This window comes from Mobula birostris, chromosome 5 (assembly GCF_030028105.1).
Source record: "Mobula birostris isolate sMobBir1 chromosome 5, sMobBir1.hap1, whole genome shotgun sequence".
NCBI classification, from domain to species: Eukaryota; Metazoa; Chordata; class Chondrichthyes; order Myliobatiformes; family Myliobatidae; genus Mobula; species Mobula birostris.
Window position 1 is genome coordinate 192,345,574 of NC_092374.1, and position 72,089 is coordinate 192,417,662.

Here is a 72,089-nt window from a genome sequence, read left to right on the forward strand (position 1 = left end):
ATTGGAAAAAGCTGCAGTGGGTCACAGCTTAGTCAGCTCCATCATGGGCACTGACCTCTGTAGTATCCAGGGCATCTTCAAGGTCTGATGACTTATGAAAGCGACACCCATTATTAAAGCCCCCATCACCCAGGCCATGCCTTGTTCTCATTGCTACCATTAGGAAGGAGGCACAGAAGTATCAAGGCACACGCACAATGATTCAGGAGCAGCTTCTTTCCCTCTGCCATCCCACCCATGAACACTACTTCACTTCTTTTTTATTTTTGTTTTTCACTACTTATCTAATGTAACTATACACACACACACACACACACACACACATATTTACTGTAATTTATTTTTTTCCCTATTATTATGTATTGCATTGTATTGCTGCCATAAAGACAACAAATTTCATGGCATACTGTATGCCGGTGATTTTGAACCTGATTCTGATTGCTGCATAGGTCGTCATCAGGGAGACTGTCAGTCCCACATCTAAGATTTTAGGTTAAAGTCTGTCACGAGCCTTGTGGCCCATCAGACCGGTGCTTCTGCCGGATTCCAGCCCCACATCTTACTGGAGGAGCATTCCGCTGTCTGCACTACCATCCTGCCTGTACTAGTTATACCTCTAACTTCTTAAGCTTAAGTTCTAGCCTGCGCCTATTGAGCCAACGCCTGACCACTCTAACACTGATACACTTGTAATGATTGTGTATAATTTGCATTTATGAATTGTGTGATTGCGTGAATGCTGTTTATATGATACTCTGTATTTATGATGCTGCAGCAAGCAAGTTTTTCATTGTACCATATATTCAAGTACCTTTGTACTTGTGACAATAAACTTAACTTTGACTATGAATAGAAATCAAGGCTGATCAACAAGGCCTATTCAATGCCATAACTATGACGTAGGACGGAAGTTCAAAAGCTGGTGTGGATGGATCAATTACTGCAACAAAATCCAAAATTAAAACCAAGGCAGCAATTAAAGACCCAATCAGCGCAAATTTATGTAAAACTACATCTCCCAGAATCCTACAGCATTAAAGTCATAACAGCCCCGCCCTCCGAGTCACCAATTCAAGTGCGTCACAATCATCACGCAGACTACACCAATAGGTGTGTTGCTTTCTTCCTGCGGCGGTTCCAGCCAATGGGAAGACTCTTTTGAGACGGCAGCGGCGACGTCTGTTCTGGAAGAGTCGGCGGCGCGGAGAGTGAAGGGGTGAGCGCATGCGCGGGGTGCCAGTCTTCCCGGTATCCAAGGGCAAAGGGGTGGAGAGGGGAAGGAACCGGACGGCGGGAGAGGGCTTAGCGGCGGCGCGGCGTGACCGAGTTCTGCCGATCGGATAGCGGAGGAGATGCTGGCGGCGGTGGAGTAGGAGGCGGTTCTGTCCGATCGCGCTGCTCTCAGGTGAATTCTGCATCCCCGGCGGCTCCCGGAAAGGGAAGGCGGGGGTTAGTTGGAAGCGATGGGCGGAGACGGGACCGGGCGAGGGCAGGGCGCTGGGGCTGGTGAATTAGGTGGGGTGGTGTCGAATGGGATGAGGACGCAAGGTAATGTAGCAGACAAGGCAGCCTATTGTAGTGGAGGATGTGGTCACAGCAGTGCGTTTTGTTTGGAAGTCTAAGGCGAGCTCTTGTGTTAATGTTAAACACGAGATTCTATGTATGCCAGAAATCCTGACCAGTGCATACAAAATACTGGAGGAAGACAGCAATTCAAGCAACGTCTACGAAGGGAAACAAACCGGTCCTCTAGAAGGGTCTCGGCCTGCAATGCCGACTGTCTATTCATTTCCACAGATACTCAGTTCCTTCAGCATTTTGCTTTGGATTACCAGCATCTGCAGACTTTCTTGTGTTTAAGATCAAGTTTTGGGCCGAGACCCTTCATCAGGACTGGAAAAGACGGGGGCAGAAGCCAGAATAGGAAGGTGGGGAGATGGCATGTGATAGGCAAGACTGCGTGAGGGGGGATCTAGGTCTCTGGGTGGCGGGGGGGGGGGGATGAAATAAGAAGCTGGGGGGTGTTAGGTGGAAGAGGTAAATGGGTGAAGAAGAAAGAATCTGATTGGAGAGGATAGAGGAGCGTGGAAGGAAGGGAAGGAGGAGGGGAACCAGAAGGAAATGATGGGTAAGTGAGGAGAAGAAGAAGGGATGAGAGAGTAACCAGAATGAGGATCTTAGGAGAGTGATCCCTATGGAAAGTGGGGAGGGAAAGATGCACTTAGTCCTCTGTGATAGTGAAAGAGCAGAGTGCTGCTGTGGGGTGAGTTTAACTGGTAACGCAAGAGACTGCAGATGCTGGAATCTGGAGCAATGGGTAAAGTGATGGAGGAGTTCTAACATCTGCTATTTCTGGTCTCCTAAGGTGTGCCTTCTGAAGCTTTTGATGGCTCTGGGCTTGTACTTTCTGCAGTTTAGAAGAATGAGAAGGGGGATCTCATTCAAACATACTAAATAATGAAAGGCCTAGATAGAGTGGACATGGAGAGGATGTTTCAAATAGTGGGAGAGTCCTTTAGAGGTTGTAAGGCACAGAAGGATATGGTCCTAGAGTAGATGGGCAGTAAGTTTGGCATGGGTGTGGTGGTCTGTTTCTCTGCCGTATGACTCTGTCTCTCAGTGTTTTTTTTCCCACCGCAGTGGCAGTGGGCCGTCTATATGCATGGCTGGCGCAGTGAATTGCAGGCAGAGTGCAGCCAGGGGACTGGCAACGTTTGGACTCGGGCGATGGAAACCCAGCAGTGGCGCTCGGATCAGGATCCGAGGGAATGACCGCAGTGCCTATCACAGTTGTGACTATCCGGTCAGGAAACAGAATTCCTCCTCTTGCTGCCGAGTGCAGGTAAGCCAAGGGTACCGCTGAAGATTTGACTCTCAGATTTGATCACTGCTTGCAGAAGCTTGGTGTGTGTCCATCGAATGGTACAGGCCTTTTGTCCTCTGACCTTTCACCCTGCTCCAAGATCGGTCGAACCCTTCCATCTCGCATAGCCCTACATTCTTCCTTCCAATCTATGTGCCTACCTTAAATGTCCCTAATGTATCTTCCTCTCCCACCATCCCGGCAGCGAGATCCATACATTCAGCACTCATAGTGTGGGGAGAAAAGGCCTGTCTTTACATTGTCACCCTGTGAGTAAGTCTCTGGCTTTCCACTCTATCTGTCCCTCTTATTGTCTTAAACTTTATACAGCTCTATCAAGTCTCCTCTTACGCTCCTCTGCTCCAAGGAGAAAATCCCTAGCTCTCTCAACATTTCCTTTTGATTCAAGATCCATTCTTGAATGTTGACCCAACAGATTGCAAGCTCAAGACCTTCTCCAGAAAATTGAGTGTGTGATTCATGGTGGTGGTAGTGTTGCTGGAGGTTCTACCATTGGAGTAAATTGTTAATGTGAGATGGCAGCTGCCTTTTTGTTTTGTTGATGGATTTCAAAAATTCGGTGTCTTTTCACCAATGCACTGATCTCATCCTCAGATCAGATTCCATCATCTTCTGCCTCTTGTCAACTCCATCTATCTCCTTCCAGCTTCTGTCACTGTTTTCACTCTCCCCTCCTGTTCATACTTAACTTGTGTTCTTTATAGTTATTGCTTATTTGTTTATTATTATTTTTTGTATTTGCATATTGGTTGTTTATTTGCCTCTGTCGTGTGCAGTTTTTAACTGATTCTATCGTGTTTCATTGTATTCATTGTGAATGCCTGCAAGAAAATAAAACTCAGGGTAGTATACGGCGACAGTTTATATACTTTGATAATAAATTTACTATGAACTTTGAAATGGGCGCTTGTGACATTTACTTTAAACCCATTTTTCAGAGCACCGTGGTGGCTGTAGTTAGCCGTAGCAGGTCTGGTTGAGGTTGGCTGAGTAAATGCAGGAATCGTGCTGAAAGCAGGACTGGCCTCAGTGCTGCAGTGGAACACAAAATGATACAGCTGCTGCAAAGATCCAGCAAACCAGTCTCAATCCTGACCTCTGGTGCTATCTGTGTAGAGATTGAACGTTCTCCCTGTGACCACACCATTGTCCACAAGCTCTGACATGCTGGTTAGCAAGACACTTTAAATTGGCTACTTTAAATTACACCCCCTCCTCCTGTCAAGGGGGGAGGACACCCCCTGTTTGATGGGTAGGTGTGAGAGAATAGCTCACAAGGAAATAAATGGGAATAGGACAAGTGGAAATGTTTGTTTCTTGATGGGCTGAATGGCCTCCTGAAAATGCTCAGTGGATCAAGCAGTGTGCGGAGAAACTGTGGCTGTTTGGGTAATCAGAAAAGTGTTTTGTGTAAATTTTATATTTTCAAAGAACAGGGTGCAGAGGTTTATAAATAATAAAAGAAAAGGCACTAAGGGAAAGGAGTGAGTGATTAACACTCCTGGGACATAGTCTGTATGACTCAGCTCTTTCAGAAAGATATCTCATTAATGCATAATGGGGAGTTCAATTTCCTATCAGGGCTGGAAATCTAAAGTTAAAATACACTGCCAGAACCGAGGTCTGTGGAATAAGAAATGGAGTGAATATTTGGGCTTGGATCTTTTGTGGCGACTGGGGAACAAAGATGAGAAAAGGGGCAGTTTGTGCAGTAGGGAGGGACAGAAGATGGAATGAGGTTGGTAGGAAGAACAGACGAGGATTGTGCTGGGGTGGGTGGAACAGAAATGGCAAGAGGAGGTGATAGTGCTGGGAGAAAGGCAAATAATAGGGTAGAAAGAATAATCTAGGGTTAGAGTTACAGCAAATGTTTTGGGAAAGATATCACTGGATTGGAAAGAGGGCAAAGAAGATTAGTGTGAATGTTGCCAGGACTCAAGGGCTTGAGTTACAGGGAGAGGTTGGGAAGGCTCAGACTTTAATCCTTGGAGTTTCCAGGACTTGGGTAACATAGGGGTGTGTATCATCAGTAGGGTGAATGTGCGCAGTGTTTTCCCAGAAAAGGAATCAGGAACTAGAGGGCATGGAGTTAAGGTGAGAGGAGAAATTTAAGAGGGACCTGAGTTGCAACTTCTTCACACAGAGGGTGGTGTACATACGGAATGAGCTGCTGGGGAAGGCCGCTCCTTCCATGCTTGGATTACCAGCATCTGCAAATTTTCTCGTGCTGCCTGGCCTGCTGAGTTCCTCCAGCGTTTTGTGTATGTTGCTTTGATTTCCTGCATCTGCAGGAGTTGAGATAGGTACATTAACAACATTTAAAAGACATTTGGGTAGCTTACGGGTAAGAAAGATTTAGAAGGATGTGGGACTAGCTTAGGTGGCACCTTGATCGGGATGGATGAGGGGCCTGTTTCTGCTCTGTTGGACTCTGACTGAAGGCTGAGGAAATGGGAGTGGTGGCTTGCATGAAGTTTTTGACCTTCAGTGTGAGTCCAAAAGGCACTGAAGGGAAGATTGAAAGATAAGTTGTTGCTGTTCGTGTGTCTTGAGCAGTGCAGGAAGCTGAGGTCAGAGGGTAATGTAGAATTGAAACTGTACAAGGAGTTTTGGATATAGCTTTGACCCTACCTTACTCTTCAGAAAATATATGTCAGCAATTTTCCAATGCTGCTTGAATCCTATTTGCATAAGATTTACATCAAGCATAGTCCTGTTTTTTTTTGGTTCTTCCTTAAGGACTTTCTCTACTTCATTCTGCCCAATCCATTTACTGTTCCATACCCTCCTCATTACTACTCACTTGTTGAGAGAACATGGATATCACGGTAGGTCACTTGGCATCCTCAGCCCATTTGACATTCAGTTCGACCATAGCTGATTTGTCATATGTCAGGTCATCAGTGGCTAACAAAAATGTATAAATATCGGAGCTCAGTGTTAATTGCCTTTGCAAAAGAGTTCCAAACATGAGCGCTGTTCCTGCGGGAGTACTACTTCACTTGAAGAGGGTGCGGAAGAGACTTACCAGGATGCTGCCTGGTTTAGAGTGTTTTCTCTGGAGCGGCAGAGTTTGAGGGGCGATCCAGCAGGTTTATAAGGTTGAGAGGCATTGATGGAGTGGACAGGGAATTTCTGTTTCCCAGGGCTGAAAGCTCTCATACCAGAGGGCATGCATTGAAGGTGAGAGGGGGTAGGTTCAAGGGGAATGTGAGGGGTAAGTCTGTTTTTTTTTTAAACTCAGTTGTCAATGCCTGTAAAGCACTGCCTGGTATGACGGTAGAGGCCAATACATTAGAGGCTTTTCAGAGATGTTTCAATAGGCACGTGAATGTGAGGAAGATGGAGGGATATGGACATGGTGTAGGTAGGAGGGACTGGAGTTTCAATGTTTCTGATTTGCTTTTTAGCTGGTTCAGCACAGTATTGTGGGCTGAAGGCATGTTCCTGTGCTCTATGCTCTAATCCTGATCCAAGGTTCTTCACCAGGAGATACACCTCCTCTTCATTTACTGTATCAATTCAATGAAATCACATCACATTGGTGAATGTGTAATCTTTGGAACGTCATAATTTCAGTTGCTGGAAAAACAAAGGAGCTATTAAATAGGGCTCCTGTGTTTTCTTCATCCTTCCCACAGGAAAGTTCCAATCTTCCAATAAACTGTCTACAGTGGGAAGATTGGACTTGGGAGATCTCCAAGTGTTAGGACCACATGCGGATGCCTGTAATTCTGCTTATTAGTTTTTCTGAAAGGGTCCCTTGCTTTGTAGACTTTTGGGATTGTTTTCTGGCATACGGTGAGTGAATTTGGTTAATTCTGATTTGACTGGCTTCCTGCAACATCCAGAGCTGAGGTGACAATTGTTCAATTTGATCCTAAAGACATTTCAAATGTTGTAAACTCCTAAGCAATGTAGTTCATAAAATATCCCCCTTTCTGTTTCTGTACTGGCCACAACTTTTTTGTGTGGGTTTTGTCTGTTCACAGCTTAGGAATGGGAGAGTTGATGTAGGTGGATCTTCTATTATCTATGCAGTGGCATCTGACTTGTTCAACTAATCAGGTTATTTCTTCTTGAATCTGCTGTGTGTGCTCCACATTGCATCTCGACTACCTGTGGGTGTGTTACCATGTGCCCATTCATCACTCTGAATGTAATGTCCCCCGAGTTTCTAAGCATTCTTTGAGATGATGTTCATTAGTATACTAGCATTGGAAACCTTTCTAATAGATTTCAGCTTGGAGATATTAAACAACTGATGTAATGTTCATTGGCTGTGTGCAACTGGGAACATGCTTTGAGCTAGTCAGGGCTTGTTAGTTAATATCCATGAGAGCTTTTTGTTTTTTTTTTGTGTTTGTTTGATATTTTCATGGCTTTTTTTCCCCCAAACTGACAAATTTCAGGTTCATTGAATTGACTTTAGTCGTTTAGATTCAGTTGAAGTGGTGACATCGGGTTGCTCGTTCCTGAACCCTTTTGATAAACATTATTCATTTGTACCCTTTCAATGGGGCTTGCGTGTAGTAACTTCAGAATTGTCAGCTGTAAGTAAAAGTGGGTAAGTCAATGAAACTCTGCTTCAAGTTACTAATTAAGCATGAGTTTGTGTTAAAAGGTTATATTGTTCATTATATCAGAGTAATTGATTCTAGATCAGTGGAAAATTGAGAAGCCATTACTGATTTTTCAATCCTTGTAAATTTCAGTTTCTTTGAAGTGATATTTGTTTTGATTGCCACTAGAAGGTAACTCTGACTTTCTTACAGACTTAAATGATGTGATGGTTAAACGTGGAGCTTGCAATCTGATGGAATGGCTAAGATAAATACAGCCATGTTTACTATCATCCTTTGCAATATCTCGTGATTTTTTTAATATAATTGAACAGGGAATTGGTATGTGAAGCCAGTTCAACTTGGCAGGTAAATTTTGTAAAGCTAATCAAAGTCTTTTCTCTACCTCATTAAAGCTATCTCATTTGCTTCCGCAGAAGTTCGAGATGTGTCGTGGCAGATTCTTTCGGCATATCAGTACCACCTCATGGACCACGCCTGTTTGCGTGTGGCACCAAAACAAAAGGCAGATCGGCGTGGAGACTTACACGGCAGCAGACTGCAGTCCGAGCCTTGTGGCGTGCGACGTGCCTTACTCGCAGTTCTCTCCCAGTGGTTCTTTGCAGAGTGCTTGCATTCAAGGGGCACCCGCAGGTGATGTGCATCTGCAGTCCCTTATCTATACCCCAGATCAGAAGATCGGCATGCAGATGATCATCCGTGGCCAGGGCAGGGAGCAGGCAGCCCTTGTGGAGAGGCTGTGTGTACGTATGGAGCAATTGGCAGTCTCCAGAGTAGAGCGTGAGCCCTGTGAGCTGGTGGAAGGGCTTGATGCCAAGCAAGAAAGAGCTCTTCTGCTGTCTCAGCTTCTGAATTCAATCACCACAGTTGATGGGCGCAGCTCAGACGACATTGTGGTAGAACATGACTCCATGTCCCACTTCCCTGTGAGAGAGCTGGCGGCTGAGGCCATCCCTGAGACACTGGCGGGGCGATTTGCAGGGGCAGAGGTGCCCTCTGTAGGCAGGCCAGATTCCAAGAAACAGCAGCCCCAGGACACAGTGCTGAGCCTCTGGGACATGAATGAGGGGCACCTGGACTCTTTCCGGACTCTGTTTGACAGTGAGTGCCTTGCAGGCCTCCAACGTCTAACTGCGACCGCATCTCAGCTGCAGGAGCTTGCTTTTCGCAGAGCAGGAGAGCTGAAGAAAACAAACCCGCAGAAGGGAGAGCCCAGTATGGAGGAGCATCTTGCTGTGCTTTACGGAAAGCTGAGGTTGGAGGTAAAGAAACTCTTTTAATTGAACCTTGCTCGTGGGCTTGTACTAGTTGTAGATTGGTAAATATACCAATACACTTGCAATATCGTGCTCTAGTGGCAAAACAAATCCCAAATCAAAACAAACCAATTGCTGCTGGGCTGTCTGTGACTACCACAGTCATGACGCACCCTCAGGTCCAAAAGAAATGATTGCTCCAAAGAGTCGAAACCTTTATTCCATTCAGTTAGCAGACACATAATCCCGAAGCGATATGGTGGTTAGCAAACATGTGACCTCTGCTGGTCCCAAGCTACAAAATGCCACGAAACAATCAAGAATACGTAACTTATTCCCTTTGCTTTTACCACACCCCCACTCATATGACTAGTTCACATAATAAACATACCAAGTGTGCAACACAGAATATAAAGCAGAATGAGACTAGATACATGGCTCCTACACTTGCATTTAATGTAATATACCATTTACCAAATATCAGACAAAATTCAGTAGATAAGAGGTAAGTTTTAAACAGTTTATTGAAAGCAGAGACGTAGAGGGGTTTGGACAGAGAATTTGTTGTTTAGAGCATTGACAATATGCTCAGCATTTGGGGTCGGGGAGGAGATCAGAATGTTTATCAGTACAGACCGCTCGGGGAATTATTGAACTAGGAACAGGTTACAAATGGGGAGAAACGAGGCCTGCTTTCAGTCAGGGTATAAGATAGTGCTACTGTCCTCGTGTGTTCATTATGACACAGGTCCAAGCCAAGAGCAACTCCAATTTATATTATAGTGTGGAGATGGTGGTTTCTGAGCTAGGGGGATATGCAAGTTAGAATAAAAGTCTGTAAAAATCTGTCGAAATGCCTCCTAAATGTAGTGATTGTATCCGTCCATCACCTCTAGCATATATTCCAGATACCAATTAATTTTTTGTATGTATTTACCCGTCAGATCTCCATTTAACCCCCTCACTTCCCACCTCCCACCTGCATCCTCAGGATTTAGAGACACCTATGATATGAAGGGTGGTGGGGTTGCGATAAGTCTCTTCCAAAGGAGCACTCCTTCCCTCTGCTAGCCTGTAGTCACCCTTCGGCAAGTTGTAGCACCAGCTTAGCCCCCTCTCTCCCTCTCTCCAAACACCCTCCCACCCCGGTCCGAACAGGGTCATGTGAAGCCATGGAGCAGCTGGTGGATGGCTGTATGAGCAGCTGGTGCATATCACAAGTCCTAATTCTGCAACCACTGACGCGAGGCAGACAATCTCTGAAAAGTATTGATGATGGCTGGGGTCACCCGTCTTTTAAAGATACTGCTCAGAAGATGGCAATGTCAAGCCATTTTCTGTAGAAAAATTTGTGAAGGACAGTCAAGGTCACCATGGTCACCTACGTCATACAACATGGCACATAATGACAACCATGTGAAGCAGACACTGACTCTACCCTATCCATGCCTCTTGTAACTTTATACAGAATATCTTCATTGTGCCACCTCTCAGTCTTTGCTTTGTGATGACCCACATAGGAGAATAATTTGGTGACATTTCCTCTCTAGGTTCAAGAATCAGCATCCGAATGAACTAATGGAAGATGTCAGACAATCCATTCTATAATATAGTTGCAAAACGCTGAAGTTTGTCCTGTTTTCCATTTCATTGAACTGCTTTGTAGTGACAGCTCACAAATGAGTCAACAGATACTGCTATTATAGGGGCCTCCTGTCCTGGTTTTATAAAACCATAAGATAAAGAAGCAGAATTAGGCCATTTGGCCCATCGCGCCTGCTCTGCCAGTTCGTCATGGCTGATCCAATTTTCCTCTCAGCTCCATTCTCCTGCTTTCACCCTGTATCCTTTCATGCCTTGACCAATTGCAAGTCTATTAACCTCTGCCTTAAATATACAGTTGCCTGTGGCAAAGAATTCCACAGGTCACCACTCTGTGGCTAAAGAAATTCTTCTTAATCTCAGGTCTAAAAATCATCCCTCTATTCTGAGGCATTGTCCTCTAGTCTTGTACTCTCCCACCATAGGAAACATCCTCTCCACATCTACTCTATCAGGACCTTTCACCATTTGATAAGGTTTCAATGAGGTCACCCCTCATTCTTCTGAATTCTAGTGAATAGAGGCCCAGAGCGATCAAACTGTCATCTTATGACAAGGCATTCAAACCTGGAACCTCCTTTGAACTCTGTCCAGTTTCAGCACATCCTTTCTAGGATAAAGGGCCCAAAACTGCTCGCAATACTCCAAGTGAGGCCTCACCAGTACTTTTTATAAAGTCTCTACATTATATCCTTGCTTTCATGTTCTAGTCCTCTTGAAATGAATGCTAACATTGCATTTGCCTTCCTCACCACAGACTCAACCTGCAAATAACCTTTAGGGGGTGCTCCCAAGTCCCTTTGCACCTCAGTTTTTATTTTCTCTCCATTTAGAAAATAGTTAACCCTTTCATTCCTTCTACCATTCACTTCTGGATATTGTATTCCATTTGCCACTTCTTTGCCCCTTCTCCTAATTTGTCCTTCTGCAGCCTCTCTACTTCCTCAAAACTATCTGCCCCTCCACCTATTTTCATATCATCTGCAAACTTTGCACCAAAGCCATCAATTGTTTCATCCAAATCACTGACATGTAATGCAAAAAGAAATGGTCCCAACACAGACCCTGTGGAACACCACTAGTCACCAAAAAACCTTTATTCCTATGCTTTGCTGCCTGCCAATCAGCCATTGCTTTACCCATGCTAGAATCTCGCCTGTAATACCATGGGCTATGCCTTATCAGTGTATTCTCATTCATTCTCTGGTTGCCCTTGAAGGTAAGGGTGCAGTTCACTTACCAAAGAGCCCTTTGAAAACTGATCGAGATGCTGGAGTGTTGGATTCGTACCTTGCACAAAGGGAGATTGTTGTAGTTGTTGGAGATCGTTTATGCTAAGACTGCAACAGTGCAAACTCACCACCACCACCTTGCTGTTGAATTCAGAGTCTGTAGTAAATGTTCCCTTTCGTATTGGCACCCACATTCTGAAGATAAATTTAAAAACAAATCTGATTCTGACTTTCAACATTTTCACTTTTTTCAATGTTAATTTTGATCTGCAGCTTTTACACCTGATTTGAGGGTTTCCTTTGTAAAAAGATCCAAGTGTTCTGGATATAATGTCAAAGTTATGCCCTTGCTCTGGGTTCTCACCACCAGATTTTTCGCTATTAGTCCTATGTGGGTTTCCTCCGGGTGCTCCGGTTTCCGTAAACATTCCAAAGGGTTAGGGTTAGTAAGTTGTGGGCGTGCTGTGTTGGCGCCGGAGGTGTGCGGACTCTTGCAGGCTGTCCCCCAGCACACCCTCTCACTCTTGTTAGTCATTGACACAAATAATAGACATCAAAACATATGCTGAAATGTATGTGGCAAATCTCTATCAATCTCTAAAATCATCCTGGCGTGAATAAACTGTTGTGCCAAGCTGTCAGACCTGAACTGAGTCCTAATGTTCTGTTGGAATGTGTTCCCTTGCTGAAGGAACACAGGCATGTGTGCGCACAGAACTTCAGTCTCATTTGGTAGCCAGGTTTCAATACATCTTGTCAGCTGAAACCTTATGTGGCGCACTCTTTCGCCATCTGACGCAACCTGACCTCTTAATTTAACCTTCGAGAACAATGCATCCTTCCTGAGGCGCAGTCTCCCAGAAGGCCTAACTAAAGCTTTGTTTAGTTATAACTTCTAGTAGTTTACATTCCAGCCTTCTCAGGTGATTAAATCTTAGCTTTATTTGTCACATGAACATCAAAATATAGAGTGGAATGCGTCAGTTGTTTCAAATACACCCTATCCTCGTTATAGGCGAGGGATACGTTCCTCGAAGTTGATGCATAATGTGAATAATTATTTAAATAGAGAAAATAGGGATGCGTTCCAGAGGGCTTCCTAAATATGTTTTATCTGTAACTTATTCACATTTTTATACCAATACGACACAAAAGCAGTACTACAGGACAACGTTTGTATTATATTTAATCAATTTATGGTAATATTCAATGTAATACATTATAGAAAGTTATCATCCTCTGATGTACAGTACTCACCAACAGTGGCAGGTGTGTTCGCTCCGGGAGATGAGTGGTTGTTGTGGTGTCGGGCAGCTTTACATAGGTAAGGTGGATGGTTGTGGTCGTCAGGATAATATCAAGCACAGCAAGGGGTGAAGGAAGACTCACAAACTCTTAAAACTGCCGGCAGCAGCAGATTACAGCGATTTGCATAAAGTGATGAGGGTTGTTTGCTTGGCAGCATTTTGTTTTTTTAGCATAAATTTGCTTGAAGGGAAGAAGGGTTGACAGCAGGGAGCAACTGAAATGCTGACTCCGTTCTAAACGTGGGTCCATGTCCATCGCCATTTGTGCCACGTGTTCTGACTTCCACCATTCCCTCACTGTTGGTAAACTCCCGGGATTTTGAAAATCATCTGCTGTTTGCAGCATCTGAGAGATAGTTCGCGGTAAAAAAAGTACCTACGCCTTGAATGTGGATCACACCTTGGTCAAGTGGTTGAATCAGCGATGTTGTGTTAGGCGGCAGGAAACGCACTGTTATGTTAGGATGAATGCTGTCCAAATGTTTAGGATGGGCTGGCGCATTGTCAAGCAAGAAAAGAACTTTAAAGGCAGGATTCTGTTCCCGGCAGTAGCGTCCCACGGCTGTGTTACCTTCAGCTGATGCCGCGTTGTTTATAATTTCCAACTTTTTTCAAGTGTTAAAGCGGTTCTCTGCCGCTCAGCTGACGGCCCAAGACATGACATCAGACGCTTAGGAGGCATAATTGAATATTTCAAGCACAAAATCACTGCACCCTAGGTAAAACCAACAAAAGTTTAAGATCGCACATCCACACCTTGCCAAAACCAATGCGAGAGTGGCGGGAGAGAGATTGTGAGGCGCGTGCACCTGACTTGTATCGGAGGGAAGGCAGTGCTCCTCGCATAACTGTGAATTTTGGATGCATATAATGAGACGTTGATAGAAATAGGTTCCTCGCATAACTGAATCCGCGTAGTCTGAAGACGCATATAACGAGGATAGGGTGTAAAATCAGTGTCGATTGTGCTGGGCAGTTGCAAGTGTGTGCGCACTTTCAGTGCCAACCTAGCATGTCCACAGCTTACTAACCCTAACCCATACGTCTTTAGAATGTGGGAGGAAAGTAAAACATCTGGAGAAACCCACGCAGCGATAAGAAGAACGTACAAACTCCTTGCAGACAGAGGCAGAAATAAAACCCCATCTTGCAGTCGACTCTGCCTTTCCACTCTCTTTGTGGAACGTGAGGCCGTTTGTTGGTCGGGATTGACCATGGATGTTGTGATACAGCTGTCTGTGCTGTGCAAGCCAAGGCGGTATGATACTGACAGCAAGCTGTCACCGTGTAGCAGGCTTCCCCCGCCCCCCGACCTGATAAATCGAAAGGAATGGCAGAGACCGATACAGCTGTCTCGCATGAGCTGTCACCGTGTAGCAGGCTCCCCCCGCTCCCCGACCTGATAAATCCAAAGGAATGGCAGAGACCGATACAGCTGTCTCGCACGAGCTGTTGGCACGGAATTTTCCTTGGAGTTTCCTCCTCTAGCCTTCTCCATGAGTGGGCATGGCTACAAGGCCGTGCAGGTTTGAGATCAGAGTTTTCTTTTTCCTATATGTGCTACCAACCATGGCCCCAGCTGCTCTCAGTGACTGGTTTTAAGGTGCCAGTAACCAGCCTTTGCCCCTTTTCCTGTCAGTAGGAACTGTTCTGTTGGGCTTAGTAACTAAGTCACACGTGAAGGCCAGGAGCTGGAATTGGATATCAGAGGCTATTTGAGACGCAAGGCACTTGTTAGGGAGTGAGAGCTTATCCCCGCTGCCATCCCGGACTATAACAGTGTTAAGGAACCTATATGGAATATAAAGGCCTATATTCCACTACATAAACACAGTCTTAATGAAGAGTCTTAGCTTAAAACATTGACTGTTTATTCATTTCCATAAATGCTGTCTGACCTGCTGAGTTCCTCCAGCATTTGGTATTATCTATGTTCCAATGTTCTTCAAGTAACTTTTTTATTTCTTTCAAGTGAGGGTTATTGTAGGAATGATTGTGTGGTTGTAAGGGTGTGAGCTTTGACCTTGTGCATGGTCTGTTCACATCAGTGCAGATCCGTTCTCTCTGTAGAGTGTGATACAACTTTGTCACTGGTGGTTCTGTTGCAGATATACAATAGCAGTTCATCCATCTGTTTTATTTTAATAGCAGGAGGACTTCTATCTTTTCTTAAATGGAGTCTTAGAGGCTTTGCACTATCTCTGCATTCACACTTTTTCCAATATGTTACAACAGCAGCTACATTTGAAAAGACTGTCAATAGTTTCATGAATGCTGTGGAAGCCACTGTGGAGTGCTTGTTCCCACTGGGGAAATTTCTGGTAGGAAACAGTTGTGATCTCAACTGGAGAAATGAAAGCAAAACTGCTTAGGGTGAGAGGGTCTGAGAGCAGGTTGTCCCTATCTGCAGGACCTATGGTAAGTGGTGACTTAACTGTCGTTAGAACCTTCCACAACCACCTCTTTGAATCTAATGGAGCACAGTCGGCATTTCAATGCAGTAAAGCAGCCATCGATCTGTGCACACCAGGATTCCACAAGGTAATAACCAGATGGACCCTTTTCCATGAAATTGCTTGAGTTAAATATTTGCTGCCTTGTGGGACAGTATTCTTCTGATCCAAGTAAATCTCATGTCAAGATTTTGGAGAGAAGGATCAGTGCTCCCTCTGTGTTTCTGTATTTCCCTCTCTATTTTGTATTTGTATGCTTAAGTGGGAGAGCTTGAACCCATGACCATTTGAGCATGTGCCATTAAATCACAACTGATGGAGATTTCTTGTTAAAATATGGAATTTTGGAACTTGGGTACCAAATGTCAATAATCTGCCCCACTCCTGTCTTTGGCTGTGCCAGACTGCAGGACTTCCAGATTCTGACTGCCTACACAATCTATGCCTTAAGTTTTATAAGCTTCTGTCAGCTCTCCCCTCAGTCTTTGTTGCACAAGTTTTGTTTGACCTTTCCTTGTAATTCATTGCCTCTAGTCCAGGCAGCATTCTGGTAAACTTCTTTCTAAAGCCTCTACATCCTTCCTGTAATTGGGCAATCAAAATTGCACAGGATGCACTGAGTATGACCTCAGCAAAGTCCTATACAACTGCAACATGACTTCCTGACCCTTGTACTTAATGCCCTGACCAGTGAAGGCAAGCGTGTTAGCATACCATCCTGCTTTACCAGCACATTCACTTGATTGATTATTTTTAGTGATAGATAGGTTTGGATCACAAGATCATTATTGATGTCCTGAAGAAGGGTCTCTGCCCAAAATGTCGACTCTTTACTCTTTTCTGTAGATACTGCCTGACCTACTGAGTTCCTCCAGCATTTTGTATTAGTTGCTTTGGATTTCCAGCATCTGCAGATATTCTCGTGTTTGTCATTATTGATGTTATTGCTTTTAATACCCCAAAATATTAACTGGGGCCTTGATGAGAACAATGGAAAATAGGAGTTGTGCTATAATCAGTAAAGGCATGAGCAAAGCTACGCTGCATGGCCTCTTGGTATAGGACTCAATCTTGCTGCTCTGTGCCAAGATGCAGTGTTAAAACAGGCTTGTGCTAAATTTAAGTTTTGAGGAATGCTTTCTGAACATTCCGGTACAAGACTTCAGGTGACTTTTTGCAACATGTGCTGAACAGGTTCCGATTTTACGGATGTCCATAGGTTGATATTGTCCATAAGTCATAAAACACATTAAAATCACTCTGGTAACTGCACTAAATATTGTACTGAATGACTGTGAAAGCACATAAAACTGATGTGAAAGAATTACTAAAAGTAAGAGAGATGGGATGAAAACTCATTCTGTTCTTCCTAGGAATGCATGTCGGACCTCTGAATTTAATATGGGAGCTCGTTCGTATGTGGATTTGTTCATAGGTTGGCAAGTGTGTCTATAAGTTGGGCATTCTTAATCAGGGGTTGCCTGCATAAACCTCTCTAAGTTTGAGCTCATCGGAAGCTTTGTCATCCATATTCCAGCAGGCACCAAGTTGGGTTTGTTTGTCTACCTGAACCCTTCACTCTGGCTGTGGTTTACTTGATATTTACAAGTTCTCACCTTCGTACTCAAATCCTTCTCCTCCCTGTCCCTGTAATCTCTTTACCCCGCATGCAACTCTTTTGTCCCCATCTCTTATTTCCTAATTTTGTGCATTTCCTACTTTTGTTTGATGTGTTTTGTTTTTGCATCAAACAAAATTTCAGAGATTTCTGTGTTAGAGAAACTGAAGTACAGGAATGTGTCAAGTAGGTAGCTGACAGTGTTTGAATTTTGATGGATGGTGAACTACAAATCTGAAATAACGATGGAAAAACTGGTCAGGTCAGGCAGCATCTGTGGAAAGGGAAACAAGATGATGGTAGTTCAACACAGACACACAAAACGCTGAAGGAACTCAGCAAGTCAGGCAGCACCTTTAAAAGGAGAATAAACAGTTGACATTTGGGGCCGGGAGCCTTCATCAGATGTTCCTTGACTGCTCCAGTACAGCACATTTCATGACATTCTTGTCCGGTATCCCTTTAAATATGGGATGCAAAAGTTTTTGAAGATGCTGCACGATCTCCTTAAGTGAGCTGTGTTACTGCATTGCAAGGATAGCAAATGTAGCTCTGATGCTCTGTACTTGGCCAGGATATAGGTAACGAGCCGGTCATTGATGTGAGAACACAGATCATTGAATTTAAATGAAGTGAATGATTTTGAGCAGTGACACTTCCACAATTAATTGGAAGCCTTTATTGGAATTGGTCATCACTGAGCTGGAATAAGGTAAAACAACAATGTAGAATAAAGTGGAAAAGCTACCAAATGAGTAAACAATAAAATGCAAGATCACAGCAAAGTAGACTGTGAGGCTAAGAGTCCATTCCATCCTACAAGAGTCTGATAATAGGGGGATAGAAGCTGGCCTTGAGTCTGGTAGTACGTGCTTTCAGGCTTTTGTGTCTTCTACCTGATGGGAGAGGGGAGAAGAGAGAATGTTTGGGGTGGGTGGGATATTTAGCCCTATGATCTCTTGCTAAACATAGCTGTGTACAGCTGGAAGTGCCTGCACTGGTGACCTACATTCTAGAACTGCATTCCTGACGTAAAGTTCGGTAAGAATAATGTATACGCTCACATTCTTTTGGCTTGGACTGTTTCTCTGAACAGAAAGGTGACTCCCCCCCCCCCCCCCCCCCGCCGCCCCGATTTGCTTTAATTCCCATCATAATTTTAATATGTATTTTAAAAAAATCGATCTGCTTGTTTGCAGTTCAAAATTAAATGCCTTAAACATGAGAGCAGTTCAAGAGAAACTTTATCCAGAAAACTGCGGGTCAGCTGTCTAAGAAAAATAACAAAATGGCTTGAGTCGCAAAAATAGATTGAGGTGCTTTTATTTACAAAAGTAGTGGAAAACAAAAACTTGGACGTCCACATCAAAACAAGAAAAAAACTGAAAAAAAATACAATATATATACAGCTTGCAATTGTCACCCGTCTGGTTAACAGCCACCCTCAGACTAAACACAAAAAAAACACCCAAAGCCTTGGTAACCCGAGGCTTATAACTGCCAAGTCCCTCCCCCTAGACCAACCAAAAGCTAATTAACTCAATTATCTTCCATTTCACACAATCTGAAACTCTACTGCCAGTTCTCACAATAAACACATATACCGCATTATAGGATTCACCATTTCCAGATTAAATAAGTTAAGTAAACCCCAAAACTTTACCACAAGATGAGTAATTAGGTAATATAACCCTTGACCCAGTTAAAGATGGTATCCTCCACCATCAACACACCTGTGCAGGTTGCTGCTGCCTCGATATAAGACAGCTCTGTGCAGCAGCTCTGTTTCAGACCCAGTGACTGTGGAGGAGAGAAACGTCAGATTATCCTGACACTTCGGCAAAACACTTACTGGAAAGATGAATACGAATAAATTGACCTGAGATAGTTAACCTGTGACATAGTGTGTTTCTTTTTTTCATACCTTTTACTGCTAGGGATGTGGGTAAAGTTGTGACTGTTGATTTATTGTGATGCGTGCACTCACCACAATAACAGAGGGGAATAATGTGTGGGGATGACCCTTTGAGTGTTTTACTGAGTGTGCCATGTGCCGTCTATAATCAGCTCTGCCTTGACCAGTAGTGGACATGACTAAAGTAGTATTTAAGAGAAAGCTAGACACAGTGCCTTGTAAAAGTATTCAGCCCCCAACCCTTTATTCACATAATGAGTATTACAACCAGGGATTTTGATCAATTTAACAGAGAATTTTTATTTGTGAATTGCATGCTCCTTTTTTCCACAGAGCCCCCCAAAAAAACAGGGAAAATCGTAAAGAATGAAAAACGAAAAATTCAAGAACTGAAATGTCAGCAGTTCAAAAATATTCATTCTCCTTTGCTCAGTACTTAGTTGAACCACATCGTACAGCTGTTACAGACAGTAGTCTTTTTGTATAAGTTTATTAGATTTGCACAACCTGTTGGAGCAAGATTTGCCCATTCCTCATTGCAAATTTGCTCAAGCTGTGCCAGGTTGGTTGGGGATCAGCACTGGACAGCAATCTTGATGTCTTGCCAGAGTTGTTTTATCGGGTGAAGGTCAGGACTCTGGGCCACTCAGGGACATCAATTTTCTTCTTTTTGAAGCCACTTCATTGTTGCTCTGGCAGTGTGCTTCGGGTCATTGTTCTGTCAAAAGATGACCTTCCTCCCCAGTTTCAGCTTTCTGGCAGAGCCTAGCAGGTTTTTATCAGCTATCTCTCTGTAGTTATCTTCCCCTCAATCCTGACCAGATTTCCGGTCCCTGCTGCTGAAAAGTATCCCCACAGCATGGTGCTGCTTCCATATACTTTACAGTAGAGATGGTGTTACCTGGCTGATGCGGAGTATTAGATTTATGCCACACGTACCGCTTGATGTTGAGGCCAAAGTGTTCCACTTTGGTCTCAGCTGACCACAAGACCACCTTCCTCATCCTTACAGTGCCTTCTAAGTGACACTTTGCGAAGTCTTTACAGACAAGCATATATTTTGTTTTAGCCAGAGCTGCTTCCTTGCCATTCTTCCATCAATGCCTCTTTTGTGTAAGATCTTACAGGTTGTGGAGCCATGACCTTCATCTCTAGTTGCAGCCACTGACTTCTGCAGCTCACCCAGAGTGATGTTGGTGTCACAGTAGTCCTCTCTTACAAGTGCTAAGTTTAGAGGGGTGGCTTGACCTAGGCAGTGTGGCTGTGGTTTCACAGTTTTCAATTGTTTCATGATGGACTGCACTGAGCTCTGAGGTATGCTCATTGCCTTTGAGATGGTCTTGTACCCTTCCCCAGATTTGTGTTTCTCTATTATCATTTCCCAGACTTGTCTTGAATGTTCTTTTGTCTTCATTTTGGTTTGGTCTGTTGAAAATCTGCCATGCTGGTGTGCCTTTGTTACATACCTCATGGATATCTTATGATCATGATGTAATGGTTTTTTTGTTGGAGGTCACTTGATGTAATTTTCCTGCCAATGTGAGGTCACATGATGACCTGTTCTCAACAGGTATATAAAAGGGAGACTCCAGTGACGCAGTTTAGTTTTTCCAGCTAGAATGTTGGCCACAGACTCTGTTCCATTGCGTATTTGCTTTATGACGCAGTTTCGATTTAAAACGGAGTTTTACTTTCTATTGTAAGGTACAATAGTGCTGGACTGGCAGTTTACCCATTTCTGCCAGATTTGTTGATGTACCTTTTCAGTAGTATTGGAGAGTGAAGACTTTATTGAAGTACAGGACCTGAAGGAGTAAGAGAAGTTGGTATTGTTTAATAAAGGGTCGACCTTATTGAGTCTTCGTTGAAGAAGTAGCAACCTGCATTGAAGGTAACTCCTGCCAAAAGAGCAAAATAGTTCTTGCAGGATTTGCTTGCTGGAAGAAAGGTCAGTTGCTTTTAAGCCGTTTATTTCCTTCGTCATGAATCCTTTGGACAGAACCAGCAGGAAAGTCGTGTCTATGAAGAAATCCTTCTCCAGAGAAGTCTCTCCCAATTGACTGTATAAATCTGTTGGACTTTCGAATTCGCCATTTTAAGAACTGTGTTTGACTTTACCGCTGTAAGAACTGTTTTCGCATTTATTGCTTTAAGAACCAGTACTGAGTGGCGGTTTGTGGAATGGCCGCATAGTGGTTAATTTCCGGTTAAGGTATTCGTTTGTGTTTTTTCTTGTTTATCAGTGTTTAATAAATGTTTGGTTGTTTTTATATAACCTGACTCAATTGATATTCATTGTTGCTAGTTACGTAACAGCCTTACAGAGAGAAGGGGTATTTATTCTTATGAATTCTCTATATCAGTGGTCCCCAACCACCGGGCCGCAAAGCATGTGCTACCCGACTGTGAGGAAAAGATATGATTTGGCAATATGAGTCAGCTGCACCTTTCCTCATTCCCTGTCACACCCACTGTTGAGCTTGAATGCATGTGAGGTCATTACCCGCGCGTCATCCATGTCAACGCGGGAAGAAGATCAACTCCTTGAGCTTGCAAGTGACGGTGGGCTGAAAAGTATGTTTGACATAACATCTCTGCCGGCATTCTGGATCAAAGTCAAGGCTAAATATCCTGAGACAGCCACAAAAGCAATGAAAACGTTGCTTCCATTTCCAACATATCTCTGCAATGAATGCAACGAAAACTAAATTGCGGAATAAACTGGACATAAGGAACCCTGTTCGAGTATCGCTGTCTCCCATCACCCCTCGATGGCACTGTCTTGTTGCAGGGAAACAAGCCCAGGGCTCCCACTGATTCAGCGATATTGGTGTGTTGCAGTGATTTTATATGTTCATACAAGGAAAATATGTGCTGTGTGTTTAATATCCAAATGTTACTTAAAATGTTATGATGCTATTGACTTATAAGTGACTTATACAGTAATTGACTTATCACTATATTCATGCGAGGAAAATATGTGCTGTGTGTTTATTATTAAATTCGTTAGATAAAACCTTTTAGAAACGAAATTGAGTGTATTAGCCACTAAAAAGTGACTTATAGTTGACTGATCTTCTATATTCTGGTGGTGATTAATACCGCCCTTCGAACAGAATCGCCAAAAACGAGTTGTAGAAAAAAAATCAGCACGTAAACGTAGTCACGCATGCGCACACAGGTGCCCACGCAAGGCTTCATGGTAATTGTAGTCTTCTAGGGGTAAACACAACATATTTGATGGTTACTCTTGTCCATTGGCAACCCTCCCCTCCCCACAACCGGTCGGCCAGTCTGCAAGAATATTGTCAATAATAAATGGGTCTGCGGTGCAAAAAAGGTTGGGGACCCGTGCTCTCTTGTCAATACGTTGGGTGAGTTGCTAAGTTAATATACAGCATTGGACCTGGGGAAAGTTAGTGTAGCAATTACAAAGAGGATGAATACTTTTTCCAGATTCAAAGTTTTCATTTTTAATCTTTAGTAAATTGTTGACAGGCTTTGAAAGTTTTCTTTTGATTTGACATGATGCACAATGTTTTATAGATTAACCCAAATCCTACTTCAGTACATTTTAAATTTAGAAAATGAGTCAGTAAAATGTGAAAATAGTTGTGGGAGCTGAATACTTTTTCAAGACATTGTAAGTACTTGAAGGAATAGATGAGGTGGTCTGAGGAGGCTTAAATTGGGTATAAATATCTGGAAAAGGTTTCTTGGCCTTCTCCATTTTCTTGTGTCCTGAGACATCATCCTTTGCTGACTTCTGTTGCAGAAGCTTTTCAGCGTGACTGTTTGACAGAAGAGAACTGGAGCTCTAGGCTAATTTTAATCTTTTATCAATCTGAAATCAATTGCATAATCTGTGCTAAAGGGCGCTGTCTGTTGTAGAATCCATTGTAAAGGTTTAGGGTTTGCTTTTTCTGTAATCTTTGAAATAGAGAAAAACAAAGATCAAAAATTTGTTCCTTTGGGCATATATATAGTGAGTCCAAGACAAGATTGTCAGTTAATGTGTGTCTGTGATATTTAAATAGAGATTGTACAAAATGCTTGTCAAATACTTGTTGATTCTCGGTTTAATACCACAGAGACCTTCCCTTCTGAGAATCTGAATCTGAGCACTGAGATTGAAGAAAAATTATCTGTCATTAACCATTTCCTTGGGACGTTTCCCTATCTGATTATTGCAAAATCCACACAGCATGTTTCCTAACCTCAGAATTGCTTTCTGTCATACTGCAGCACAGAAACAGGCCCTTTGGCCCATCTAATTTGTGCCGAACTATTAATCTGACTCGTCCCATCGACCTGCATCTAGACATTGGCCTCCCATCAATGCACCTATCCAAATTTCTTTCAAATGTTGAAATTGAACCGACATCTACCACTTCACCTGGCAGCTCATTACTCATTCTAACCACCCATTTGAATGAAGAATTTCCCTCCTTAATGCATACGACATGGCTGTTTAGAACAACTCGTGGTTGAGGCCACTGGGGGACCAGCTATTCCGGATTGCGTATTGTGCAATGAACTGGAATTGATTAGAGAGTTTTAAGGTAAAGGAACCCTTGGGGAAAGTGATCATAATATGATTGTATTCACCCTGAACTTTGAGAAGGAGAAGCTAAAGTCAGATGTATCAGTATTATAGTGGAGTAAAGAACTGCAGAGGAATGAGAAAGGACTTGGCCAGCATTGACTGGAAAAGAACACTGTCAGGGATGACAGCAGAGCAGCAATGGTATTAAAGGAAAGATTCTAGCATGGATAAATGTAGAGAGGCTGATGGCAGGAGGAGAAGAGTGGGAATGAAGGGAATCGTTTCTGATTGGCTGCAGTGACTGCTGGTCCATTAGGGGTCTGTGTTGGGACCAATTCTTTTTACGTTGTATGTTAATAATTTGGATGATGGAATTGATGGCTTTGTTGCAAAATTTGCAGACGATACAAAGATTGGTGGAGAGGCATGTAGTTTTGTGGAAGCAGAAGCTACAGAAGGACTTAGACTGATTAGGAGAACGGGCAAAGAAGTGCCGGATGGAAACTAGTGTTCGAAAGTGTATGGTCATGCACTTTGGTAGAGGAAATGAAAGGGAAGTCTATTTTCTAAATGGAGAGAAGATACAAAAACGGAGGTGCAAAGGGACTTGGGGGTCCTTGTGCATGATTCCCTCAAAGTTAACTTGCAAGTTGAGGACTGTAAATGCAATGTTATCATTCATTTCAGGAGGACTAGAATATAAAAGCAAGGATGTAATGTTGAAACTTTATAAAACACTGGTAAGGCCTCATGGAGTATTGTGAACAGTTTTGGGCCTCTTATCTCGAAAAGGAAATGTTGACCTTGGAGAGGGTTCAAAGGAGGTTTATGAAAATGATTCCAAATTTGAATGGCTTGTCATATGAAGAGCGTTTGATAACTCTGGGCCTGTATTCACTGGAATTCAGAAGAATGAGTGACCTAATTGAAACGTACCAAATGGTGTGAAGGCCACTATAGAGTGGATGTGGAGAGGATGTTTCCTATGGTGAGACCAGAAGGGAGAACCTCAGAATAGGGGCGTCCTCTTAGAATGGAATGAGGAGTTTCATTAGCCAGAGAGTGATGAATCTGTGCAGTTCATTGCCACAGACAGCTGTGGAGGCAAAGTCTTTATGTATATTTAAGGCACAGGTTGATAGTTTCTTGATTGGTCAGGGCATGAGGGGATATGGGGGGAAGGTAGCAGGTTGGGGCTGAGAGGAAAAATGGATCAACCATGATGAAATGGCGGAGCAGACTCGATGGGCCAAATGGCATAATTCTGCTCCCATATCTTTTGGTCTTAAATGTTTTGCCTTTCACCCTTAATCCATGACCTCTAGTTCTAGTCACAACCAATCTCAATGGAAAAAGCATGCTTGCATTTACCTGAAAATATTTCTTAGAATTTTATATACCTCTGTGATCTCCCCTCATTCTCCTCTGCTCTGCAGAATAATATCCTAACCTAACCTATTCAACCTCTCACTAACTCAGATCCTCAAGGCCTGGCAGCATCCTTCCAAATTTACTCTGCACCTTTCAGTCTTATTGATACCTTACCTGTAGGTAGGTGACCAGAACTGCTCACAGTCTTCCAAGTGAGGTCTCACCAACGTCCTTCACATCTTCACCATAACATCCCAACTCTTGTACTCAATACTTGGATGTATGAAGGCCGTTGTGGTAAAAGCTTTCTTCATGACCCTATCTACCTGTGATGTCACTTTTAATGAATTATGGATCTATATTTCCAGATCCCTCTGTTCTACTGCTCGCCATGCAAGTTCTATCTTGGATTGTCCTCCCAAATTGCAACACATCGCACTTGTCTGCAGTAAATTCCATCTACCATTTTTCAGCTGATCGAAATCCCTCTGCAAGCTTTGATAGTCTACACCCACTGTCCCCACCCTGCTCTTGGTGTCATCTGCAAATTGCTGATCCAGTGTACTACATTATTATCCAGATTATTGATATAGATGATGAACAATAACACACCAACCGGTTCCCGTGACACACCACAGGCCTCCAGTCAGAGAGGCAACCATCTACTATCAATCTCTGGCTTCTCCCGTGAAGCCAATGTCAAATCCACTTTACTACCTCATCCTGAAAGCCAAGCGACAGAACCTCCTTGACCAACCTCTCATGCAGGACCTTGGAAAACTTGCGTTGCTGAAGTCCATGTAGACAACCGCCACTGCCATGCCTTCATTAATTTTCCTGGTAACTCCTTCGAAAAATTATAAATTGGTTAGACATGACTTACAATTTGTGACTATCCCTGATAAGGACCTTTCCTATCCAAATACTCATTTATCAGGTCCTTTAGATTACTTTCCAGTAACGTACTCATGACTACTGTGAGGCTCACAGTCTTATTCTTGGATCCTTTTTTAAGCACCGGAACAGCATAAGCTACCCTCCAACCTTCTGGCACCTCACCTATTGCAAAGGATGCTTGAAATATCCCTGCTGGGGTCACAGCAATTTCTGCACTAGCCTATCCGGATTAGGTATATGTAGTTTGCCTGGTTCTTTAATTTTAAAAAAAGGTAAAACTGAAGTGAGGTGGGTAATAACATTCATTAAAAATACAACAGACACGAAAAACACTTGAACCTCTCTCAATATTATCTATCAGGCTGATCAAAATGAACCGAGTCCTCTGTCTTGGTTGTAAGTTTGACCAGCTTGAGACTCCAGTTTATGTATCCTTTTTTTCCTGCTGTGGCCTCTGTGCTCATGGATAAATACAGTGCTACTCAAAGCTATAACCATTGTTATGGGTCCTGATGAAGAATCTCAGCCTGAAACGTTGCTTGTTTATTCCTTTCTGTAGATGCTGCCTGACGTACATTTTGTGTGTGTGTTGCACATTTCCAGCTTCTGCAGAATCTTGTGTTCATAACCATTGTGAGACATGCCTCCCATCGCTTCACATAATTATCCTGTTTGGAGAGCAGAGCTTGGGCTTCTAATGAGCCTGACCTACACCTCCACCCTCAATCCTCGCCACTGTTGGGGTTCTCTGACTCCTTGTTCATGTTATTTGTGGTCATCTGTTTCTCTCCTGTGTTTGATTGTACCTCATAATCAGGCTCTGTGTACCCATCACACTTGGACATGGAGTTGTAGATATGGAAACAGTGCCTGGGGCTCATTGTGTCTGCGCCAACCGCCAGTCACCCATTTTGTTTTGCCCACACTCCCTCTATCTTCCTCAGATTCTCCCGTTTCTCTACACACTTGGGCCAGTTACCTAACCCACCCAGATATATTTGGGATGTGGGAGGAAACAAGCATTCGGGAGACCCACGAGGTTACAGGGAGAAACTCCACACTGTACCAGAGGTCAGGATTGAACTGGGGTCACTGGAACTGTGAGGCAGCGGTTTTACTAGCTGTGACAATGTATAGCTCTTCAGTGTCCTACATCTTTTATTAGTAATAACAGGCTTAGGAGAATAATCATCCCAAGTTTGTTTAACTAATAAAATCAGTGTCCATCTCACAAAAGGTATATTCCCCTGCATCTGAATTACTAAACGGAAGGGTTGCTTGCCATACTATTACAAAATGGTGGGAGATTCTGGCCATGGAAGTACTACGAAGCACTACTTGTCCTCTGCCATCTCACTGCTAATCGTACGTTTAAAACAAATGTTCTGCCTTATTTTTAATCTATTGTTTGCAACTGTAATCGTTTCTTTTCCTCTTGCGCTTTCAGTTGCCGAACTTCTTCCTGAAGCCACATGATTATGAGATGTACTCCGAGAATGTGGAATTCATCAGCGCATTTCCACGGATGAAGATACGGTGAGTTGCTGCTCACTACGTGTAGGCCAGCATCCTGTAGTATTTCTCTAGTTCCTCTATGCCCCGCTCATTCAGGTACACGTCAAGGCGCTTTCCTACACCAGAGGGATATTGAGTGCAATTTCTGTTGAATCTGGATTTGAGGCACCATCTAGTGGTGAAGCGTGTAACTACAGATGTGCCTGGTAATGCCTGATTCTACTGAGATGCCTTGTCAACGATTGATGAAAACATGGCTAAATTTATTTTACATATATAACAGGCCAAAGTATTCACATTTCTGAATAGCCAAGTCATAATTAAAGATTGTTGTGAGGATGATAAAATGGCAGCAGACTTGATGGGCTAAATGGCTGAATTATGCTCCTATACCTTATGGGAAAAGATGTTGAATATATAATCAATTTCCATATGAAAATGATTGTCTTAAATTGGCTCCTTCACTTACCCTAGATCTCAGCTGACAAGCAATAGTGATAAATCCCTACTAATTTTGCATATTGAATCGAAGGCTGAACATAAAGTTGAATCCTTGAAAAATCCTTACTAACTGCTACTACGGCATGAGTCACTTTCAGTGATTACTTTTTAGTTAATTGTTGGAAAACTTGGCATTATTACTAAAAATGCTTATTGTTTATGATTGTCATTTTTATCCATTATCACTTATAAATGTATGAAGGAGTTGACATTTAAACCAATAATTTGCTGCCTGATAGTAGTGATTTTACTACTTTAATTGTGTCAATTTTCCTTGATTGAGGTCCATGATAGTTTGTGGGTAAAACAGCATATATTTAAGCCCAGTATATACTCCTTACCTGAATGTCCAATCATTGAAGTTCTATCCTCACGATAAATTTTAAAATTGTAAATGTTGATTTGCTGTAAAGGTTGGTGCATTGACAGCAGATCAGAAATAACACAACAGAATTTCTCAAGGGTTATTGAGAAATGGGATTATTGAGCAATGACTGCTTCATTGCAGACAGCAATACAACAAGCTGGAACATTCTCCACAGTACAGGAAAGTTTTTACTAGGAAAGTTGACGAGGGTAAAGTGTAGATGTTGTCTATATGGACTTCAGTAAGGCCTTTGAAAAGGTTCCACACGGAAGGTTGGTTAGGAAGGTTCAATCGTTAGGTATTAATATTGAAGTAGTAAAATGGATTTAGCAGTGGCTGGATGGGAGACGCCAGAGAGTGGTGGTGGATAACTATGTGTCAGATTGGAGGTCAGTGACTAGTGGTGTGCCTCAGGGATCTGCACTGGGTCCAATGTTATTTGTCATATACATTAACGATCTGGATGATGGGGTGGTAAATTGGATGAGTAAGTATGCAGATGATACTAAGATAGGTGGCGTTGTGGATAATGAAGTAGGTTTTCAAAGATTGCAGAGAGATTTAGGCCAGTTAGAAGAGTGGGCTGAAAGATGGCGGATGGAGTTTAATGCTGATAAATGTGAGGTGTTACATTTTGGTAGGACTAATCAAAATAGGACATACATGGTAAAGGGTAGGGCATTGAAGAATGCAGTAGAACAGAGGGATCTAGGAATAATGGTGCATAGTTCTCTGAAGGTGGAATCTCATGTGGATAGGGTGGTGAAGAAAGCTTTTGATATGCTGGCCTTTATAAATCAGAGCATTGAGTCTAGGAATTGGGATGAAATGTTGAAATTGTACAAGGCATTGGTGAGGCCAAATTTGGAGTATTGTGTACAGTTCTGGTCACCGAATTATAGGAAAGATGTCAACAAAATAGAGAGAGTACAGAGAAGATTTACTAGAATGTTACCTGGGTTTTATCACCTAAGTTACAGAGAAAGGTTGAACTAGTTGGGTTTTATTCTTTGGAATGTAGAAGGTTGAGGGGGGACTTGATAGAAGTATTTAAAATTATGGGGATAGATAGAGTTGACGTGGATAGGGTTTTTCCATTGAGAGTGGGGGAGATTCAGACAAGAGGACATGAGTTGAGGGTTAAAGGGCAAAAGTTTAGGGGTAACATGAGGGGGAACTTCTTTACTCAGAGTGGTTGAGGCAGGTTCGATGTTGTCGTTTAAAGTTAAATTGGATAGCTATATGGACAGGAAAGGAATGGAGGGTTATGGGCTGAGTGCAGGTCGGTGGGACTAGGTGAGAGTAAGAGTTTGGCATGGACTAGAAGGGCCAAGATGGCCTGTTTCCGTGCTGTAATTGTTATATGGTTATATTACTGAATCTATTCCGTTGGGAAGGTGGCACTGGTCTTGGGCATGTTCTCTTTTTTTAAAAAAATGAGGATGAGCTGCTAGCTTGGTGCTCAACCCAGCATGGATGGAAAGGTGCCAGCCGCCCGATGCGCCACAAGGCATGGAAAGGAACTACAGCACCAATGTTATAAATGACCAGGATCCATTTTAAAGATTCTTTTGTTGAAGTTCTGATATTGGTTATGGCACCAGGTATGATTTCCATAGTCCCTTATACATTAACAAAAGTGCTATGCACTTAAAAAAAAACATAGAAGAGGGCACACAAGGCCCCTGTAATATTTCTTCTGAAATTCAGCACTATCTGTACTAGGGTGTGCATCGGGGTTATGTGCTTTGTGCTGTGGGCTGAGACCTGAGCCCTTGCTGAGCACAGTGCGCAGCTAGGAACTACTGACAGACCAGTTATCTATTTAAATCTGGAATTCGACGCTTATTTACTTGTCTCAGTAGTGGTGACCAGGAATGTATTTATTGTTCCTTTGTAAATCCATCTGGTCCACTAGTTTCCTGCACTGACGAGGTAGTTGAGGGTGAATCACATTGATGCCTGGATTCACATGAGCCAAGCTGAGTGAAGATAAGATTTTTGATTGTCCTTCATTAAAATACAATTGGGAAACAACTATAATCACTGTGGTGGCATATTTCCCCACCTCTGCTTGAGATGAGCACTAAACTTGTGCCTTTCTGGAGACAGTAAAACCCATTTTGGCTTCTAATTTGGCTCTTTTCTTTGTGTTCTTCCATCACAACTGCCTGATATGTTTCTGTTAATCTTTAAATTGATCTTACCGACTTGATTAAGAAAAAGAAATAAGGTAGTGTTACAAACTGTAACAAAATATTACATAGCGTTAAACTATTTCTGTCAATAATACTCATTTTCCCTTGCTCCTATCTGTAAGAAATGAGAATGTCACGCATTGCTTCAATCCATCACACTGGTTTTACTGATGGTGTCTGAAAGTTGAGCTCAGATGCCTTAAAATAATGGCTAACCATCAGGACAGATGGGAGAAGTGTATCAGCTCATCAGGCTGTGAAATTTTACCCCAATGGCTGTGAATATGCAGTTTTTTTGATGGATTGATGTTGATAGACTTTTAGAAAAAACATAGAAACCATAGAAAAAACTACAGCACAGAAACAGGCCTTTTGGCCCTTCTTGGCTATGCCGAACCATTTTCTGTCTAGTCCCACTGACCTGCACACGGACCATATCCCTCCATATACCTCCCATCCATGTATCTGTCCAATTTATTCTTAAATGTTAAAAAAGAACCCGCATTTACCACCTCGTCTGGCAGCTCATTCCATACTCCCACCACTCTCTGTGTGAAGAAGCCCCCTCTAATGTTCCCTTTAAACTCTTCCCCCCTCACCCTTAACCCATGTCCTCTGGTTTTTTTCTCCCCTTGCCTCAGTGGAAAAAGCCTGCTTGCATTCACTCTTATCTATACCCATCATAATTTTATATACCTCTATCAAATCTGCCCTCATTCTTCTACGCTCCAGGGAATAAAGTCCTAACCTATTCAACCTTTCTCTGTAACTGAGTTTCTCAAGTCCCGGTAACATCCTTGTGAACCTTCTCTGCACTCTTTCAACCTTATTAATATCCTTCCTGTAATTTGGTGACCAAAACTGAACACGATACTCCAGATTCGGCCTCACCAATGCCTTATACAACCTCATCATAATATTCCAGCTCTTATACTCAATACTTTGATTAATAAAGGCCAATGTACCAAAAGCTCTCTTTACGACCCTATCTACCTGTGACACCACTTATAGGGAATTTTGTATCTGTATTCCCAGATCCCTCTGTTCTACTGCACTCCTCAGTGCCTTACCATTTATCCTGTATGTTCTACCTTGGTTTGTCCTTCCAAAGTGCAATACCTCACACTTGTCTGTATTAAACTCCATCTGCCATTTTTCTTTTTTTTTAAATTTTATTTTTATTTGGATAAGGAATTCACAAGTATCATGTACTTTTTTCACACGTATAACCTTTCATCTGCCATTTTTCAGCCCATTTTTCCAGCTGGTCCAAATCCCTGTGCAAGCTTTGAAAACCTTCCTCACTGTCCACTACATCTCCAATCTTTGTATCATCAGCAAATTTGGAGACTAGAATGAAGAAATGGCTAGCCTTAAGAATTTAATCCCATGAAGTTAATGGCAAAGGAATTTCAGGCTCCTTTATGCTGCACCTCTGCTCCCATTTTTTTTTACTTTAACTGTGGCTTTGCTTCTGTTCCTGCAGGGGCCGAAGCATCTATCGGGTCCTAGTGACGTTGTCTCGATTCATCGCCTGGAACTACTGTGCCGACCTTCAGATGGAGGTGATGAAGATGACGCAGCACCCCGAGGACTGGACAGTCCAGGTGCGCTGGCGGGTGACCGGCATCCCGCTCCATGTACTCATACTGAAGTTTTACAAGAAAGACAAGACTGAACTATACAGGTGAGAAATACAGCAGGGAAACGGGGCCCTTTGATCCACAGGGTCCGCACCAAAGCCATCAGACACCCACTTATCTACTCACTTTACTCACCGACCTATTTCATTCTGCACACATTCCCCTCAAACATCACTCCCTCCCCCACCCCCACCAAAAATTCTGCTGGTCATCTACACTCCCAGTGGCAGCTTTTAGTGGCAAATTAACTACCATGGGATATAGGAGCAGAATTAGACCATTCATGGCTGATTTATTATCCCTTTCAACCCCATTCTGTTGTCTTTCCCCCTGTAATATTTGATACCCCGACTAATCAAGAACCTATTGACCTCTACTTCAAATATGCCCAATGATGTGGTCTCTGTGGCAATGAATTCCACAGATTCACCACCCTCTGGCTAAAGAAATTCCTCCTCATCTCTGTTCTAAAGGGATGTCCTTGTATTCTGAGGCTGTGCCCTCTGGTCCCAGACTTCCCCTCTATGGGAAACATCCACTGCTCATCCAATCTATCTAGGCCTTTGAATATTCAATTGGTTTCGATGAGATTTCCTCCCCCATTCTTCTAAATTCCAGCAAGTAGAGGCCCAGAGCTTGCCAATGCTCCTCATGCATCAACCCTTTCTTTCTTGGATACATTCTCGTGAACCTCCTCCCCAAAACTAGCACACCCTTTCTGATCACAATACTCTCCAAGTGCAGTCTGACCAATGCCTTATAAAGCCTCAGCCTAATGTTTATCATTGTTAGGATATGGGAAGGAACTGCGTGCTGTTGTTTGTCTGGAAGCTCTAATGTATATTTATTTCTCTGCCTCTCCTAGAACCTACGATGCATATTCAATCTTTTACTTGGGCCCTGATGGACTTATTCACCGACACAAAGTCAGCAAGGTGAGTCTGGAGTAATCAGAGATTACTTGAAGCTTGGTTGGAAGTATTCTGTCCATCCATTGGAATTTCTGTCCGCACAAACTTGTATAGAAACTCGTGAGCTAGTGCTTGGGGGATCAATAACTGGATTAGTTGGTGGCTTGGGCTGCTTTTTAGCTCTTAGATTGTTGGGAAGGCATCTAAAGGATGGACACTTCATTAAGTCCCAGAAGAAATTGGGAAGGTGACCATAATGTATAATCCTTCTTGTAGCTTGTGGTTCAGGGAAATGGTCTCGAGATACTTAAGGAAGTATTGTCTCATTGATAAAAAACAGACTAGAGGCACATGCCAATGAGAAGAAATAAAGAAGAACCGAGGAGACTGGCCTGTAGCCTAAATACTTGATTTGGATCATTTGGGTTAAAGGCTTGTCTTTTGTGCTCTGCTTCATTTGAGCTCCAATAGTAAGTGTGCCCACCCTCTTCCTTTCCACCACCTTGCCCAACTCTGTTGACCAGATGACTATCCCACCTTGTGTCCTATCTACCCTGGTCGTTCTGTAGAGCCTCCTGGATTGAAAGACAGTTTAGATGCACATTGTGTGGATTATATTTAAAATGTGCTGGAGCAGATGTTTTTTTTTCCCCTTTCAGATTTCCTGCTCCTGTAGTTTCATAAGGCATAGGAACAGAATTAAGCCATTTGGCCCATCAAATCTACTCCATCGTATGATCATGGCTAATTTATTTTTCCCTCTCAACCCTATTCTCCTGCCCTCTCCTGGTAACCTTTGATATCCTTACTAATCAAAAACTTATCAACCTCTGCTTTAAATATACTTATTCACTTGGGGTCCATGACCATCTGTGGCAATTCACCACCCATTAGCTAAAGAAATTCCTCCTCATCTCTCTACTAAAGGGATGAATTCCTATTAAGGCTGAACCCTCTGGACCTAGAAATCTCCCATTATTAAAACATTCTCTTTACATCCACTCTGTCTAGGCCTTTCAATATTTGGTAGATACTTGGGGTGACGTCAACTTTTTGGGTTGAATCCCTATTTTGACCTGAATGCTGGGTTTCAATCTGAAACATCGACCATTTCTTCCCTCCCGCAGACGCTGCTCAACCCACTGAGTTCCTCTAATAGATCGTCTGTTGCGTTTTAACCAACGTAATACAAATGTAATAACGTTCCACCTCAGTACTTTGGGCATGGAGCGTGAGCATGCATTCTGTCACTGTGTCTCACCACTTCATGTAATTTCAATTTAAGGCAATAAATGGCTTGCTGTGTCCCTGCTGATGTCTTGCCTTGCTCTTTCCACAGATGATTCCGACCCAGCCCCCCGTTGCCAAGGTGAAGAGGCTGCTGCTGGGAGCCCTGGTTGCCCTGGGGCTGGAGGAGCACCGCCCGGCATTGAACTTTCTCTTTGCTCAGCTCACTGACAAAGTGGGGCAGAAACACTGCTGAGAGAGCTGGGGAAGCACGTCCACACAGAGCTCACCGTGCCTGGGTGAAGGCAACGCCGACACCTCGCATCTCTGGGCTGCTTCAGCTACTCCCGCGATTTGAGGCATCTTTGGAAATCCCTTCCGTCCGTATCATGTTCTGTACCACCCTTGCTCTGAATCTAGCACATCGTTTGGCTGAAAAGACTAATCTGATGGGTGAGGGATATGTCAGACTACATGTGGATTGAATAGAGCTTTGTGTGACCAAATTATTTTGTGTCATTGTATCAACATTTTGTCCCACCATTGCAAACAACTGTTGGGCAAAGGTCCAATGCTGGTGTTTGTTTCCCACTTACACAATGGGTGACCAAATTAACGGATGGGTTTTAGTTGTTAGAGCTGTTGGATTGCCTGGGGAGATGTGTCCCTTGTTTTCACCATTCATTGCTTTAGGTGGAGGACCTCCTGCTTATAGTTCTGGAAACCTGGATTCGATCCTGATCTTGGCTGCTGCCCTTGCGTGGAGTTTGCACATTCTCCCTGTGACCTGGGAACTTCGGTTTCCTCCCACGTCCCAAAGGCTTGCTGATTGGAAGGCAAATTGGCTGCTATAAGGTTTCCCTACTGTGCAGGAGAGTGGTGGAATTGGTGGTAGTGTGGGAGAATGAAATGAGATGATTTGTAGTGGTCCAAGTGGCTTGTTTCTTGGCTGTAGGACTCTATATCATCACGGGTGTAAAGGTTAGAAAAGTGCAGAGGAATGTATACATTACCCAAAGATTGATGGCTATCCGGATGTTGCTACTTGATAGTACTAATGAGAAACTCGGACAAATACTCTTAACAACCCGATAGATATGGATTTCACAAAATGTAGTGACTGGGTTTTTAGTGCAGTGTCAGTTGGTTGCAGGATAAACAGTGGTCAGGGCACCAGGGGAAATTGGCCCTGCTTTTCATTGAATAATTTCGTGTGATCTGTTTGTATCCTTCTGTTATCATTGATCGAAGGTACAGATCCTGAGTCAGAGCAACACTTAGTACTGTCCTGTGGTGTCAGCTTATTTGCGTCACCTGGTTTTATATGCTTCCCCACTTGGCAGCATTCTCTCTTCATTGGCCCTTTGAATCGGTCGGCTCAAGTAGTGAGAAGTCTCCCAGATGAGAAGTACGTGAGAGAAAGGGGAACGGAAAGATACAGTAATGGCTGTGATTATAAACCAGCGGATGTCAGGGTGTCACAGAGACTAGAGACATTGCTTCACAGCTCTGGAGAGTCGGGTCCAATCCTGACCTCCTCTGTGTTGACTGTGTGGAGTTTACACATTCCCCTTGTGGCTGTGTGGGTTTCCATCCACATCCCGAAGGCATGTTTGTGGGTTGATTGGCTGCAAATAGTCCCCAGCGTGTGACTGGGGGTGCGAATTGTTGGAAACACCAGAAGAAGTGGGATTATTGTCAACGGGCGCTCGGTGTCTGGTGAAGACTCACTGAGCTGACACTGACTCGCCCTGATGCAAGTTCATAACAAAAGGATCGTGCTATGTGTACTGTGGTTCCCTGCGTTTGCTGGATGCAAGAAGAGGAAATTTCGGCCCAGTCTGTGCAGGGTTTGCTTCGTGTCCACATCCCCTTTAGGATGGATAAAGTTATTAACCCTCAGACCAACAGCAGAGGCAGAACACTGGAAATTGGAAACGTAAGTGGAGTTCCTGGAGCAGCATCAGTAACTGGAGAAAGGAGCTGGTCTTTCAGGCTGGTGGCTTCGATTGCTTTTCCGGTTCCTGGGATCATTGGATTCTGAATAGATCTGAGAGAAGTGAAATGGCTTTAAGGAAATGGCATGTGATTGTATTTTTCTGCCTGTTTTTCTCCACCCTCCCCATCCCCATTCAGCTGAAACACCCACCTCTGTCTGAGATGCTCCCTGATGTGCTGAATATGGTCAGGTTCCATTCTACGAAACACGTCCCACTCTCCAAATAACGCTTTGTGACGTTCAGCACTTGAGGATAAGAAAATATATCAAAACTTAATCGGTGAGGGTTTGGCTGGCAAAGATTTGATTTTTGCTTTATGGGTTTCACTGGTCACCTTGTTTAGTTGTTCCGGTGCTCAAGTGCAATCTGCCTTTAATCCTGTGGAGTAGAGCTGTAGCATTGCTATGCTGAGAGATGGCCTCCTTTGGATGAAATGTTGATCTATTGAATGATGAATTATGTTGAACTGTTGGAGGGAGATTCTGTGGTACTTCTGAGCTGGTGTATCTTGCTGCCGTGTCTTGCTTCATTAAAGAGGGTACACTGCAGAGGTAACTAATTGCTTTGGCATATTCTGGAGAGAAATAGAATCAGTTCCCTACCACTTCATTGTATTTTATCTCTTGCAGTTGTTGTTTAGATGGGCAAACTTGTGACCCTTATCAATGGTGAAGGATCTGAGGGAACGATGTGATTTAAAGTGAGCTGTCTCCAATGGCCCATAGGAGTAAGAGTGAATGAGGTTTCTTCATTGTGCTTCAGTTGCTCTGTGTAGTGCAAGTTGTTCCACAGTGCAGACAGCCTTTGCACCAGCGGCATTAGTGCAGTTTCTCTGACCTTTTTGACCTTTATGTCGTCTACCTTCTAGATCTGTAAGACTTTGAAGGCCCACCAAGTGTCCAAAGTTCATAAGACAAAATGATGGAAATAAGCAGCCTGGTCAGGTATTCATCAGTTACTCCAAGTACTTTGGGCTGTGTGACTCGATAGCATGCAATAAGTTCTGATGAGGGAGTTTGTTTGCAATTTTGAACTGAGTTTCGTCAGTCAGTGGACTGTGCTCCTTGTATGAGGGAAGGATGTGCTGTGTCCTAAAACACACCACAGAGGGTTAAGAACGTAACAAGAAAGGCTGTAGAAGAAGCAATGCATTCCAGATAATGGTAGCCACAAAAAACAGGGTAAAGGGTAAAGTGAAGCCAGAGAGGGGAATCCCTTTACCATCTGACACTCAGTTTCACCCAAAGTTGTCACCACCAAGTAGAGATTCAAATACAGGACTGTGGATTCCAGCTAAGAAGTTCTCTTCTAGTCATTCAATGGAGGTAGGTTCTTCCAGTGGTTTGACATTCATCAGCATGAAGAAACTAAATTAACATTTCAAACTTGGCTTATTTGTGACCCAAGAAGGGGAATTTGGTGACAGGAACATAATAAAGAGTAGGAGTAAACCATTGGCCCCTCTGAGCATGCTCTGACATTTACTGATCTAACCTTGCCCTTCAGTAGTATCCCAGCTTCCTCATTCCCCCTATAGTCCATCTGAACCTCAGTGAATTGGCACCATAAGCGCTCTGGGGGAGATGCTTTCAAATTTAGTAACCTCTTGAGAGGAACCAGTGAGAGTTGGTTCCAGATTTGCTCACCAATGAAAATAAGAAACGGAGACAGGAGTTTTTTTCCTCCTGCTTGGAGCCTGTTCAGTTAGATCCTGGCTGATCTTCATGGCTTTTCCCAATAGTGATCACTTTCCTTTGATTCCTTCAATATCCAAAAATGAGGCATGCAGTTGTTGGAACACCCATGATCTTGTAGGGTTTTCCTTCACTGTTTTCACTTTACCTTGTACCTTGTTATTTCTTTGTGACGACCATTATCTGGAGTACATTGTTTCTTCAATGGTCTTTCTCCAGAAAGCTGTGATGGGTTACTTGATTATCATTCTGTTGTGAGTATCAAACTGGGAAAATGTTGGTGAATAACTTCTAGAGCAGTTGATTTTTCATTAGTCCATGGGGTGGGGGAATCATGTAGTCAAACTGAATGCAGGTCATATGTCGACAGTTGTCCTGGAGCAGGTATGGTGGTTAACCGTGGTTAATGGCTTTCTTGAGCTGTTGCTATCCATCTGAAGTTGCTTCCATTTTAACTTGCAATATGACAGCACTTTTATTGGAAGAAATAGAATTATCTCTCTTTGTTTTATATAAATGATTGGAGGAGGCACATGTAGAAAAACAATTGACATAATCAAAGCAAGATGTTTGGATGTCATAGAAAATTGTACCTGGATCTTAAGTGACCAGATGTAAATGTTATCTCCTGATTTCATGCAAATAATGGTGTCAAATCAAAGTGCATTATGATTAGTTTTCCCCTGGCTGATTGCAATAACAAGTATATTTAATCTCAGTGATTTTTTATATACATTCTGTAAAAAATGTTTCAAATTCCTAAAAACATAAAACCTGCAGTTGCTGGAAATCTGAGAAAAAAACCTGGAAGTACTCAGGCTGTCAAGCAGCAACAGTGGAGAGCAAATGACGTCAGCATTTCTGGTCTATGTGAACTTTTGACCCTGTCGCTCAAAACAAACAAGGCTGGTTTCTAATGTGCAACATGCTAGTTTGTAATGTCACCATTTTAATGAACTCATGACCCAAAATTATTTGAAGTGATAATGCAGAGGAAAACATGAATGCTGGAGAAAGAAAAGCAAACTTAGAAAATGCTGATGGTACGCTTCAAAGATCTGTTGTTTTCAGGAATTCACGGGTGTGCTCTGTACTTTAGTGACAGATATTGAGGTAGAACTATTCTTTCTATGCCATGACCAACAATGTCAGTCTTACTGACATTGCCTTGAATATCATGCCTCACAGGCTGGCTTTCTACCCACTGCTATGCTTTGGTCCTCTGAGAAAACATCTTGCATTCTGACATACCTCTCCTGCATTTTAACAAACATTCAAGTGAGCAGTCACCTGGTGGAGTACTTGTGAGTACATTAGCCATTGGCGTTAGCAGCCATCTCAATTCTGTGTAGGCAAGATGCCAGTGGTGGTGCCAAGCTCCAAGAGCGGTCGTTGTTGGTGATATTTATAAGGGATTGAAGTGGCTTAGATCACAAACCAACTCTGAAGATGCCCTGTTCCCAGTCCTGAAGCCCATTGTGGCCCCTCCATTGAATAATTCCACATGGGCTTCATGAGAGAGGCAGGTGGGCAGTTGAAATTCTTGCAAGCGGGGTGCTTGTTTGCATCTTTGAAAATTGCTTTGTGTTCTGCATGAATGCATGTTTCATTGTGAACTGATTGTATAAACAGCTGCATAATTTGACGGTGTATATAGTTCTAATATATATGAGAAAATATATAAATAAAATTAGTACCAAATCTCAGACTTTGAACAGTCTTTCGATATAATAAAAGAATTGTTTCAATTATACTTGATAAATGCTAAAAATGGTTTTATTGCAACTCATCTCTGTAAGTAAATCTTTTCATAGCGACTAGACCAAGTATTGATTTTTTTGGGTATGTTAAAGCTCTTGTCTGCTCTCGATCCAGTGCAAATGCACTTGCTGGGGATTTATAACTGACACCAGTTACTTGGCTGAGTGGTTATTGTGATGGGAAAAGATGTCTCCACAGCAGACGTACCTACATTCAGAGGACACAGGCTGATAAGAAAGAGGGTTAGAGAGGATCTGAGGTATTTTTTAAAATACCCAAGAGTAGTTGCAAGGAATGTGCGACCTGAGTAGGTGGTGGTGGTGGTGGCAGGGATTCTTGACATTTAAGAAGTATCCGGGTGAGACTTGAACTACCAAGGCATAATAGACCACAGACCAAGTGCAGGTAAATAAGGAAAGTGTTGATATCTGCTTCATATTTGGCATGTATACGATGGGATGAAGGCCTAATTCCATGCAGGGGCGTCTTGTCATGAAGTGTCTTGCTTGTAGATTTCCCAGATCACCATGCCTTTATTACAACCCTGAAACAAGAACATACAAGTTTAAACCATTATTCAGTTTAGGTTAGGCTTTGAACATCACATAAAGCCCAGCTAATTTTGAACTTCTTGTCCACCAGAATCGCCTTGTAGATGTATTTAAATTTAAAAAAAATCTAATTATTCACCACATGGATATTTGACGAGGCTAAAACTTGGACTTGTAGTTTCTTAGGCTTGGGCCAGTGGGCGAATTAGCTTGCTCAGAGGGTAGTGAATGTTTGGCATTCTCTATCCTGGAAGTTACTGACTGCATTCAAAGCTGAGAATCCATTGAGTGGTACAGTGGCCCAGCTAGGAGAGATGCTGTTTCAGATCTTCAGGGACCCAGGTTTGGCTCTGACCTCTGGTGCAGTCTTTGTGCAATTTGCACATTCTCCCTGTGATGTTTACTTTCCCCATCGATGCTCTGGGTTCCTGCCACATCATAAAATGCGTCTGCTGTAAAATAAATTTGCTCGCTAGTGTGTAAGGGACTAGTAGAATTGATGCAAATATAGGGGAGAATAAGATGAGATTAGTGTGAGTTCTTCATAAGTGTGATGGAGGGAGAGCCTGTGGAACTCTATAACAACATAGTTTGAAGGTCAGAGGAGTACTGAAGACTGCCACAGCGGTCTCGTCACTGGGATAGTGAGCTGTTTACTGTTTACCAGTGGGGGGCACTACATGCATTTTGAATTAATTTTATTAACCTTAGGCCTATGTTGGTTTGTGTGCAGTATGTGTTATGTTTTGTGGGTGCACCGTGATCTGGAGGAGTGTTGCACTGTTTGGTGGTGTATATATATGTACAGTTAGATGACAATAAACTTGAACTTGTCTGATGTGTCCCACATTCGCAGTGATGTGTGGTTAGTGAATTAAATGGCTCGTAAGTCACCGCATCCTCCTCCATCATTTATTTTTGTTTTCACTGACATACGTTGTAAAGCTTGTTGTTTTGTGGCAGCAGTATAGTGGATGAGACAAGAACTACTATAAACTGAGAATAAGTAAATAGTAGAAAACAGGAATAGCGAGGTGGAATACCATTCAGAAATCTGATGGCAGATGGAGGTGGGGGTGGGAGAAGCTGTTCCTAAAATATTGTGTGCGTCTGCAGGCTCCGTTACAGTAGTACATGCGGGGTAGAATCAAGGGGGGAGTCATGGGTATAGAACATCGAATGGCCCTGTATCCATGCTGTATGACCTCTCCTTTTGAAATTCACTGCTCTGGAAGAGTGGGGCAGGCATCGAGCATTACAGCAAACCTCGCACTGATATCAGTCTTCCTCTGGTTGGCCTTTGGAGCAGCCGCCTAAACTGCCCAATTTCCCACAACGCCTGGCCTGCCATGGGATGAGGAGAGAATGAGGTGTGATTAATGTGGCTGTATCCTGACTCCATGAAATGTTTTCCAGGAAAGCATTCTATTTTGTAAATCCCCTCCGATATAAAGGCACACTAATCCTACATGATAAAGGGGAGGCTCGTATTGATACACAATCCAATTCCCTTACAATAGTTCCAGGTAGAACTACACCAGGGAGAACATCAAACGCCAACTAGCTAGAGGGAGCTTCTTCTGACAGAATGGTGAGAAGGCTGTGAGGGAGAGGCTTTGGGGACAGAAGAGAATTTTTGAAGATGGGATGAGGTTTAAAAATTCCAAACCCGTCTCCCTTACCTCCACTTAAATTATTTAACTTCGCTGCTGCATAGAACAAAAGTAACAATCAGAAAATTGGTGATACTCTGCCCATCAATAATAAATTGTGTTAATGCTGGAACTTTCTTACATAGAACACAGACATCTACAGCCCATTACAGCCTTTCAGCCCACAATGTTGTGCCGACCATGTAACCTCCTCTAGAAACTGCCCAGAATTTCTCTACTGCATAGCCCTCTATTTTTCTAAGCTCCATGTACCTATCTAAGAGGCTCTTAAAAGACCCTAATATATCTGCTTTCACCAGTGCATTCCACGTACCCCACTACTCTGTGTGGAAAAACTTACCCTTGACACCCCCTTGGTACCTATTTCCAAGCATCTTAAAGCTGTGCCTCCTTGTGTTAGTCATTTCAGCCTTGGAGAGTAAATGAAATCAAACTGAAATTCTAACACAAGAGCCTGCAGGTGCTGGAATTTGGAGCAACAAACAAACTGGAGGAAATCTGTGTGTCAAACAGCATCTGTAGAGGGAAAAACAATTGTCTTTTTTTTAAAGTCTAAATCCAAAGGGTCAACATTTCGCCCCCCCACCCCACCCCACCCCACCCCACATTGAGTTCCTCCAATAGATTGTTATAATCTGAAATGCTGGTTAATAAATTGCAGCGGACTGTTTATAGAAGACAAAGGTATGAGTCTTGGTTGACCTGATACCTGACTCCCATTGGATAATCTGATTTTGGGAATGTCCATAAAGTTACAGTCATAGACCGCTGCAGTGCAGAAACAGAATCTTCGGCCCATCTAGCCTGTGCTGAAACATTAATTTGCCTAGTCTCATCGTAGCCCTCCATATCCCTCCCATCCCTGTGCCTCTCCAAATTTCTCGAGTATTGAAATCGAACCTACATCCACCACTTTTGCTGGCAGCTCGTTCTACACTCTCACCATCCTCTGAGTGAAGAAGTTTTCCTTAAACAGTTCACCTTTCACCCTTAGCCCATGATCTCTAGTTGTAGATGACCTGACCTCAGTGGAGAAAGTCTGCTTGCATTTGCCCTATCTACCACACTTGCCCTATTTGCCACACTTAGATCCCCTCCAGTTCGCCTACCAGCCCTGACTAGGAGTTGAGGGTGCCATCGTCTACCCGCTGAACCGTGTCTATGCCCACCTGAGAAGCCAGCGAGCACCGTGATGGTTATGTTTTTTGACTTCTCCAGTGCGTTCAACACCATCCGCCCTGCTCTGCTGGGGGAGAAGCTGACCACGATGCAGGTGGATGCTTTCCTGGTGTCATGGATTCTTGATTACCTGACTGGCAGACCACAGTACGCGTGCTTGCAACACTGTGTGTCTGACAGAGTAATCAGTAGCACTGGGGCTCCACAGGGGACTGTCTTGTCTCCCTTTCTCTTCACCATTTACACCTCAGACTTCAACTACTGCACAGAGTCTTGTCATCTTCAGAAGTTTTCTGATGACTCTGCCATAGTGGGATGCATCAGCAAGGGAGATGAGGCTGAGTACAGGGCTACGGTAGGAAACATTGTCACATGGTGTGAGCAGAATTATCTGCAACTTAATGTGAAAAAGTCTAAGGAGCTGGTGGTAGACCTGAGGAGAGCTAAGGTACCGGTGACCCCTGTTTCCATCCGGGGGTCAGTGTGGACATGGTGGAGGATTACAAATACCTGGGGATACGAATTGACAATAAACTGGACTGGTCAAAGATCACTGAGGCTGTCTACAAGAAGGGTCAGAGCCGTCTCTATTTCCTGAGGAGACTGAGGTCCTTTAACATCTGCCAGATGATGCTGAGGATGTTCTATGAGCCTGTGTGGGCAGTGCTATCATGTTTGCTGTTGTGTGCTGGGGCAGCAGGCTGAGGGTAGCAGACACCAACAGAATCAACAAACTCATTCGTAAGACCAGTGATGTTGTGGGGATGGAACTGGACTCTCTGACAGTGGTGTCTGAAAAGAGGATGCTGTCCAAGTTGCATGCCATCTTGGACAATGTCTCCCATCCACTACATAATGTACTGGTTGGGCACAGGAGTACATTCAGCCAGAGACTCATTCCACCGAGATGCAACACAGAGCATCACAGGAAGTCATTCCTGCCTGTGGCCATCAAACTTTACAACTCCTCCCTTGGAGGGTCAGACATCCTGAGCCAATAGGCTGGTCCTGGACTTATTTCCTGGCATAATTTACATATTACTATTTAACTATTTATGGTTTTATTACTATTTATTATTCATGGTGCAACTGTAACGAAAACCAATTTCCCCTGGGATCAATAAATTATGACTATGACTATTCCGTTCATAATTTTGTGTACTATCAAATCTCCTCTCAAGTCTTCTAAATGCCAGAGAATAAAGTTCTAACGTATTCAACCTTTCCCTATAATTCAGGTCTTCACGTCCTGGTGACATCCTTGTAAATTTTCTCTGCACTCTGATATTATTAGTATCTTTCCTATAGGCAGGTGACCAAAACAGGATACAATACTCCAAATTAGGCCTCAACGTAGTCCTACATAACTTCACCATAACATCCCATCTCCTGTAGTCAATACTTTGATTTATGAAGGCCAATGTGCCAAACGCTCTCTTTATGACCCTATATCCCTATATACTTGTGAGGATACTTTCAAGGAATTATGGAGCTGCATTCCTAGATCCCTCTGTTACAGTATTCAGTGCCCTACAGCACACTATGCAAGTCCTACCTTGCTTTGTCCTTCCACTTCACACGTGTCTGCATTAAATTCCACTTGATATATTTCACCCTATTTTTCCAGCAGGTACAGATACCACTGCAAGCCCTCTATTTTCCTAAGCTCCATGTACCTGTCCAGGAGTCTCTTAAAAGACCCTATTGTATCCACCTCCACCACCGTTGCTGGCAGCCCATTCCATGCTCTCACCACTCTGTGTAAACAAAAAAACAACTTACCCCTGACATGTTCTCTAAACCTCTTATCCAACTTGATGCTTTCCAAAAGCTCCAGAACATCATTTTTCTTAATAGCTACATGCTCAAGCTTTTCAGTCCACTGTACGTCATCCCTACAATTGCCAAGATCCTCTTCCGTAGTGAATTATGTAGCAAAGTACTCATTAAGTACCTCTGCTATTTCCTCCGGTTCCATACACACTTTTTCACTGTCACACTTGATTGGTCCTATTCTCTCATGACTTATCCTCTTGCTATTCACATACGTGTAGAATGCCTTGGGGTTTTCCTTAATCCTGTCCACCAAGGCCTTCTCATGGCCCCTTCTGGCTCTCCTAATTTCTTTCTTAAGCTCCTTCCTGCTGGCCTTATAATCTGCTAGATCTCTATCATTGCCTAGTTTTTTGAACCTTTTGTAAGCTCTTCTTTTCCTCTTGACAAGATTTACAACAGTCTTTGTACACCATGGTTCCTGTACCCTACCATCATTTCCATCTCATTGGAATGTATCTACTCAGAACTCCATGCAAATATCCCCTGAACATTTGCCACATTTCTTCTGTACATTTCCCTGAGATCATCTGTTCCCAATTTATGCTTCCAAGTTTCTGCCTGATAGCCTCATATTTCCCCTTTCTCCAATGAAACACTTTCTTAACTTGTCTGTTCCTATCCTTCTCCAATGCTATGGTAAAGGAGATAGAATTGTGATCACTATCTCCAAAATGCTCTCCCACTGAAAGATCTGACACCTGACCAAGTTCACTTCCCAATACCAGATCAAGTACAGCCTCTCCTCTTGTAGGCTTATCTACATATTGTGTCAAGAAACCTTCCTGAACACACCTAACAAACTCCACCTCATCTAAACCTTTCGCTCTACGGGCATGCCAATCGATATTTGGGAAATTAAAATCTCCCACCACGACAACCCTGTTATTATTACACCTTTCCAGAATCTGTCTCCCTATCTGCTTCTCAATGCCCCTGTTACTATTGGGTGGTCTATAAAAAACACCCAGTAGAGTTATTGACCCCTTCTTGTTCCTAACTTTCAGCCACAGAAACTCCGTAGACAATCCCTCCATGTCTTCCTCCTTTTCTGCAGCTGTGACAATATCTCAGTAGTGCCACGCCCCGACCTCTTTTGCTTCCCTCCCTGTCCTTTCTGAAACATCTAAATCCTGGCACTCGAAGTAACCATTCCTGCCCCTGAGCCATCCAAGTCTCTGTAATGGCCACAACATCATAGCTCTAAGTACTGCTCCATGCTCTAAGCACATCTGCTTTGTTCATGATACTCCTTGCATTAAAGTAGACACATCTCAAACCACTGGTCTGAGCACATCCCTTCTCTATCACCTGCCTATCCTTCCTCTCAGACTGTCTCCAAGCTTTCTCTATTTGTGAGCCAACTGCCTCTTCTCCCGTCTCTTCAGTTTAGTTCCCAACCCCCAGGAATCCTAGTTTAAACTCTCCGCAATAGCCTTAGCAACTTCCCCATCAGGATATTGGTCCCCTGGGATTCAAGTGCAACCAATCCTTTTTGTACAGGTCACACCTGCCCCAAAAGAGGTCCCAATGATCCAGAAATCTGAATCCCTGCCCCCTGCTCTAATCCCTCAGTCATGCATTTATTCCTACACTTACTGTGACATGGCACAGGCAGTAATCCTGAGATCACCACCTTTGTGGTCCTGCTTCTCAACTTTCTTCCAAACTCCCTGTAGTCTGCTTTCAGGACCTCCTCCCTTTTCCTACCTACGTCGTTGGTCCTAATATGTACCATGACCTCTGGCTGTTCTCCTTCCCAATTCAAGATATCATGGACGCGATCAGAAACATCTCAGACCCTGGCACCTGGGAGGCAAACTACCGTCCGTGCTTCTTTCCTGCGTCCACAGAATCACCTGTCTGACCCCCTGACTATAGAGTCCCCTATCCCTGCTGCCATCCTCTTCCTTTTCCTACCCTTCTGAGCCACAGAGCCAGAATCTGTGCCAGAAGCATGGCCACTGTGCTTCCCCCAGGTAGGCTGTTCCCTGCAAAAGTACTCAAACAAGATTACTTACTTCCTTCTCCTGACTATTACCCACTTATCTGTTTCCCGAGTCTGACTACCTGCCTATAACTCCTCTCTATCACCTCCTCACTTTCCCTGACCAGACGAAGGTCATCGAGCTGCATCTCCAGTTCCCTAACGCGGTCCCTAAGGAGCTGCAGCTCGACGCACCTGGTGCAGATGTGGCCGTCCGGGAGGCTGGGAGTCTACAGGACTTCCCACATCTGACACTCAGAACAGAACACCGGACTCAGACACATACTTCCTGTCTGTATTCTACACAGGCAACCTGCCTTGCCTCATCCTGTTATTGCTGGAGCCCCGTTGAGCCAAAGCCTTCCTACTCTGTCTCCCTCTACTCTGTCGGCAGCTCCTCCAGCACACACTCTATAATGCTGTCTCCTTTTAAACTCTTCTCACTGTTCTCACTGGCTGACGTCCATGCGCATGCATCAAACTGCTGAAGAAATAACCATTGACTTTCCACCATCTCTTCCATCACCTTCCTCCTTCCCCAGCTCTGGAGATCCCAATAAGTCACTCTTACCGAAGTCCCAATAGGAGATCTGGAGATCTGAATGAAGGGAGTCATGGCAAGTCATTCACAGATGCATCTGGAGTAGAGTTTCTATATGTATATACACACACATTTTTCTTAGATAAACATTAAAAAAAAGCAGGCCATTCATCCCCTTGTGATTGCCCTACCACCCCATCATATCAATCTGACCTTCTGTCACAGCATCACTTTCCTGTCATTGTGTCTTTGGTTCAGTTAGTATCTAGAAATCTTTCATATTTGTGAATAGTCTCACTATGTGGAGTTTACAGTCAGGTGGTCTGCAAGGACAAAATTAACCCAAGTTGAACTAATACAGTGAAGATCCTGGTGCTGGATTGGTCATCGAGTTTATGCTAGAGCACCATTATGTATAGTATGGTTTTCTTTTCCTGTAAATACCTGGCAGAAGCTGATTCAGAAACTAAACTTCAAGAGCTACTCACTATAGTGGCAGCAGAAAGTAATCGCAGAAGCCTCTCAATCAACACGAAGAAGACAGAAAGCATGGTCACCTCCAGAAAGACAAACATCCCACAATGTGTGATCAAGATTGGAAATACAAACATCAAACAAGTCAACAAATTCAGATATCTTGGCAGCCTAATAACAAGTGATGGCAGGTGCGACACAGATATCAAATACAGAATAGCAATGGCGAAAGAAGCTTTGAAAATATGGACCATATTAACAGACAGAAAGATGAGAACGTACACTAAAAACAGAATACTGCAGTGCTACATTTATTCTATCCTGACTTATGGAAGGGAATGCTGAACTATTTCCCCAGCAATGGAAAAGGGACTAGAAGCAGCTGAATTATGGTTCTACAGGAGAATGTTAAAAATATCATGGACCACACACATATCAAATGAAGAAGTTCTCAGAAGAGCCCAAGCAGTTCGATCTCTCATACCAACAATAAGAGAAAGACAACTCGGATTCCTCGGACACATCATGCGGAAAGATGAACTAGAAAAACTCATGCTCTCTGGAAAGATTGAGGGGAGCAAACCTAGAGGAAGACCTCGGCTTATGTACATCAAAAGCATAGGCAGGTGGCTACACATCGAGGAAATGGAAGTCATCAAAAAGAATGAGGGATAGATGTATATGGAAAACCATGGTCACCAACGTCTGCATTGGATATGGTGCCTAGACAGACAGGCCTGGCAGAAACTGAGTCTCAATGTAGTATATGGAACTATTGATTGAACTATTAATTTAGCCTTGATTTCAGATGGAATTTTCAGAAGCAACACAAGACTTTAGTGGAGTGAATAACCATGTAGACACCACGGCCAAGAAACCTTACCAACGCCTCTGCATCCTGAGGAGACTGAAGTAATCTGACAGGTCCCCATCGACCCTTACCGATTTTTATTGACACACCATCTGAATGCAGCATGGCTTGGTACAACAACTGCAGAGAGTTGTGGGCTCAGCTCAAAACATCAAGGAAATCAGCCTCCCCTCTATGGACTGTCGAGATTTCTTGCTGCCTAGGTTAAGCAGCCAGATAATCAAAGACCCCCCTCCCCACCCCCATGCAGGACGTCTCTCTTGTCCCCTCTGTTAGAAGACTTTATACTTCATACTTTATTGCCACCAAACAATTGGTACTAGAACATACAATCATCACAGCGATATTTGATTCTGCGCTTCACACTCCCTGGATTACAAATATTAAATATTAAAGATATTAAAATAGTTAAAATTAGTAAATATTAAAAATTTAAATTATAAATCATAAATAGAAAATAGAAAAATGGGAAGTAAGTTAACGCAAATAAACCAAGAGGCAGGTCCGGATATTTGGAGGGTACGACTATTAAGTAATTCCCTAGTATGATAAGTTGGACTCTTGACCTCATGATGATCTTGCACCTCATCATTTATCTGCACTGCACTCTCTGTATAGCTGTTACATTTTATTCTGCATTGTTATTGTTTTACCTTTTTCTACCTCAATGCACTGTATGCAAGACAAGCTTTTCACCACTTGAGACAATAATGAACTAATTCAAATTGCAAGCGGAGTGGGATATCCACTAAAGAAGCACGTGTGAGGCAGTGTAAAGTTCTCAGTTTCCATTTTGAGTTGGGACGAAGCCCCAAGACTGACCATTCCATTTTTGAGATCCCTCCTGGTCTCGGTGATTGGCTTACCTTCCAACTTTCGACAGGTGTCAACTGTTGGAACAGGAAGAGATATGGAAATCTGGTGAAGCCCCCTTCAACTGAAGCTGAATCCCCATTGTTTCCTGGGTCCAGGGTAACACATTCCACTTCCTAACCAATTGCCTCCATTTGATGGGCCATTTATATGATCAACGCCAAGCAGAGAAAGTAGGTTCTTCCTGGTACATTTCTTTAGTGGGCAATTAGATGTCATGTTTTGGGACATGTGGTCACCATGTCACTTTGGGTCATCTTACACCCTTCCACTGGTGGAGATGATGCCTACATTCTCCATGGCATCTGTGTGAGTGGATTCAGATGAGGATTATCCATTTGCCTCCAGGGGAGGTCCAAGCTGGGGACCTCTCTGGAGGGGCCATGACCAAAATGTTTCCCTACCCATTACCCTGATGCTGGCTGCCGTACCCATGGCCCAGATGTTGGCTGCCATACCCATGGCCCAGATGTTGGCTGCCATACCCATGCCTAGATGCTGGCTGCCGTACCCATGGCCCAGATGTTGGCTGCTGTACCCATGGCCTAGATGCTGGCTGCCATACCCATGGCCCAGATGTTGGCTGCCATACCCATGCCTAGATGCTGGCTGCCGTACCCATGGCCCAGATGCTGGCTGCCGTACCCATGGCCCAGATGCTGCCTGCCATTTCCCCGAGTGGCCGCACCCTCACCCAATTTGCAGCGAGCTCCTTTACCGAAGTCCTTCTGAAGCTTTTCCACTTCTGAAAGAGAAGAGGAGAGGTTTAGCTTGCTGAATTGCACCAATTGCCTGACGTCAATGAAGGCAGGGGGCTGGAGAGCAGAGACTTGGTTAACTGATGTGGAGAGACAAGAGTTCAAATCCCAACATGGCAGCTCCAGTCTTTATAACCCAGTAATTAATAAAGACAGGAAGAAAAGAACTAGCCTCAGCAATAACCCTGAAACCATCGGACTGTCCTCAAGACCCATCTGGTTTGCTATGTCCAACAACGAAGGAAACGTCACATCCTTATTTAACCTGAACACGTGTCCAAAGGCAGCAGCCTGTTTGACTCTGAGCAGCCCATCCAGGTTCTGGTGTTCGTGGATGGACAGTCAATGCTGGCATGGGATGTCCCTAGGTAACGAAAGGATCGAATGTCCTTAAATCGACTTCATCCTCAAGTCAGAATACACACAAAAATCACTCGATATGATGAACGTTCCTCTACACTGTAAAGAATATCAGAATCAGCAAGACTGACAAGAAAGAACAAATGCTACAAGGAGAGGGGGAGAATGAATATTAATTATTCTGTTAGTGGAAACAAATGTTATATATGCAAACCAGCTATGGGAATATAATAATATTACAGGAGCTCGTTCATACGCACAGGTGTCTGGTGTTTGTAACCCATGAACACCCTGTATTGCCACCAATGTCCACATTCCTGGCATTGAATAAATAACCTAGGGAACCTTGGGAGAAAGATTTGAGGCATATCACTCTGTTCCCGGGTTTGCTGTCCCCACAGGCAAATGTTCCCTTGGTTGGATTTTGAATGGAGCACTGGGGTTAAACAACATTGAAAGGAATAGTCTTGACCTACCTTGTTCAAGATTAGACTCTGGGGTTCAAGACCAAAGGCAGAAAAGGGAGAGAATGTGACTGTGACATATATTATCTTAAGCAATAGTGAATAATATTTTAAAAACAACCCCCGTTCTTAGACGCATTTCACGGTTATCTGCCCCATCAAACCAGGTGCCACATTACAGTCTGTCCGATAGTCACTATTACAAATTAGCTGCTGATTTCAGAGTCATACAGCACGAAAAGAGGCTCTTCAGCCCATCTGGACCATACCAGCCAAGATGCCTATCTGAGCCAGTTCCATTTGAGGAATGTTAGAAGACTGGGAAGGTTTAGAAACCAACAGAAGACATCTAAAAAAGCCACAAGGAGGAAAAAGTTGAAATATGCAGGTAAGCTAGCCAATAATATCAAAGAGGATACTAAAGGTTTTTCCAGATAGATAGAGTAAAAAGGTGAGAGTAGACATAGGATGGTGGGAAAACAATGCTGGAGAGGTAGTAATGGGGGACAATGAAATGGGGGATGAACTGAATACGTATTTTGCATCAGTCTTCACTGTGAAGACACCAGCAGAATGCTGGTAGTTGAAGAGTGTCAGGAGGTAGAAATGCGTGCTATTGCTATTTGTAGGGAGAAACTGGGGAACTTGGGAAACTGAAAGGTCTGAATGTAGATAAGTCATCTGGACTAGATGGACTACATCCCAGGGTTCTGAATGATAGCTGAAGAGATTGTGGAGTCATTAGTAATGATCTTTTAAGAACCACTGGATTTTGGCATGGTCCAGAGGACAGAAAAATTGCAAATGTCACTCACCTCTTCAAGAAGGGGAGGGAGGCAGAAGAAAGGAAATTATTGGCCAGTTAGCTTGACCTCAGTGGTTAGGAAGATGTTGGAGTTGATTGCCAAGGATGAGGTTTTGGGGTACTTGGAGGCACATGGTAAGATAGGCCAAATTCAGCATGCTTTCCTTTATTGAAAATCTTGCCTGACAAATTTGCTGGAATTCTTTGAGGAAATAACAAGCAATGTAGACAAAAGAGAATCAGTAGATGTTGAGTACTTGGATTTTCAGAAGCCCTTTGACAAAGTACCACACGAGATTACTTAACAAATTAAGAGCCCATGATATTAAAGGAAAGAGTCTAGCATGAATAGAGCATTGGCTGATTGGCAGGAGGCAAGCAGGGAGCCTCTTCTGATTGGCTGCCTTGGGGTCTGTATTGGGACCAGTTTGTTTTGCGTTGTACGTCAATAATTTGGATGATGGAATTGATGGCTTTGTGGCCAACTTTGCAGATGATATGAAGGTAGGTGGAAGGGCAGGTGGTGTTGAGGAAGCAGGGAGTCTGCAGAAGTCTTTAGACAGATTAGAAAAGGGAGATAAGTGGCAGATGGAGTACAGTGTTGGGAAGTGTATTGTCATGCACTTTGGAAGAAGGAAAATAAAAAAAAAATCAGCCTATTTTCTAAATGGGGAGATAATTCAAAAATCTGGGCGCAAGCAGATGAGGGAGTCCTTGTGCAGTATTCTCCAAAGGTTAACTTGAGGGTTGAGTCAGTGGTGAGGAAGGCAAATGCAATGTTAGCATTAATTTCCAGAGGACTAGTATGTAAAAGCAAGGGTGTAATGCTGAGGCTTTATAAAGCACTGGTAGGGCCTCACTCGGAGTACTGTGAGCAGTTTTGGGCTCCTTATCTAGGAAAGGAAATGTTGACATTGGAGAGGTTTGAAAAGAGGCTCACAAAAATGATTCTGTGAGTGAAAGGCTCATCGTATGAAAAGCTTTTGGTGGCTCTGGGCCTCCACACGCTGGAGAATGAGGGGGGACTCTCAGTGAAACCCATTGAACGTTGAAAGGTCGAGATAGAGTGGATGTGGAGGGGATGTCTCCTATAGTGGGGGAGCCTAGGACCAGAGGGTATAACCTCAGAATAGAGGGATGTCCATTTAGAATGGAATTTCTTTAGCTAGATGGTGATGAATCTGTGGATGCTGGTCATTAGGAGCTTGATAGATTCTTGATAAGTCAGGGCATGAAAGATTATGGGGAGAAGACTGGAAGGGCCGAATGGCCTCACTCTGCTCCCATGTCTTTTTGCCAGCTTAGTCTACATAGATACTACCTGCTGTGTTCAAAACATTGCCCCTCAAATTCCAAATACATCTCTCTCCTCTCACCCTTTGGATACTTTTCTTGCAACGGACATTTAATTCACTATAGTTTTCGATTTAACGGAGTAGAATAATACATTTTCCAGTCAGCCTGCTACGATTAAAGGGTGCACGGGAAACAAAGCCCTGGTAATTGGAACTGGAATTAGTTTGTTATTGTCACATGTACTGAGATACAGGGGAAAAAAAAAACTCTTGTTTGGCAGAAGATTCCAAAGCTTGGACACACGAAGCACCAGGCTCATGTTTATCCTGCTGACATCAAACTGTGGAATGGACCTCTTTTGCCATTCAGAAGAACTTCTAATCTCTCAATCTAAAGTACCTTGGCATGGCTGCTGCATCTTATTACTTACTTGCACTGCAATCTCTCTGTAACCGTAAAGCGATATTCAGCATTTTGTCATTGCATTTCCCTTTGTACTACCTCAATGTACAGCATATACCTTTTGAAATTATCTGTTTGGCTGGCATGCAAAGTAAAACTTCACTATACCTCTGTACGTGTGACAATAATAAACCAGTAACACTGAGGTTGTACAAAGAGAAGTGCACTGATAAAATGCTGAGTATCGGTTACAGTTGCAGAGAAATTGCAGTTCCCAATTACCAAATGATCAGTTGGAGAACTTATCCTGCTGATGGACTTGGAGTACGATGGGAAACTTGCTGACGCCAATATACAAGAACATTTATCAACATTAATAGAGCCACACATCTTATTGTAAAGTTTGTAGCAAGACAAAATAATATCTGATTTTGCCTTACTCAGAGCATTGGTGGCAGTGCAACCTGGAAGCAGAGAAAAGTAGCACAAATATTAATCTCAGAAGTTAGAAGTGAGATTGCCATTATCCTTAGGGAAGTTTTAACCCAACCCCGGAACTTGCAGGTTTGGCTGAAGTCTGAGTTTCTAACTGAACTTCTAAACTGAGCCTCTAACAAAGTCAAGAGAGATTAGGTTTGGACCAATTGACCCTCTGACTCCATTGCACACTGTCCACAATGGTCATCGTGGATTCCCAGTAGTGACCCTATTCAACGCCACTCCCCATTCCCACTCTGGTCTGACGTCCTCAGCCTTCTCCACCAGGAGCACAAGGCCAAATGCAAACTCGAGGAACAGCACCTTACATTCCACCTAGGTAGTCTATAACCCAATGGCATGAGCATGGGTTAAGGCCATAAGACACAGGAGCAGGATCAAGCCATTCGACCCATCTTTTCTGCTCTGTCATTCGATTATGGCTGATTTATTTTCCTTCCCAACCTCATTTTTCTGCCTTTTCCCCATAACCGTTGACACCCTGACTAATCAAAAACCCTATCAACTTCCACTTTAAACATACCTAATGATTTGTCCTCCACAGACTTTCATAGCAATGAATTCCACAGGACAACTAGCCCCTGGCTAAAGAAATTCCTCCTTATCTCTGTTCTAAATGGACGCCCTTCTATTCTGAGGCTGTGCCCTCTGGTCCTAGACACTCTCACTAATGGAAACATCCATTTTATCTAGGACTTTCTATATATGATAGGTTTCTTCTAAACTTCAGCAAGCAGAGGCCCAGAGCCATCAAGCTTTCCTTACTTGAAAGTTATTTCCTTCCGCAAATCATTCTCATGAACCTCTTCTGGACCCTGTCTAGTGCCAGCACATCCTTCCTTAGGTAAGGGGGCCAAAGTGCTCTGAGTACTCCAATTTCATTTGCTTATGCATCTGAGATGGGACACAACAAAGATGTCCCGAAAAGGATCATCTCTGTTAGGTCCCAATGTAGATGCAGCAGCCAATGTCTGACAAATGCTTAAGTCTCGGCATTACATACTTGCAGTCTTCTGGAAATAAATGCCAACTTTGCATTGGCCTTTCTCACCACTGACTCAACCTGCAGCTCAAACTTTAGGTCCAAATCCCATTGCACCTGCAATTTCTGAATTTGCTCTCCGTAAAGGAACAAAAACCTTCCAGTTTCAGGTAACCAGCACCCCTTCTGTTCCTTTCTCTCTACTTCTGATCTAGTCAACCCCTTTCACACCCTCATTTATTTTTCCTGTTCCAAACACCACAGCCCCACCAGCCCCACTTTCACCCTGTTTGTCCAATGATGTGGCTCAACCTGCTGAGTTTCCTCTACCCTTCTGGTCTTTGCTCCATGATATTCCCTCCTGAGTTTGGTTTCATTCATTTGTAGTGTAGATGTTTGCTCTATCCATCAACTGCTTCCAATTCCTACTCCTTTATGTCTTTTAGTCCCAAGGACAAATGGACATGTTGTTCCGGGATCTTGGTTATTGTTCCCACCCTAGGGCTTCAGGAGACCCAAGGATCCTAGGAGCAGAGGATTAGAAATGTGAGCAGTTGGCCACTCAGCCCCTCGAGCCCAGCCTGCTCTTCTACAAGATGGGGATATCAGGAGAATGGGATTGGTATAAGAATGGTTAGCATAACATCGATGGGCTAAGGTGCCTCCTTTTACCTTAAAGTCACAGACCATGCAAAGAGGCCCTTCAGTCCTCTGAGTTAATGCTAACAATCAAGCAACGATGATTGCTTCAATCCCATGCTAATCCATTTCATTCTCCCTGTATACCCACCAAGTCTCCACAGGTTCTCCTGGTTGTGATGGAGATGAACTGAGGTGAATCCAGTGAACTGGTGTTGGTTGTGACCTGCCATCCTCATTTATACAGGCGTGCTTCCACCAATCCAGCATCTGTCACCAGCCCTAGCACTTTTCTCGATACCCCAGGGGAGCAGTGACTAAATTTAGATTGTTAAACCCACATCCTGGTCACCAAGCTCCAGGATCTTATTCCGTCTCTGGCAAAGCTACGGGAGATCCGTCCATCATTATACTGTACTGCAGTGGTAATGAAAATGTACCTGGAGAACTCAACGCCAATTGTGCCTCTGTGAAAAGAAAGACAAACTGAGCAGGGATACATAATGAAGAGGCAGGCAGGATAAAACCTTGGCGTGAAGCAGGAGTACATTTCAAATTCAACCATATTTGTGAAGGAGGCAACACTGCCACTGTCAGATGCTGGAATCCGCAGCAAACAAGCAGCATCAGAAATGGACTCAGAACTGGTGCACTACCAAAACATCCTGACCTGAGTGATGAGTCATCAGAAATACTGACCAGACTCTTCTGCCTGATCTGTGTGATTGAGTCATCAGAAATACTGACCAGACTCTTGTGCCCTTCTTGTTTATCTTTGTCACCTCACCTGCCCTTTGAAGGGCTTGTTGCAGTCTTTGGATCTCTGTAACAAAGAGAGAGCACAGTGAGCCGCTTCAATAGTGTGAGACTGAGACATCTGGGCTGGTTTTCCTCGCCAGCTCCAGAAGTACGCAAGCAAAAAAAAAACTTCCTAAGTCCAAGAGAGAAAAGTGACTGCACATGTTAGAATGTGGAGCTGGAGAACGAGCTGCCAGAGGAACTCTGTGTGCCAAGCACCATCAATGGAGAGAAATGGACAGTTGATGCTCTGGGAACCTTCCAGATGAAGGGATCCACCCGAAATGTCAACTCCACCGATGTGCCCAACTCATTTGTTTTACGTTAAGACAGGCAAGGTAATCATCCTAAATGATCGTGATCTATGGATGGTTAATAGAACGGCACATGTCCAATGCTCCTTAGCTTCATCGCATCCCAGGCACTGTATAGGCAGTAACACTCTCCCGATGTGTAGTCGTGGAAATGCAGCATAGGAAAGTTCCCAAAGAACTTTACTAGTTGACAGAAGGGTTAACGTAATGCCTTACAGTGCCAGTGACCGGGTTTCAGTCCTTCTACTGTCTGCAAGGAGTTTGTACATTTTCCACGTGACCATGTGGATTTCCTTCGGGGGCTCCGGTTTCCACCCGCATTCCAAAAACGTATGGGTTAGGGTTATCAAGCTGTGGGAATGCTATGTTGGTGCAGGAAACACGGCGACACTTGCGGTTTACCGCAAGCACATTTTCGGACTGTCTTGGCCATTGATGCAAAGTGATGCATCTCACCGTGTTTCAATGTACATTTGATAAATAAAGGTAGTCTTCTTTCACCAGCAACTGTAATGTAATTAATAACTCTGCTGCTAATCAGCACCATGGAACATTTTAGCAACACACATCAAAGTTGCTGGTGAACACAGCAGGCCAAGCAGCATCTGTAGGAAGAGGTGCAGTCGACGTTTCAGGCCGAGACCCTTCGTCAGGACCAACTGAAGGAAGAGTGAGTAAGGGATTTGAAAGTTGGAGGGAGAGGGGGAGATCCAAAATGATAGGAGAAGACAGGAGGGGGAGGGATAGAGCCAAGAGCTGGACAGGTGATAGGCAAAAGGGGATATGAGAGGATCATGGGACAGGAGGTCCGGGAAGAAAGACAAGGTGGGGGGGGGACCCAGAGGATGGGCAAGAGGTATATTCAGAGGGACAGAGGGAGAAAAAGGAGAGTGAGAGAAAGAATGTGTGCATAAAAAATGAGTAACAGATGGGGTACCAGGGGGAGGTGGGGCCTTAGCGGAAGTTAGAGAAGTCGATGTTCATGCCATCAGGTTGGAGGCTACCCAGATGGAACATAAGGTGTTGTCCTCCAATCTGAGTGTGGCTTCATCTTTACAGTAGAGGAGGCCGTGGATAGACATGTCAGAATGGGAATGGGATGTGGAATTAAAATGTGTGGCCACTGGGAGATCCTGCTTTCTCTGGCGGACAGAGCGTAGATGTTCAGCAAAGCGGTCTCCCAGTCTGTGTCGGGTCTCGCCAATATATAAAAGGCCATGTCAGGAGCACCGGACGCAGTATATCACCCCAGTCGACTCACAGGTGAAGTGTTGCCTCACCTGGAAGGACTGTTTGGGGCCCTGAATGGTGGTTAGGGAGGAAGTGTAAGGGCATGTGTAGCACTTGTTCCGCTTACATGGATAAGTGCCAGGAGGGAGATCAGTCGGGAGGGATGGGGGGGATGAATGGACAAGAGAGTTGTGTAGGGAGCGATCCCTGCGGAATGCAGAGAGAGGCGGGGAGGGAAAGATGTGCTTAGTGGTGGGATCCCGTTGGAGGTGGCGGGAGTTACGGAGAATAATATGTTGGACCCGGAGGCTGGTGGGGTGGTAGGTGAGGACCAGGGGAACCCTATTCCTAGTGGGGTGGCGGGAGGATGGAGTGAGAGCAGATGTACGTGAAATGGGGGAGATGCGTTTAAGAGCAGAGTTGATAGTGAAGGAAGGGAAGCCCCTTTCTTTAAAAAAGGAAGACATCTCTCTCATCCTAGAATGAAAAGCCTTATCCTGAGAGCAGATGCGGCGGAGACGGAGGAATTGCGAGAAGGGGATGGCGTTTTTGCAAGAGACAGGGTGAGAAGAGGAATAGTCCAGATAGCTATGAGAGTCAGTAGGCTTATAGTAGACATCAGTGAATAAGCTGTCTCCAGAGACAGAGACAGAAAGATCTAGAAAGGAGAGGGAGGTGTCGGAAATGGACCAGGTAAACTTCAGGGCAGGGTGAAAGTTGGAGGCAAAGTTAATAAAGTCAACGAGTTCTGCATGCGTGCAGGAAGCAGCGCCAATGCAGTCGTCGATGTAGCGAAGGAAAAGTGGGGGACAGATACCAGAATAGGCACGGAACATAGATTGTTCCACAAAGCCAACAAAAAGGCAGGCATAGCTAGGACCCATACGGGTGCCCATAGCTACACCTTTAGTTTGAAGGAAGTGGGAGGAACCAAAGGAGAAATTATTAAGAGTAAGGACTAATTCCGCTAGACGGAGCAGAGTGGTGGTAGAGGGGAACTGATTAGGTCTGGAATCCAAAAAGAAGCGGAGAGCTTTGAGACCTTCCTGATGGGGGATGGAAGTATATAAGGACTGGACATCGATGGTGAAAATAAAGCGGTGGGGGCCAGGGAACTTAAAATCATCGAAAAGCTTAAGAGCGTGAGAAGTGTCACGAACATAGGTCGGAAGGGATTGAACAAGGGGTGATAAAACAGTGTCGAGGTATGCAGAAATGAGTTCGGTGGGACAGGAGCAAGCTGAGACAATAGGTCGGCCAGGACAGGCAGGTTTGTGGATCTTGGGTAGGAGGTAGAAACGGGAAGTGCGGGGTGTGGGAACTATAAGGTTGGTAGCAGTGGATGGGAGATCCCCTGAGCGGATAAAGTCGGTGATGGTGTGGGAGACAATGGCCTGGTGCTCCTTAGTGGGGTCACGATCGAGGGGTAAATAAGAGGAGATATCTGCAAGTTGTCGCTGTGCCTCAGCAAGGTAGAGGTCTATCCCTCCCCCTCCTGTCTTCTCCTATCATTTTGGATCTCCCCCTCCAACTTTTAAATCCCTTACTCACTCTTCCTTCAGTTAGTCCTGACGAAGGGTCTCGGCCTGAAACGTCGACTGCACCTCTTCCTGCAGATGCTGCTTGGCCTGTTGCGTTCACCGGCATTTTGATGTGTGTTGCTTGAATTTCCAGCATCTGCAGAATTCCTGTTGTTTGCGTAAATTCACTACTGCGAAGCCTCTTCCGGTGATGCCTACACCGAAGAAGTTTAGATCCTCTCTTCGACGGGAGTTCAGTGAAACCATCTCTCACTGCTCCTCATCTGTAATTTCTTCGGCTCTTCAACTTTTCGACCACACTTTGACTCAGACTCGCTATCACAGCCATATATCCTTTCTTGGAACGTGCCTCCGTCGCCAACTTACTCCAGTTGGCTTTAGGATTCGTTTCCAAGCCTCTCAGTTTGGACCTTCTGAGGATCCCAGGTACTCACATTTTATTGACTCTGCCTCTCGCCGCTTCTCCCGTCAAGCTCCGAAGGCGACTCTCTCCGCCATGAGGAAGTACTTGGTGTCCCTATCCCAGACCCTTCCACACCTTCGGGACACTTTCTTCGCCGTCGGTAATGGTCTTACCCGTTATTTCATCCTCCGTCGGATTCACGCCTGCAATCGCCGTTTTTTTGACTTTGTCATGTTAGGCAAAGATCGCAAGATCCTACATCTACGGACTCCAGAGCCTGCCGGCCCCGACGCTAGCAGACATGAACTTCAGATTGCAGCCTCTGCCATTGATCTCGGCGGCTCCAACACCTCAGGGCATATTCAAAACCCGGACTCCAGCAACGACCATGGACACCTTCACAGCGATTGCGCAACCACCAACTGCAATTCCAGCCTTGAACTCCAGGCTGGGTCTTTATGTGCTGCTGTTGTGACTCCCATCTCCCCTTCCCCCCACCACCACTCCGCAGCCCCGTCTTCCTCAGATCCAACCGTCAACTCCTGGGCCCTCAGAGGCTCCAGCTTCCTCTCACCCCAACCCTCCCCTCTCCATTTACACACCCAGCCTCCCCCCTCCCCCCTCTGATCCCAGCTCTCATCCGTGCCGGGTCTTTACCATCCCCTCCGACCTTCAACTGTCGGAGGCAGAACGCTCTGTTCTCAGTAAGGGCCTCACGTTTGTCCCCCTTCGCCCACACCTCAGCGAGTTCCGTGTTCGCCACGATGCGGAACTTTTCTTCCGCCGTCTCCGTCTCCGAGCCTACTTCTTCGGCAAGGACTCTTCCACCCCCACCGATGACCCCTTCTCCCGTCTTCAACCCTCCTCTTCTTCATGGACACCCCGCTCTGGTCTTCTGCCTGCTCTGGATCTCTTTATTACTAACTGCCGACGGGACATCAACCGTCTCGACTTCACCGCACCTTGTCCCCATTCCAACCTCACTCTTTCGGAACGCTCTGCTCTCCACTCCCTCCGCACTAATCCTAACCTTATTATTAAACCCGCCGATAAGGGGGGTGCTGTTGTAGTCTGGCGTACTGACCTCTACCTTGCCGAGGCACAGCGACAACTCGCGGATACCTCCTCTTATTTACCCCTCGATCGTGACCCCACTAAGGAGCACCAGGCCATTGTCTCCCACACCATCACCGACTTTATCCGCTCAGGGGATCTCCCATCCACTGCTACCAACCTTATAGTTCCCACACCCCGCACTTCCCGTTTCTACCTCCTACCCAAGATCCACAAACCTGCCTGCTCTGGCCGACCTATTGTCTCAGCTTGCTCCTGCCCCATCGAACTCATTTCTGCATACCTCGACACTGTTTTATCACCCCTTGTTCAATCCCTTCCGACCTATGTTCGTGACACTTCTCACGCTCTTAAGCTTTTCGATGATTTTAAGTTCCCTGGCCCCCACCGCTTTATTTTCACCATCGATGTCCAGTCCTTATATACTTCCATCCCCCATCAGGATGGTCTCAAAGCTCTCCACTTCTTTTTGGATTCCAGACCTAATCAGTTCCCCTCTACCACCACTCTGCTCCGTCTAGCGGAATTAGTCCTTACTCTTAATAATTTCTCCTTTGGCTCCTCCCAATTCCTCCAAACTAAAGGTGTAGCTATGGGCACTCGTATGGGTCCTAGCTATGCCTGCCTTTTTGTTGGCTTTGTGGAACAATCTATGTTCCGTGCCTATTCTGGTATCTGTCCCCCACTTTTCCTTCGCTACATCGACGACTGCATTGGCGCTGCTTCCTGCACGCACGCAGAACTCGTTGACTTTATTAACTTTGCCTCCAACTTTCACCCTGCCCTGAAGTTTACCTGGTCCATTTCCGACACCTCCCTCTCCTTTCTAGATCTTTCTGTCTCTGTCTCTGGAGACAGCTTATTCACTGATGTCTACTATAAGCCTACTGACTCTCACAGCTATCTGGACTATTCCTCTTCTCACCCTGTCTCTTGCAAAAACGCATCCCCTTCTCGCAATTCCTCCGTCTCCGCCGCATCTGCTCTCAGGATGAGGCTTTTCATTCTAGGACGAGGGAGATGTCTTCCTTTTTTAAAGAAAGGGGCTTCCCTTCCTCCACTATCAACTCTGCTCTTAAACGCATCTCCCCCATTTCACGTACATCTGCTCTCACTCCATCCTCCCGCCACCCCACTAGGAATAGGGTTCCCCTGGTCCTCACCTACCACCCCACTAGCCTCCGGGTCCAACATATTATTCTCCGTAACTCCCGCCACCTCCAACGGGATCCCACCACTAAGCACATCTTTCCCTCCCCGCCTCTCTCTGCATTCCGCAGGGATCGCTCCCTACACAACTCTCTTGTCCATTCGTCCCCCCCATCCCTCCCCACTGATCTCCCTCCTGGCACTTATCCGTGTAAGCGGAACAAGTGCTACACATGCCCTTACACTTCCTCCCTTACCACCATTCAGGGCCCCAAACAGTCCTTCCAGGTGAGGCAACACTTCACCTGTGAGTCGACTGGGGTGATATACTGCGTCCGGTGCTCCTGACGTGGCCTTTTATATATTGGCGAGACCTGACGCAGACTGGGAGACCGCTTTGCTGAACATCTACGCTCTGTCCGCCAGAGAAAGCAGGATCTCCCAGTGGCCACACATTTTAATTCCACATCCTATTCCCATTCTGACATGTCTATCCACGGCCTCCTCTACTGTAAAGACGACGCCACACTCAGGTTGGAGGAACAACACCTTATATTCCGTCTGGGTAGCCTCCAACCTGATGGCATGAACATCGACTTCTCTAACTTCCGCTAAGGCCCCACCTCCCCCTTGTACCCCATCTGTTACTCATTTTTTATGCACATATTCTTTCTCTCACTCTCCTTTTTCTCCCTCTGTCCCTCTGAATATACCTCTTGCCCATCCTCTGGGTCCCCCACCCCCTTGTCTTTCTTCCCAGACCTCCTGTCTCATGATCCTCTTGTATCCCCTTTTGCCTATCACCTGTCCAGCTCTTGGCTCTATCCCTCCCCCTCCTGTCTTCTCCTATCATTTTGGATTTCCCCCTCCCCCTCCAACTTTCAAATCCCTTACTCACTCTTCCTTCAGTTGTCCTGACGAAGGGTCTCGGCCTGAAACGTCGACTGCACCTCTTCCTACAGATGCTGCTTGGCCTGCTGCGTTCACCAGCAACTTTGATGTGTGTTGCTTGAATTTCCAACATCTGCAGAATTCCTGTTGTTTATGGAATATTTTACATAGGTTTCTCACTTTTCACTTAAGATCCAGCATCTCTGAGGGCACAGCACTCGTCAGAACTGCACTGGAATATTGACCTGGATTGCTGAGGTCCAGTGGGAGGCTGGGACCACCGCCTTCTTCCCGCATATGGTGGAAATTTACAACAATTGTTTCTGGATCATTACTTGTTGCAATAATGGTTGGAACATTGACTCAGGGGTTAACAGCAGTCAACATGTCGGCAACAGTTCCTTTGTGAGCAGCACTTAATGATCCTTCACATCGGGGGCAGCTTTTGGCTCACTGAAGGCATTAAAGGAAACAGGGAAATCTCAATTACATAGAAGTAGATCACAGGATCTACGATCCCTAAAACCATTAATCTGGCATGGTAGGGGATCTAATGGTGCAGATATTCTGGACTATCGGAGATTATTTATGTAATGCTGAAATGCACGAGGGTTGGGTTAGGGTTGTCCTTCCCCCTTACTCTAAGTACATCCATTAACCAACCACACACCCCACCAACTGTAGCTGACACCCCCACTAGAATTGCCCTCCCAATCTGAACTGCATGCCCCATTCCAACAATGCAAGGCAACACCCTCATTAACCCTGTGCATCCCCAGCAAAACCTCCCTGACCCTGAGCAACACCTGATTGCTAACCCCCTCCCCTTACCCCCTGCAGTCATTCCCACACATACATCATCCCAGACAAACCCCCGTACCCCAAACCTCCTGCCTATTTCACCTCCCACCTTGCACACACAAACTTACAACAACACCTGGCACCACTTCCCACTCTTAATGAGATAAACGATTAGTAACCATAGATTCAAAGAAGGGCAAGTGGGGTTCGACCAGATTAATGAAGGCTTGGGGCCACTTCATAGTGGCAGGGTCCAGTGACACTGAATCTCCAGTGAAGAGATTGATGAATGAAAGAGGGATAATTTTCCACTGCCCGTACACTAACACCTGAATCCTGATGAAGACTTTCGGGCAGGAATTGAACCCGGGTCGCTGGCATTGAAATAGCATCACACTAACGGCTATGCTACTGCCCCCCACATTAGTTCTGTATTTCTTGTACGTACACTCAGTGCCCACTTTACCGGGAACAGGAATAGAACCCGGCGTGGCCTCTGCTGCCGTAACCCATCCACTTCAATTTTCGATGTGTTGTGCTTTCAGGGATGTCCTTCTGCTCGTCACGGTTATAACGTCTGGTTACTTGAGTTACTGTTGCCACCCAGTCAGCTTAAACCAGTCTGGCCATTAACAAGGCCCTTCTGCCCACAGAACTGCCACCCGCTGGATTTCTTTTCTTTTTTATTTGGGGTTTTCTCTGTAAACTCTAGAGAATGTTGTACGTGAAAATCCCAGAAGGTCAGCAGTTTCTGAGATACTCAAACCATCCTGTCTGACACCAACAATCATTCCACAAAGTCACTTTAGATCACATATCTTTCCCATTCTGATGTTGGGTCTGAACAACAACTGATCCTCTTGACCATGTTAGCATGCTTTTATGCAGGAGTTACTGCCACGATTGGCTGATTTGATACTGTCATTAAGAGGTGCACTTAATAAAGTGGAAATTGAGGATATTGTCATTAAGAGGTGCACTAAAAAAGTGGAAACTGAGTGCATTTTTATGAAAGTGTTTTTGCAAGTAAGAATTGGGTGAATTTAAAGCAGTACATAGAATTACTGGACATAGATTGGATAATCATAGACTCTACCTGCATCTTTCCCCATTGGTTCTGTGAAAAGAAAACACAAAGTGATGATGCCCAGAAATAGAGGGAGAAACGACTTTGAAATGGAGGATTTCTGAACAAGATGACTTAATTATTATGGTCGAAGGTACTAATATACAGTGAAAAACTTGCCTTACTTTGCAAACATATTTACAGTGCACTCAGGAAGGACACGGTAAAACTACAACAACGCAGAATAAAGTGTAACAGCTACAGAGCAAATGTACTGCAGGTAAATAACAAAGTGCAAAGTCAACCATGACATGCCCCCTTCTCACTGTTACCACCAGGAAGGAGGTACAGAAGCCTGAAGGCATTCACTCAGTGATTCAGGAACAGCTTCTCCCCCTCCGCCATCCAATTTCTACCTCAATACTTTTTATTTCTATATTCTTGCACTACTTATTTAATTTAACTATTATATATATACAATTACTGTAATTCAGTTTCTTTCTCTATTATTATGTATTGTATTGTACTGCTGCCACAAAGTTAACAAACTTCATGCCAAATGCCGGTGATAGTAAACCTGATTCATTACGAGGTAGACTGTGAGATCAAGTCTGTCTTGTCGTACTAGGGAACCATTTAATAGTCTGATAACAGTTGGTAGAAGCTACCTTTGAGCCTATCTTTCAGGATTTTGTACCTTCTGTCCAATGGGCGAGGGGGGACGAGGTAGATGGGGTCCTTGATTATTCTGGCTGCTTTGCTGAGGCAGCTAGAAGGCGCAGACAGAGTCCATCAAGCGGAAGTTGGTTTCTGTGATGTGCTGAGTTGTGTCCAACACTCTGGGGAGAGCAGCCAACATAATTTTAAAGACAACCCCCCCCCCCCATGCGGTCATTCTTTCTTCTCCCCTCACAGGGGAGGATCCCAGGGTATATCACCCAAGATTATGTGGTATGGCAGGGCAGGTTTGAGGGGCCCAGTGGCTAACTCCTGCTCTCCTGATGTTCTTGTGACATTTCTGTGTGGACTACCACCAGCAGGCCCCCTTTCACGTCGTACACCACAATAAGTGGGAAGTGGAAGCAACCGTCCCCTCACTGTTGCCATGCCTGACCACTGGAACACCGTCCGCAACAGCACCTTCGCTGGAAAGATTACAGCAATTCAAAAAGGCAGCTCCCCTCCACCTTCTCAGCGGGAGCAATTAGGGAAGGGTATGCAGTACTAGTCTTGGCAGAGGTATAATTAGGAGAGAAAGAGTTAACATTGTATAGCAGCAAGCAACTTGTGACAGAGAAATTAATTTTACCGTCGACTTTGTTGTCATCTGCAAAAAGAAAATGGAGATGCCATTGTTATCTGGACTGATACAACCTGCAGCACTGAAAGGTGCGAACGTAAAATGGCCATCCCTACTCTTTGAGGAACTATCTATTTGCCCCGCAGGGTGGCCTGAGCATCTCTTCCCCCCAGATACTCCACTGTTTTGTAGGAGCTTGAGGATGGTACAAAGGTCGAGTTACTGAACTCTAGCTCGACAATCAAGAAACCGTGAGCTCAAATCCCACCGCGGCAGCTGCAGAATTTAACCCAGTTAATAACCAGACATTTGGAAACAGACAGGTTTGGAATTTGTATCCAGTGCAGCCACCTCTACATCGGTGAGAACTGACGCAGATCGGGGGCAAGCCCCCTAGTTGAGCACTTGTGTTCCATCCACTGCAACAGCCAGGATGTCCTGGTGGCTGGCCACTGCAATTCCACTTCCCAGTCCCACATCGATATGCCTGTTCACAGCCTCCTCTGCTGCCACGATGAGGCCAGATGCAGGCTGGAGGAGCAACACCTCATACTACATCATGGTACTCTCCAACCTGTTGGCAAGAACATTGATTTCTCTAACTTCTGGTAACCACTCCTCCCTGATTCTTGCCCCCATTTGTTTTTTGTTCCATTCCCCTGTTTCTCACCTCCCTGTTTTGATGGTCTCCATTGTAGTGGTCCCCTCACCCTTCTCCCATCCACATGAGCTGCCTGACACCTCCCTCTGGTTCCCCACCTCCTTCCCTTTCTCCCATGGTCCACTCTCCTCTATTGATTCTTCCTTCTCCAGCCCTTTAACTCTTCCACCTATCACCTCCCAGCTTCTAACTTCACCAGCCTCCAACCCCATCTCCCACCCACCTTCCTCCTCACCTATCACCTGTAGTTTGTACTCCTCCCCCTCCTCTCGCTTCTTCCCATCCTGTCCAGTCTTGATGAAGAGTCTCGGCATGAAAGATTGACTCTTCATTCCCCTCCATAGATGCTGCCTGAGCTGCTGAGTTCCTCGAGCATTTTGCGTCTATATTGTGTTTGAAAATAACAGCTAGTGTCAATATTGATAACCTAAAGAAAAGAAAACACGGTGTTATTATAAAAAGCAACCTGGTTCACTAATACCCATCCTTAGGGGAGCAAAATTCTTACCTGGTCTGCCCTACATGTTTCTCAAGCTTTCTTGTGACAAAGGAGGTAGCTATTTGGCTCATTGGATCTATCCCAGCTCCCAATTCTCTGAAACCCACTCCCCGCCCCCCCCCCATTACCTCAGTTGCTCTTCATTCTCCGACCAGGCTCCAACACAGACAGAAGTTAATCTCCCAACCCGCGCAAGTTGGGAAGAAGGAAGAAGTTGTAGCTCCTGGAGGAAATGGTCACAGGAAGAGTGTGCAGTTTCCACACGGTCATCCCTGAGGGCTGGGATCAAACCCGGCCGGCAGCTCTGCTCACACTACCTCTGTCTGCTCTGTATTGTTGAGGTTTACAGATGGCACGAAGGTTGTTGGCATTATGGGATAATTCAGAAGGCTATTCAGTGAATGTGGCAAAGACTGTAATGGTCCACCTTATCTACAAACTTCATAATTTAATAAACATCTAACTGTAACCTTCCACCTTATCTACGCCCCTTCAGGGGTGGTGAACCTTTTCAAGAGCTTGTCCAAATTTACAAATAATCTCTCACGTGCCATGGTGATTTTGAGCAGAGATTAGCATTGATTAATGAATTAGTTGCAATAATTATGGACTTAGTTAAGGGAAAAGGGTGAGTCCTGTTGCTTATTTAAATGTATTCATTATTTTACTATTAGTAAAAGTATAACAGATTGAAATAAATAAAGCATTTTTGAAAATCAGTTCAATAGTTAACATTAAGGTTTTAATATTAAGACAATTGAAAAACCTCATCATTTAGAGATAGTATTGTTATTGTAACTGGTTACTCTCCAAACACTGATGAGTGCACAAGACCTGGGAGGGTTTCAAAACGCATCGTCCAACATCACGTGTTCCTGCAAACACCTGGCTAGCACCAAGCCAACGTGAGACGTTTCCTGTGAAAATGTCTCCCTGCTCTCAAGTTGTAAACAATCATTTTATGCTTCACTTGGCTGTAGTATTATGAGTATTTACTGTATCTTTTTTATTATGAATGGGGTTTAAAGAATTGAGGGGCAGCTCTGATTGCCATGTGGCAACAATTTTCTTTGTGTGTGTGCCACCCTGGGCACGTGTGCCAAAGGCTCGCCACCCCTCAACCCAGTACACTCTAGGGAAAACTGTCGCAGATTATCCAATCTGCCCTCACAACTCGTCCTCTAGTTCCAGTTACATCCTCGTGAATCTTGGATTTTATTCAGATTCATTTATTTATCATATATAAATCAAAACATACAGTGAAATGTGTCATTTTCACAAACAACCAACACAAGCTTGAGATGTGCCAGGGACAACCCATCAGGTGCCACCACATATTCTAGCACCAGTAAAGCTTGGCAGAACAACACAAGCAGGCAAACCAAAACAAGAAGTGCAAAGCAATCACCTTTCCTCCCCCCACCCACTCACAGGCTAGCCTTTGAACCCAGGAGACCCCACCTCCAGACCTTGGTCATGGCCTCTCAGATTTGCAGAGATTGGGTCTTTCGACTTCTGCATACGATGAATTTGGTCTCTGATCTTTGGGCCTTGATATCCGGGTTCACTTGTACATTGGGAACTGTACAAGCACAATGATTTCACTTTGCATTGCTGTTGGCTTGGAGTACAATTAAGGTATAGACAGGCAGCATTTACACCCCATCGTCTAGGACTTCCCCGTCCCACACTGTGCTAACCGTGTCCCTGTATTCCCACAATGTTTCACTGTCCTGTGTTAGGGGGCATCTCACTGTGGCTCAGGACTCACCTGGTTTATTGTAACAGCCGCGCAGCTCTGCAAAAGGGAAGCAAAACCTGGTTGAATGTCCCATCTAAAACTCTGATGGACCTGTCTCCCTGATGCATTCCCAGTAATTTCTGATTCCAAGTGGCTTTCCGACTGTGAAGCCACAACGTTCAATGGCAGCTTTTAAGACTATCTTAGCAGAGTAACAAGGTAGCATGTAACTCAGGGACGCAGGAGACTGCTAATGCTGAAATCTAGAGCAAAACACAAAAAGCTGGGAAACTCAATGGGTCAGGCAGCACCTATGGAGAGAAAGTGAATAGTGAACATTTTGGATCGAGACCCTTCATCTGGAGGAGAGGTCTGGACCTGAACTGTCAATGGTCCATTTCCCTCCAGCAATGCTGCCTGACAGGCAAGTGGCTCCCCATTGGCTGTGTGTCATTTATATAGGGGTGGGACAGAGGTGAGGGAGAGGCAGGGAGACACAACCAACCCTGGAATGGACTGCCTGAAGGGAGAACAGATTAGGATTTCATCGGCGCTGATTTACGCACAGCATCAAAACAGGCCCTTTGAATCACTAAGTCCATGCCTCTCCATTTACACCGATGCAATCAACTCCCCCCCCCTCGCCCCACCCCCACATTGCCATTAGAACACAAGACATGGGAGCAGAATTAAATCATTTTGCCCATTGAGTCCTCTGATATTAGACTGTCCCACCACAGGAATCATCCTCTCCACATTCACTCTGCTGAGGCCTTTCACCATGTGATGTTTCAACTAGTTCATAAGATATAGAAGTAGGCCATTCAGCCCATTGAGTCTGCTCCGCCATTCAATCATGGGCTGATCCAGTGCAGGCTCATTCACATTGAGTTAATCACCTGAGGTAGAATCTCAGGCATTTTCTTCAGAAAGTGGGGAGAATAAAGAACTAAATAGGTGGTGGATGGTCGGCATGGAAACTATGGGCCAAAGGGCCTGTGTCTGCTCTGTGTCTCTCTGTGATTCTACCACTGTTTACAGTTCTGAGCATTGTGCCGACCTTTCAGCCTACTCCAAGATCAATCTAATCCTTCCCTCCCACAAGCCTACCACAGAACACAGACATCTACAGCACATTACAGGCCCTTCGGCCCACAATGTTGTGCCGACCATGTAACCTGCTCTAGAGACTGCCTAGAATTTCCCCACCGCATAGACCTCAATTTTTCTAAGCTCAATGTACCTTCCTAAGAGTCCCTTAAAAGACCCTATTGTATCCACTTCTACCACTGTCACAGGCAGTGCATTCCACGCACCCACCACTCTCCGTGTGAAAACCTTACCCCTGACATCCCCTCTGTACCTGCTTCCAAGCACCTTAAAACTATGCCCCCTCATGTTAGCCATTTCAGCCTTGGGAAAAAGACTCTGACTATCCTCACGATCAATGCCTCTCATCATTTTATACACCTCTATCAGGTCACCTCTCATCCTCTGTTGCTCCAAGGAGCAAAGGCCGAGTTCACTCAACCTATCCTCATAAGGCATGCTCCTCAATCCAGGCAACATCCTTGTAAATCTCCCCCTGCACCCTTTCTATGGTTTCCACGTCCTTCCTGTAGTGAGGCGACCAGAACTGAACACAGTACGTACTCCAAGTGGGGTCTGAACACTTTCCTATCCTCCACATGCCCAAGAGTCTCTTAAATCCCCGAGAACTGTGGTTTAACGTGGTGATGGCAGAAACGCAGCTACTCTCTCCACCATGACCAGCAAGGTGTTTGCACAATTAGGGGTGGCGCAGTAGTGTAGCGACTAGCACAATGCTTTACTCTACAGGCGACCTGGGTTCAATTCCCGTTGCTGCCTTGTAAGGAGTTTGTACATTCTCGCCGTGAACAAGTGGGTTTCCTCCGGGTGCTCCTGTTTCCTCCCACAACCCAAAGACATACCGGTTGGTAAGTTAATTGGTCATTGTAAATTGTGCTGTGATTAGGCTAGGGTTAAATTGGGGATTGCTGCATGGTGTGGCACGAAGGGCTGAACAGGCTTGTTTCTCGTTGTATATCAATAGATAAATAAAATAATCCCAGGCGCAGGAAGTGTCTGGCACAGTTTACAGTGTTCGTAGCACTGACAAACACTATCCAGAACCACGACTTCCTTCACCCTTAAAAAAAAAATCAAGGATAAATCATCTGCAGGACTCACCTATCTCCAGGTGGAATTCCAAGAGTGATTTAAGTGCTGTGAGAAATTAATTTCATTGGAATGAGCCCACAGTGGAAGTAAAATATTCGTCAGTAACATTCGCAATGCAAGGAACATCTTCTTACCTACCAATCCCAACTTCCTCTCTTTCCTGGTGATCCCGGGGGTGGAAGGATTAGACTGCAAGGGCAACACATGAAAGTGGGATTTACATTCCCCCAAAATAGGAGCGTCCGTGCGGGATTGGGGAGTGACTGAACCAGCTGAACGGTCAGAGCTTTGAACACTTGACCTGGAGTCTTGAACTTGCATCCTCCTGGGGTCACAGGTGAATTTAGATCCAAATAACTAAATAATATGACTTCTTGTGTTAATATGAGGGGGCATGACTCTTTTTTTAAGAAGATGGTAGGAAAATATAGGGAAGATATCAGAGTTAAGTGTTGTTTTCTTATTAAAGACGCAGAACATGGTGGTACCTGGGAATGCACTGCCAGGGGTGGTGGTAGGGGCAGATACATTAGGGACATTTGAGAGACTCTTCGATAGGCACATGGATGATAGGAAAATGGAGCGCCATGTAGGAGTAAACCATTAGATTGATCTCAGAGGAGGTTGAAAGGTTGGCACATTGTGGGCCAAGGTACCTGTAGCATGCTCTAATGTAGTGAAGACGGATGAGAAGGAATTTCTGAAGCCAGAGGGTGGTGAATCTATGGAATTCATTGCCACAGCTGGCTGTG

General features: G+C 44.4%; 1 protein-coding gene across 3 annotated transcripts; it reads left to right on the plus strand.

The window, feature by feature from the left end:
- The first annotated feature begins 1,219 nt into the window (after nt 1–1,219).
- Nucleotides 1,220–40,865, plus strand: c5h6orf136 (chromosome 5 C6orf136 homolog). Of its 3 annotated transcripts, none has more exons than XM_072259181.1 (7): nt 1,220–1,405; nt 2,641–2,842; nt 7,884–8,729; nt 27,112–27,200; nt 31,732–31,932; nt 32,754–32,823; nt 34,139–40,865. In XM_072259181.1, exons 2-7 carry the CDS (start codon nt 2,663–2,665, stop codon nt 34,280–34,282), a joined length of 1,530 nt encoding a protein of 509 aa, XP_072115282.1. In that variant the 5' UTR covers nt 1,220–1,405; nt 2,641–2,662; the 3' UTR covers nt 34,283–40,865. The 3 variants fall into 3 exon arrangements, with proteins under 3 accessions (XP_072115282.1, XP_072115283.1, XP_072115284.1); XM_072259182.1 differs by lacking the exon at nt 1,220–1,405 and adding an exon at nt 1,504–1,548; XM_072259183.1 differs by lacking the exon at nt 1,220–1,405 and adding an exon at nt 1,575–1,928.
- The last annotated feature ends 31,224 nt before the right edge of the window (nt 40,866–72,089 follow it).

Excerpts from the sequence above, each read along its gene's own strand:
- c5h6orf136 (XM_072259181.1), top strand. The coding sequence starts at position 2,663 with ATGGCTGGCGCAGTGAATTGCAGGCAGAGTGCAGCCAGGGGACTGGCA. Across the intron at positions 8,730-27,111 it reads ACGGAAAGCTGAGGTTGGAG|TTGCCGAACTTCTTCCTGAA; the intron begins GTAAAGAAACTC and ends TTGCGCTTTCAG. Across the intron at positions 32,824-34,138 it reads ACCGACACAAAGTCAGCAAG|ATGATTCCGACCCAGCCCCC; the intron begins GTGAGTCTGGAG and ends CTCTTTCCACAG.